General features: G+C 43.7%; 3 protein-coding genes across 3 annotated transcripts; 1 reads left to right on the plus strand and 2 right to left on the minus strand.

The window, feature by feature from the left end:
- The first annotated feature begins 5,187 nt into the window (after nt 1-5,187).
- LOC109768245 (V-type proton ATPase subunit a1) lies at nt 5,188-14,763 on the plus strand. Its single transcript, XM_020326989.4, has 18 exons — nt 5,188-5,637; nt 6,968-7,012; nt 7,660-7,782; nt 7,951-8,058; nt 8,438-8,551; nt 8,628-8,798; nt 9,033-9,170; nt 9,388-9,495; nt 9,613-9,720; nt 9,795-9,943; nt 10,496-10,649; nt 11,488-11,648; nt 12,421-12,627; nt 12,721-12,904; nt 12,988-13,071; nt 13,659-13,852; nt 13,934-13,993; nt 14,148-14,763. Exons 1-18 carry the CDS (start codon nt 5,497-5,499, stop codon nt 14,350-14,352), a joined length of 2,454 nt encoding a protein of 817 aa, XP_020182578.1. The 5' UTR covers nt 5,188-5,496; the 3' UTR covers nt 14,353-14,763.
- Nucleotides 14,764-15,487: 724 nt separating this feature from the next.
- LOC109768244 (nuclear transcription factor Y subunit B-2) lies at nt 15,488-18,453 on the minus strand. Its single transcript, XM_020326988.3, has 8 exons — nt 18,161-18,453; nt 17,870-18,073; nt 17,588-17,717; nt 17,452-17,457; nt 16,823-16,918; nt 16,702-16,752; nt 16,504-16,569; nt 15,488-15,857 (listed from the first exon to the last, which is right to left on the minus strand). The coding sequence occupies exons 1-7, from the start codon at nt 18,436-18,438 to the stop codon at nt 16,549-16,551; spliced, it is 786 nt and encodes a 261-aa protein (XP_020182577.2). The 5' UTR covers nt 18,439-18,453; the 3' UTR covers nt 15,488-15,857; nt 16,504-16,548.
- Nucleotides 18,454-19,303: 850 nt separating this feature from the next.
- LOC109768243 (small ribosomal subunit protein uS12) lies at nt 19,304-20,848 on the minus strand. The gene is made up of 4 exons (XM_020326986.4): nt 20,671-20,848; nt 19,898-20,053; nt 19,690-19,816; nt 19,304-19,612 (listed from the first exon to the last, which is right to left on the minus strand). Exons 1-4 carry the CDS (start codon nt 20,673-20,675, stop codon nt 19,472-19,474), a joined length of 429 nt encoding a protein of 142 aa, XP_020182575.1. The 5' UTR covers nt 20,676-20,848; the 3' UTR covers nt 19,304-19,471.
- Nucleotides 20,849-72,089: the final 51,241 nt, after the last annotated feature.

Raw genomic sequence — 72,089 nt, forward strand, 5'->3', positions numbered from 1 at the left:
TATTTTGAAAAAATAGTAGAAAATTTAAAATATTCACATTCTCAAAAGGAAAACGCTTGGCATCAACCGGTGGATTGCACGTGAGCATCCGCTGGCTCATTCGGACGACACGTGTCCTGTCCAAACGGTTCCTTTTTTTTCTTTCTTTCGGCAACGTGGCCCCTGCTCGTTGCTCACTATCGGCTACGATGAGTTTCTGCAGCAAGGTCTCTGTTGCAAAAAGTGCAGTAAGACCTCTATTGCAGAAAAGTTAAATTTGTAATGAGACCTCCGTTGCAAAAAAATACAACAAAACCTTTGTTGCAGAAAAGTGTAACAAGACCTCTATTACAAAAAAATGTCTTGCAAAAATTTCTGCAACATGACCCGTGTTGCAGAAATTTTCTGCAACACGACATGTGTTGCAATGATAAAAGGTAATGCTCGGTCACTCAATGCACCAGATTTTACGGCTCATGAGGCGGCAGATCTTTAAAAATATCCGCAGGCCGACGCGTTGCACCGCCCTTTTCAAAAACTGGTCACATCTTTTTTAAGATTGCTAGAGTACTGGTCAAGTCACTATAGTACACGTCCTGTCGGGTCGATACAGTCAGTCAATTGCTACGGTGTCTCGGTCGAGTTAGTAATTGGCCACCCAGTCGGGGCACGCCATGTGCAACACGTGCTCATTTGAAGGCGCCCCTATGTCACGCATTAAGCGAGACTGAGGAACGCCTCGCTGAAGGGAGCGACCAGTTGGGCCGGCCCAGGCGCGAGGGAAACAACAGCCACATTTTCTGTTCTTTTTCACGCTTTATTTTTATTCTTTCTTTCTTCTTTTACGTTTTTAATACTTCCAAATATTTAAAATAAATATATACCAAAATCACTATACATTAAAACATTTGAAACATTTTGACCAAGCATTAGAAAAATGTTAAATATATATAGACAAAATGTTTATCATGTATATGAAAAATGTACACCAAAAACAAATATGTATGAAAGAAATTAATTTTCTATTTAAAAATATTAATCAAGCATTTTAAAGACTGCTGAACAAGTTTTTGAAAAATGTTAAGCAAGCATTTGAAAAATGTTAAATCTGTATAGAAAAAATTGTTGACCATGTATTATAAAAATGATGAAACTAATCAGCTAACGTATATAAATATGTTAATGAAGCATTTGAAAAAATTGTTGAACAAGTATTTTAAAGATGCTAAATGTGTATACAAAAAATGTTGACCATGTATTATAAAAATAATGAAACTAATTTTCTCACGTATATAAAATATTAATCAAGCATTTGAAAAAATTGTTGAACAAAATTTGAATTTCTTTAATGTGTATAGAAAAAATGTTGACCATGTAATAAAAAATGATGTTTTTTCTGATATCTTATATATATAAATATTAATCAAGCATTTGGAAAATATTAAATGTGTTTAGGCAAAATGTTAATATTGCATTTAGAAAATATTAATCAAGCATATGAAAAATGTTAAAATGTGCATAGAAAAGAAATGTAGACTATGTATTAGAAAATGTTAATTAAGCATTTGGAAAAGGTTTATAAGTGTGCATAGGGAAAATGTTGACCATGTATTCCAAAAATGTTAATCTTGTATTTCAAAAATGCAATCAAGCGTTGAAAAATGTAAAACATGTGTATAGAAATAATGTCGACAATGTATTGAAAAAATGTTAAATTTGTATTGAAAAAAGGGTAAACGTATATTAGAAAATATTATTGACATATAAAAATGTAGAATGAAAAGCAAAAGAAACAAAGAAAACCAAAAAATTGAAACCGAAAAAGAAACAAAATAATCCAAAAGGACAAGGAAAATGAAAAATAAAACTGAGAAATAAAAGAAAAAAGAATGACAAAAATGGATAAGAAAAAAGAAAAGAGACCAAAAATGAAAAATACCTGAAGAAAACCGAATAAAATAGAAGAAAATGGAGAAAGAAAAGAAAAAAATAGAAAATAACTAAGAAACTCGTGTAAAACCAGCTATTTTCCTTATAGTAGGTCGCGCCCAAGTTATTTAGCGTGAATTTGATGTTGGCTCAGTGGCTATTTAAAATGGAGAAAGGAGTTCAAAAAACCAAAGGACAACATAAACAATAAAAAAAAAGAAAACTAGGGCCTTTTGCCTCAATTAGGGTGCGTTTGGATCCTAGGCAAGGCCTGTCCCTAGCCTTGCTAGGCAAGGGTAGCCATTTGGTAAGGCAAATTAAGCTAGCTTTTAAGGGCAATCTAGCCTGCAACTGCCACAAAAAACTTGCCGATGGAGGCGAGCCAATTCGGCTCTCCCGCACGGGCAAGAGAAGAGATCGTGGGCATTTTGGACAGTTAATACTTAATTTGTTTCTCTTCCAAACAGTCAGGCTTGCTTTTGACAACTCTAGCCGGAATGGCCTACATAAACCTAGCCCAGCTAAGCTAGGTGAGCTAGCAAACCAAACGTCCCCTTAGTGTTCGCCTCATGTCTATCCAAGAACACTACAGTGGTGCAGCGGCTAGCTGCACCAGGCTTGCGCCCGCTAATTCGTCCTGAAATTAGATGTGTAAAAAAATATACAATGTGTGGGAAAAAGGTAGACATCAAAACATTTATTTGAACTGAAATCATGTATTTAAAAAAGGTGAAATATGTATTAAAAAGAATGTTTATGATGTGTAGGAAAAATGTACAATGCTAATGAAAAAACTGTACATGTGTTAAAGAAAAGTAAAAAGGAAAAAAATACCAGAGAAAACTGAAGAAAGAAAGAAAAGTAAAAAAGAAAAACTTAAGAAAACCTAAGAAAACAGATGCAAAACAATTTTAAAAACAAAAAAACTTGCGCTGCAGCTACAATACTGGGCTGGCCCAGCAATGTGGCGCATGACCGAGCTCGAGCCAAACACTATTCGGCGCCTTAAGCGCCCGAATGCGCGTTCCTATATGGCGCATAGGGCGGCGCCGAGCGACCTGGCGCGCACCCCCTGGCGCTCTGGGCGTTCGTATGGGCCTGCCCATATCCTGTTTAGTTTTCTTTTTGTTTTTTCATCAGTCCTCCTTTTTCTTTTTCTTTTTCTCCTTTCTGTTTCCCTTTTTCCTTTTCTTTTTTCTTTTCTTTCCAAATTCGTGAATTTTTTTGTTGCAAAATCAAAAAATGTCTGTCAATGTGTAAAAATGCTCAATGACTCATAAAATGTACATAAAATTCCTTTTTTATTCATCAGATTGAAAAAATGTTCATCAAAATTTAAAATTTGTTCATCGAATTCAAAAAATGTTCATAAATTTCGAAATTTGTTCATCGATTTTAAAAATTGTTCAACAAATTCTAAATTTGTTCATCGAGTTTCAAAATTTGTTCATCATCGTTTTCAAAAATTGTTCACCACATTCAAAATTTGTTCTTTTTCCTGTTTTTCTTTTCTTTCAAAATTATGAAATTTTTTTGTATAAAATTCAAAAAATGTTTGTCAATGTGTAAAAATGCTCATTGATTCAAAAAAATGTTCTTAAATTTCCTTTTTTGTTCATTGGATTGAAAAAATGTCATCAAAATTCAAATTTTGTTCATCAAATTCGAATTTGTTCATCGATTTCAAAAATTGTTCACCAAATTCAAAATTTGTTCATCAATTTGAAAAAAATTCACGAAATGAAAAACTTGTTCGTCAATTTCAAAATTTGTTCATAGAATTTAAAATTTGTTCATCCATTTAAAAAAAAACTTGAATACAAATTTTGTTCATCGAGTTTAAAAAATGTTAATCATATTCAAATTTTGTTCATCAAATATTAAAAAAATGCTCATATAAATTTGTTCATCAAAATAAAGAAATTTTCATTAAAACTCAAAAAGTGTTCGTTATTTTGAAATCACAAACACTTTTTTTTATAAAATTCACTTTTGTTGAAATTTGGAACTTTTCTAAATTACGAATTAGTTTGAAGAAAAATGAAAAGCAAGAATAGTAATGAAAAACGAATTAAAAAAACTGGGGCGTTCAGCCCTGCTCATGGGCCGGCCCACTAGGGGCGCAAGGGAGCGGAGGGGTGCGCGCTGGCATGTTCGCCAGCGCGTCACGCGCAATATAGGAGCACCCCGCCCGAATTAGGTGTTTTTGCAAATAGGCGCATACCCCTCTCTGCGTGATGGGCCGTCCCATTTATCCTTATTTTTCTGTTTCAAACTGCAAAAAACTGCGGGCAGGTGACAATCGAACTCGCAACATCCTCCTTTCAGCTTAGCAGCGGTAGCCAACTACGCAACTACCTTGTCGTGATTCGTGAGATCCCTTTTATTGAGTTATTGCATCTTCTTTTGTTTTTTTTATATTCTATTTCCCCCTTTTCTTTTTCTTGTTCCTTTTTCCTTTGTTTTTCTTAAATGCATGATTTTTAAAAAAAATCTAGCGAACCTTTTCCCAATTCTTGAACTTTATATTCAAAATTGATGAAGTTTTCGAATTCCTGAACAATTTTTGAAAATCCGCGAACCTTTTTCAAATTAGTGAACTTTTTATCGAAATTTAAGAATTTTTTTCAAACCTGTGAACTTTTATTCAAAATTTGGTGAACTTTTTCAAATTTGTGAACCTTTTTATCAAAATCAGTGAACTATTTTTAAATCTGTGAACTTTTTGATCGAAATTGATGAACTCTTTTAAAAATTCGGTGAACTCTTTTCAAATTTGTGAACTTTTTTTAAATCTATGAACTTTTTCCAAATTCGTGAAAATCATTTTCATATTTTTTCAAATAAATAATACTGGGACTGAAACAGAGGTCTATGTGTTCTTTTGCATTGATAACATCAAAGCCATCGAGCTGCAGTGGTTTATTGCGGGAACTGCTCCAGCGTTTGCATTCTTGTTTGATTCCCACCACTTGCAAAATATTAGCGCTTTTTCCCCGATGTTTTTTTACCCAGCGATGCTGGGCCGGCCCATTACCGCTTGCCTTCGAGCGCCAGCTTGGCTTAAGCGGCGCCTTGGCTTAAGCGGCGCTGAAGGCGCCGAAGAGGAGCCCTCCGGGCTCGATCCCGGCGAGGAACCCGACCTAAACCAAGCCGGCCCATCCCTTCCAGGAGGCTCCCTTCGTTTTTCTCCGATTCCCGCAACGCGGAACCGACCCTGTCGGTCGCGTAAAACTCATCAAAACCCGGGGAGTCGCGCGCGACACGGACTTCGACCGGTCCGCGCCCACCCAACGCAGGCGCGCATGGCCCACGGGCCAGCCACAGCAGCCGCTTTCCAAGACGCTTCCTCGCCCACCCTCCTCCTCCGTTTCCATTGGGTCGGGACCCGGGTCATGGCAGCAGTTGCGCACCTGCGCCTCGCAAAGAATACAGTGCCGACTAGTAGAATTGGACCGAACGGAACCCCCCCTCAGATCTGAGACACCACCGGCTTCCTCCCTCCCCCTCCCTCGTCCTCGCTCCCGCCCCTCCCTCACGCTGGCGAACCTCCTCCTGGAAGCTCCGGGAGGGGGCCGCTCCGGGGCGATGGGGCTCTTCGACCGCCTGCCCCCCATGGACCACCTCCGCTCCGAGAAGATGTGCCTCGTGCAGCTCATTTTCCCCGCCGAGAGCGCGCGCCTCGCCGTCACCTACCTCGGCGAGCTCGGCCTCCTCCAGTTCAAGGACGTGAGTGCCTCTCTACCTCGTCTCCCCCCTCCCCCCCTCCCCCCTCGCGGATCTGCCTGATCCAGCCTCGTGCGTCGTGATCTCTGACCCGCTCGCTCGCGTGCGCGGCACTCTCCGCGCCCTCGGATCTAGCTTTCGCTTGTGCTTGGGTAGGACGGCTAGCGTTTGATCCCGGTGCCATTGGACCGCGAGGCTTAGCGCGCGTCTCGTTTGAGCTGCTTTGGACCAACTGCCTTCATTGTTTAGTGGGTGTAAGGTGCTGTTCTCGACCAGGGGCCGCAGCCTGCGCTGTCCCACTGTGGCACAGGCTTCACAGGGCTTAGACGTCGACGATAACCGCGGATGAATGTGGTAGAGGAAATTCGTATTGTACGAATATGTTTTTGGTGTGTTTTTAGCTTGCTTTGATCCCACTTGGCATCTATGCTGTCGTCGAGTCCAAATTACCTAAACCAATAGCCACTCTTCATCATGAGCCAATTTATACGAATAGATTGTTAAGGAGGGTGATTTGCCGTTTGTTTGTTGTACCATTCATGGATATGTGTTGCAATTTGTCAAGTTTTTATTGATTAGCTTGGCATAATGGAGCACTTTTGTAATGCTTAGTTTAGCTGCACAATGCATCCTTTCTAAGGACATGAAAATGAGTTGAAGTTTGGGCTTCGCTAATAACTTAATCATAGAGATGCTCCTAAGAACGTTAGGCAAACTGATCGCTGCTTGTTATTCAAATTCCTGATTAAGATAGTGGATTTTCCTGCTAATGTGATCATACGGTCTGATAGGTTCCTGTTTTCACCTATGAATCGCCATGCCACCATATGCACGCCATAGTCCTTAATGATGATACATATCCCCTACCGGGTGCTGCTGCATTCCATGACTGTCTGTCAGTGAGGAAATATGCACAAGAGAGGTTTGCGTGATGCATTTGGTGTCTTAGTCCCTCAGCACCTCCTTTTTGTTGTTTATTATCATGCGCAGGGTGGAAATAACCAAGTAGGTTGATTAATATCACACCAAAATATCCGTGGAATTGCGACTTTATGATTAGACGTGTGATTTTCATAGGACCAATTATCACATTGTGTATGTTAAAATGACATTTGTGGAAAAGAAATGAGAAGAAAAATAGGCTTCAGAAATAATAAAAACGCCATAAGAGTATATTCGACTACATATGACAAATTTGAGGCTATACTTTGGACTCCATAGAAAACTTTGTTAACTGTTTACTTTCAGATCTTAGTTTTTCTTTGTTCTATCTGCCAGAATCTACAATTGTTCAACTGCTGACCTTTTTATTATTCCACCCCTTCTTTTGCAGTTGAATGAGGATAAGAGTCCTTTTCAGCGTATATTCGTCAACCAGGTGATCTAATTTATATTATTCTCCATCTGATATTTATGTTGGTCACACCATATTGCACACATCTATTCTACTATGCAAATGCCAAAGCTAGTATAGAGTATGGATTGTTTCAATGTCACTCATCTACTTGTTCTTGTTCTATGTGAAAAACGAGCCTACGGAAGCAGAGCCAAGCTGAATTTAATCTGATATGTTAAATTCATAAACTATTTGTTTCTGTTTGCCTTGATTTTTCAAAAAATATTGGAAAAGAAAGAAATACCTGAACAACTAGAATGTGATAAAAGGGATACATTGGGACTCTTCTTGGTAGATGGATTCAATATATTTGTTGCATTTGGTATTTGATACCGTAAGTATGTGATTTCCAACCATTTACCTAATGAAATATGTTAAGTCGCATCATATATCATTTCAATAAATGGTAAAAACGGTAGGGAACCTCCCAAATGCTTGCTTTTATATGCTTGCAACGTATGATGCGGTGATCATGGTATGGAACTTAATCGGACTGTTGCTTCCCTTACTGTGTGGCAGTGGATGCACACCAGCCCACCCCACCCCACCCCATCTGAAGCACAGAACTTCTGTTCAACAACTTCTTTATGTAGATTCATTATGATAAGCCTGTCGCAACTCTTCTGCAGGTAAAGCGATGTGCAGAGATGAATCGTAAGCTGAAGTTTTTCAGTGATCAGATCAACAAGGCAGGTGTTAAATCTTCTGTCCGGCCTGCACTACAACCAGAAATTGATTTGGAGGAGCTAGAGGTACTTCTTTTAGTTGGAGCTAGAGCTGCATTAGCACTGTCATTTTATCATAGCTATATAATTAATCCTCTTGGATTTCTATTATTTATGCAACAAGAAGTCATTTTGAGAGGAAATGCTTAGTTTGCTCTTAGGGAGTGTCAATAATTTCTCTCGCTGTTTCTGCAGGCAAAATTGGGTGAGCATGAGCATGAGCTGCTTGAGATGAATACTAATAGTGGGACACTACGGCAGACATACAATGAACTTCTTGAATTCAAACTGGTCTTGTCAAAGGTTGTATCTTGATTCTTGTGAAACATTGAATTCACTGTTCCGTGTGTTTGAATCAACTGTTCCATGTGTTTACTCGTGACTATTAAGGTGTGAGATAAAAGATATACATTGGTCGTTAGTGTACTTGCAACACCTTCTATGGATATGCTGGTGTACTTTCTTCTTGAAAATATGGAAATTCGTGAAGAAATATGTTCTCTGTAGCTGATGACTGGGCACTTGATCCAGTTTATTAAACTATGGAGTGTAATATTGGTTGTTAATCATAAATCCCTACTGCAATTGTTATACATCTCGGTCAAATATTAACCATGCTTTAAGTAACATATCTATTCCTTTTTCTGTTGTTTTCCATGCTTTCTCAAATAACTTCTTGCAGGCAGGTAGCATCCTTGCTGCTTCTCAAAATCATGCAACTCCAGCTGACCATGAGCTAGATGAACATATATATGACAAGGAAGTGGATGACGGAAATGGCTATTTGCTTGAACAGGTGTTGTCATAGTTCTTATTCTTGAAGTTAATACTGTTCTGTTCTTCCATTAAATTGTAACACAAAATGTTCTCAGGGAATACATCAAGGGGCCTCGGAATCTGGTGTTAGGTTTGTTAGTGGGATAATATTGAAGTCCAAGGCATTGGCTTTTGAGAGGATGCTTTTCCGAACTACAAGGGGAAATATGTTTTTCAATGAGGCATCTGCAGGGGAACCTGTTATGGATCCCAGTTCTGGTGAAGAGGTCTGTCATTGTGGTTTGCTGTTCCTAATTCTTGTGTATATCGAGTAGCTGCCATAAATTATTTACTGGTTGTGATAGCTGCCATAAATTATTTACTGGTTGTGATAGCTTCTCTTTGTTTTCTATCTCCAACCAGGTTTACAGCCCTAATTTATGCAGTGTAATACTGAAATGAACCTTGAAGCCTTGAAAGTTTTTCAACACTATTTTAACACCTGAGTTGCACTCTAACAGGTAGAGAAGACTGTTTTTGTAGTTTTCTTTTCGGGGGAGCAGGCTAAAGCAAAAATATTGAGGATTTGTGCTTCATTTGGAGCAAATTGCTACCCTGTTCCTGAGGAGATTGTCAAGCAGAGACAAATTTTTCGTGAGGTATTTTAATTTCATCTATTGGAGAAGCACCTTTTTCTAGCAGCAACAATTACTCCATTCTTCTGTACATGTAGCTTTCTGTGAGTATAAGTTCAGTTTTTAGCAGCCTCCCTGTCATTTTGTTTTCTGTTGAAGTGCATGAGTGCCATCCTGATGTAACGCTGTATACTCTGTACTGAAGTACTTTAAGTTCTGACTTCTATAATATTTGTGGCAGGTATCATCACGCCTCTCCGATCTAGAAGTCACCTTGGATGCTGGAACCCAACACAGAAACAAAGCACTCGAGTCAGTAGGGTCCCAATTATGGAGGTGGATACTCATGGTAATCAAGTAATAGCAATTCTCATTTTGTCTTCAAATTGCTACCTTAAAAAAATTGTGTTCCGCATTTGTGATAGTACCAAGTAATTTTTATTTCTCACCTGTGTATTCTTTTTAGGTAAAAAAAGAGAAAGCTGTTTATGATACACTAAACATGCTGAACTTTGATGTGACAAAGAAATGCCTTGTTGGAGAAGGATGGTGTCCAATATTTGCTAAATCTCAGGTCAGAAATGCAAAGCTTATTGTGCTCATTTTTCAAATTTAGGACAGACGTCTTACTTCTAAGTTGTGTTTCAGATTGAGGATGTTTTGCAGCGTGCAACTCTTCACAGCAACTCACAAGTTGGAATAATATTTCATGAGATGGACACTATTGACTCACCACCTACATACTTCCGAACTGATAAATTTACAAATGCTTTCCAGGAGATCGTTGATGCATATGGGTATGTATCTTGGTGCAAGCATTAGCCTGAATAAATGGTTTTATTACATTTGTGCCCTTTGGGTAGTCGTGGAAAAACCAAGTAAATATGGAATATTATGTTCTAAATGAAATTTCTATCCTATGTGTAGGGGCAAAGTAGTTGGAGAGATCATGTTGTAGTTAGCTACTCGTTCCAGCAAATTTGTTCTGCTATTAATTTTCAAGGGTTTGTGTTTGGGATCAAGGGGTAGTGAGCAAGAGCATGTTACATTGTTAGGTGACAGTTGATTTAATTCCAAGACCTAAGAGGAGTTTGTTCAAGAGTTGGATTAGCTTTGCTTGTTTAACGTTCGCTGCAGCTGTTCTTTTTTGTTGTTGTTGTTGTTAATTGTGGCCATGCAAGATTGGTTGCTTCATAAGACGTTTGAGGTTATTGGCATCTAAACTCGATGTGATTGCTTTGTTTTGGAATGTTTTGTTACCAGATTATCGTTTACTATTCTCTGATCAAAGAGTAGCCCATGTTGTAATATATTTGCCATGAATTGATCACAAATATGTATTGTTGCAGTGTTGGTCGATATGAAGAAATTAATCCAGCTGTATATTCTGTTATCACGTTCCCATTTCTGTTTGCTGTTATGTTTGGAGATTGGGGTCATGGAATATGTCTGTTACTTGGAGCTTTGTTTCTTATACTTCGTGAGAAGAAACTTTCCTCTCAGGTACTCTGAGCTCAACTTGGACCTTTTATTTTCTTCCTTTTTTGATAATGGCCATTGCATGCAATCTTTAAAGTGTGATTTTACTGGAGTGCAGTTCATAGATTGCACATATGTTACTTTCTACTGCTTTAGATAGTGCAGTTATAACTTGACTATTGATATGTGCACCTAGTTCCACTCTTCTAGCATACCTCTTTTTGTTCTTTTTTTCTATTTTTGCTCCCTACCTTCAGATTTTGGTTCACTATTCTCTATGGCAATATTCGCATATGCTAAGAAAAACATGTATAGTTATTTCATGACTTAGCTGGGTATGATGCTTAACTTATATTAGTAAAATCCAAATAGGTTGTACCCCAACATCTCTAGGACAAGGTTTGATCACCTCAAAGAACATTAGAAGTTCTTTTTTTAGCATCAATATCAACCTAGATGGAGGTAGAGGCGCGTGGAACCTATGGTGTCTGTAGGAGTGCATTTGCAAAAATTGTGGAGAGCCCATTTAGTTATGGCATTTTGCATAGTTATCCATAAAATCCCTCAATCTAGATGGAATCCAATATCTCTGTATGCTAGGACCACATTGAAAAACTGTTTCTGTCCCCACTTGTGCCTACCGTCTTAAACCATTATCAAACAATGTGCTTGTGAGTATCTTCTACAGATATATTGCTGGGAAGGTATTACTCCCTCTGTAAAGAAATATGAGATCGTTTAGATCACTAATACGGAGGGAGCGGTTCTTTATAACTTTGCAGTTTATCAGTTTTTTCTTTTGCAAATTGCCTGCACTGAAATCAAGCTGTTCTCCTAAGCTGTGGTCCATTGATTATCGCAGAAGCTTGATAGCTTTACGGAGATGGCATTTGGTGGGCGTTATGTGATTCTTCTGATGGCGTTGTTCTCAATATACTGTGGGCTCATATACAACGAATTCTTTTCTGTTCCATTCCATATCTTTGGCAAATCTGCATATGCGTGTCGGGAAAATTCCTGCAGGTCTTGACTTTACCATTTTGATAGTTATCTGAATGTGCTGTTATGATGGGAATTTGAAATTATAACCCCAGTTAATTATCTAAATCGAGCTCAAGTTATTTTTGGTAGTTCATTCTGCTTTGAGCATGCTGCAAATTCTGTTTAATTTGCTACTCCCTCCGTAAACTAATATAAGAGTGTTTAGATAACTATTTTAGTGATCTAAACGCTCTTATATTAGTTTACAGAGGGAGTAGTTCGCAAATTTCTTGAGTATATTCCATGTGTCTAGGCATTTTGGGCAATGAGTAGCTCTATCTCCCCTCCACTTGCAAAATAAGGAATACATAAGCCCTGAGAGTATAGACACAGATTTATTTTTGAGACAATGGGACTATATGCAACTATAAATACACGCAGCTGTTCCGTCTTGATATAAGGATCTCTATTTCTTAAGGTAATATGCATCCATGACAAAATGATTTAGCTTCGCAAATTATCTAGACTGGTTAAAACACCTTGTGGTTCTCGGCTTGCAAGGTACTCCCTCCGTCCCAAAATAAGTGACTCAACTTTGTACTACAAACTTGAGTCACTTATTTTGGGATGGAGGGAGTAGTACTACATAATAGCTATTTTTGTTAAGGGTGCATATGAGATATGACTATCAATTTGGTTATTTCTGTTTTCTATTTGTTGTTACTTCCTTAACACTGGACCCTCTTTAGTTATAGCCTGTAACCAGATAGCAAGTTTATCTCATAAGATTTAACACCCTACCTGTGTGTTTCAGTGATGCATATACTGCTGGTCTCGTAAAAGTTCGTGATCCCTACCCTTTTGGAGTGGACCCAAGTTGGCGTGGAAGTCGATCTGAGTTACCCTTTCTAAATTCTTTAAAGATGAAGATGTCCATACTGATGGGTGTCTCCCAGATGAACTTAGGAATTTTATTGAGTTATTTTGATGCAAAGTTCCATAAAAATGCCCTAGACATCAGGTATTATATATTTTTCTCGCGTCTTTCCTTCTTTGGATGCAAGCAAATCAGAGAATGAAAAGGGCAATAGATTTAACAATGTGGGTTCCTCAGGTACCAATTCATACCGCAGCTGATTTTTCTGAATAGCCTCTTTGGTTACTTATCACTCCTGATTCTCATTAAGTGGTGCACGGGATCTAAAGCCGATCTGTATCACGTGATGATATATATGTTCCTTGACCCTGCTGGAGATCTTGGAGAGAATCAACTTTTTTGGGGACAGAAGGAACTCCAGGTACTGTAACCTTCTAATAAAACTAATGAAAGCCTTCATTGTATGTTCTTTTTCATGCCTATTTACCAGTTTCCCCCTTCCAGATACTTTTGTTGCTTCTGGCCCTAGTAGCTGTTCCATGGATGCTCTTCCCAAAGCCTTTCATTCTAAAGAAACTTCATAAGGAGGTATGTTATGAATAAACTTGACTCTTGAAGAAAAACAATTGCACTCCTTTTTGAGATAGATTTTTGGTGCTGTACCTGTGTTGGTGTGTCATAATGCTTAAATTAATAAACCACAAGCTTAGTCCATAGCCTCTACAGCCTTATGCTCTATATTGACAGAGTTGTGCTTGTATAGTTAAATCCAGTAGTGCAAGAGTTAAGAATACCATTGGTAAATTTCAGAGAGTGAAACCTAGAAGAGGTGCCTCTTAAGCTATATTGCTAACTTGGTTCTTGTTATCACTAGTTTTTATGCTGCATCCTGGAGATCTTTCTTTGTTTTCTACTCCCTTCGTTCCTAAATATAAGCCATTTTAGAGATTCCAATGCGGACTACATATGGAGCAAAATGAGTGAATCTACACTCTAAAATATGTCTATACATCCATATGTGGTCCATGTTGAAATTGCTTATATTTAGAAACGGAGGGAGTATATGCCATCAGTGTTGTTAGGTTAATGAGTTTAGGTTATGAGTGAGTAAGCAAAAATCCTAGATTATGTTTGCTATATCTAGTGGATTGCTAAATCTTCGTACCTGGATGTAGAGATTTCAAGGTCACAGCTATCGCTTCCTTGGGACATCTGAAATGGATCCAGATTCTGAACCGGACTCTGCCCGTTCACGTCATGATGATTTCAATTTTGGTGAAGTTTTTGTGCATCAAATGATACACTCCATCGAGTTTGTTCTTGGGGCTGTCTCAAATACTGCATCATACCTTCGACTTTGGGCCTTGAGGTTTGCCTCTTGTGATTTTTTGTTGCAAATTTTCATCTGTTGGTTCTTTCCATGACTTGATGTACTGTTATTTAACTTCAGCTTGGCACATTCTGAGCTATCAACAGTCTTCTACGAGAAGTTGCTGCTATTTGCATGGGGGTAAGCTTCGATCCTTTTCTCCTCTTTGGGCGTAACTTTTCTATTCTTATGGCGGTGTTTGTCTTCTCATTTGACTGCCATGAAATGCATGATCTCAGAAATGATATCATCTACTGCAGTTTCTTACTTGAACTATTTACTGTATTATTGACAGGTATGACAGCCTCATCTTTAAGTTAGTGGGGCTCATAGTTTTTGCTTTTGCTACTGCCTTCATATTGCTCGGGATGGAATCGTTAAGTGCCTTTCTTCATGCATTGCGTCTACACTGGGTCGAGTTCATGAACAAGTTCTATCACGGGGATGGCTACAAATTCAAACCATTCTCATTTGCTACGCTAGCAGACGACGAAGAATGATATGCATACAAATTTCGGCACGTTGAAGAGATTAAACTTGTCTCTTGAAATTTTTGGAGCACTGGTGTGGAATTTCATGAGACAGATGGGTTTTCCCCAATACACATCATTTTGTCAGGTCGCAGGACTTCTTCCTAACGCCGCGCAGGGGAAGGAGATTTTGTAATTTTACGGCAATATTGTAGAGGGCGGGCTTGTCGTACAGTGCCTCCTGCGGAGAGGCAGATTATAGTAGCTAACAAAGAAGATAGAAAATGTAGATTTGATCTGTCTACCTTTAGCCGTCACATTTTGTCACTTGGTAGAAATGAGAAAACCCCACCTTGTCATTACTGTGTCCAGACTGTAAGGCGTGAATTCTTTTAACTATAATATCTGTCCATTTAAATAATCATACGAGTATTTTTTTCTTGTGCCGATCGTCGTTTATCTACTTGTACTATGAAAATCGACTCGTCATGAATGTTCCTTTGATGGCTTGAATTCATGCCTTGCATATGCAATTCATATGTTGTATAAAAAAACATGCACACATTTTTTTGTGGTTCACCAACGGTCGTGCTTTGTATCATTTCTTTGGCACTTACACAGGATATGTTCTACGTGTATGGCTTTCTTGATAGGAGTATTTTAAAATGCTTTGCAAAATGAGGGGCAGATACGTGATGTCTGTGCCAACTCGTCCAGTATTTCTGTTGCACAAGCTGGCAATTCATTAGGCGCAAACAATCTCATACTCATTTTTGTTTATTATTTTAGGGAATGATCATAGATTTTTTTTTTTAGTGGACGGGAATCACCGTAGATAGTTTTTTCTGGGCCATCACTCTTATCTCCCATGGTTTTTTTTTGAGAAATTCTTATCTCCCATGTGTTGTTCCCTTGCAGTTGTAGCTGCAGAGTTAACATCCATGGCCCATGATGAACTGAGCGCTTTGGCTGCCTGATGGGAGAAATTGTTCGCCTGCAGTTTTAACCACGTGTTGTTGCATAAGATGAGTGCGACATTATTTTGCATAAAGGTAAAAAAAACTATACATATCAGCTTAGGAACGATCAGCGACACCAATCAGCCAAACAAAGTTGATTTGAGGGGGACGCGATCAGCTCCCCTTCCAGACATGGCAAAGACAGGTTTACAACTCAGTTGGCTTGCATGTTGCATCACAAGTCGATGTCTGTTTGGCGAGCCTTACACCCCGGAGCGGGCGCAAGAAACACCGCACAACTATAAGTTAATACCCAGTTGTAATATATTTATGCTTCCTAATACAAATATCTGAAACAAAAGATTGCCAAACTACCAACGGCTGAATTATTCTGAATGTACAGATAAAAACAAGCACTAAACCATAATAGGTGAATCTATTCTCTCGGAAGCAATTTACATCTTGGAGGCAGCCATCACAACCAACTGTTAAGCACCCTTCCAGGTGCTTTAGTTTCCAGCCAATGATCATCATGAACCTAATGTTGGGGCGGCTTCCTTAACAGATAGATAACCACTGCAGCAAGCAAAACAAGTGGTGTCAGATGAAAGAGAGTAGAGTTGCGTTTTGTGCAAACTATTATAGAGTATTTCAGAGTTGCAGATTTAACAAGCCCGCTATTGTAAAAACTCCAATGTAGGTTGAACAATTTCACATAACCATACTGAAACCCAGCCTTGGTGAAGTCTCAAATAGCTAGGTGCAAGACAGGCGGGCCATGTTTCTCAAGTATGGTAGCTAGGGATTCTCATACAATTCGAGCCATCAAAGAAAAACATTCTAGAGATTCTAGTGGTTGCACATACCATAAGAGTCAACCCTTAATTCAAGAGATTTGAGATACAACAGTGTATTCAACTGTTTTGATGTCAAAGAATAACTATATCTTAAGTTATGCGATGAATTTGTTCAAAATGCTGACAGTTTTGTGAAATTTACTGAAGAAAGAGGAAGCATGAAACATGCATAGCATCAAGAGAATCTGCTATGATTCAGCACAGATACGTATTTTTCATTCACTTGCTAAAAGGGCAGAAGATTCATGAAGAAGACTATACAAACCACTGAAAAGAAGAAGAGAAGGGGTACTAATTTTTAGGGCTGTCTAAGATTGTCTGAATTTGCCTCACATATAACATGCTTGTCAGTACAACAAAATTACCTCATGGAGCAATACCCATTGCCGAAAATTGCCTGATCTTCAGTTTCAGGTGTCCCCATTATGGTACTGATGATGTAAAGGGGAAGAGCGTCAGGAAAAGAATATGATGATTGAAGATTGCTATACAGAACTGTATCATGTTTAGCTTCAAAATCGAAGTATAGGGTTGTAATGGCAAGTGATGGTATGATAGGTTACCTGGGGTTGCATATAACCCATCCCTTGGGCGTAAGCTCCATGCTGAACCATCTAAAAGAATATGAGCAAGTCAGTTTCAAGCAACATTAGGAGCAAAGGAACCCAAGTTGCAAATACTAACCGCTTGGGCGTTTGAGCTAGTCGCACCACTATGAGCACCAATTATATCTTTCTTCACGGATCCTTCACCAGATTTTGAGGTCAATTTACTATCACCCTACAGGAAAGTAATAGACAAGAGAGTCGTTAATATTCAGTACATACTGTTCACATAAAGCACACAAGATAGAAACAGAAGCTTGCAAGGCCATAATGCAGTCCAACAAAATGAGTGGGAAGTATGTACCAACTTAAGTATTAGAGAGCAATCACGCAACCTTGCTTAGAAGTTAGAACTAGTTTATTGCTTGAAAGCTGGAACAGCCTTCATGAATGCAACTAAGTTTCTTTCACGGTATATGAAACTGGAAAGCATGCGGGTTTTATTCAGGTGTTCACGCGAGGAACTTGCAAGCTTCAAAGTACATAGGTCATGTGTATTTCACATCAAGTGACAACTATATACCTGATTAAAGGGACACAGCTCAAAGGATCTAACGCAGGTTATGTGGCCTAAGTAGGCAGGATCTAACCCTTTTGTGGTTATGTTTAAACTAGGACTTAGAGGAAACTGCATTTTGTTTTGCATTGGTATGAAACGTATCAGCGAATCAATATCATGTATGTCGAATTGATTACAAGATCACATACCTCCATCTGCAATCACCGCGCCCGTCCAGAAAATTGCAAGGAAGACAGAGAAGAAGCGAGGTGAGATGATGACACAAAACAAGAGAATTATTGTCATTTGCAGCAAGTACTGACAGTGAGCAAGAGCCATGATTACATCTCTGTACTTTTGCAGGTAGATCTTGAGGGGGTCTACGTACTCCTCGAATCCGAGCGTGGCCATGGCCCAGAGCAGATCGTCCCCGTTGATGGTCTTGCGCTTCTCCTTCTGGCACTTGTCGCTGGCCCTACCAAACCAAACCAAACCACAGCGAAAAGTCACAACTCCGGCCACCCAAGACAAACAAAACCAGCCCGGCCGAGTTCGTTCGAGGCCGAGGTTCGAAGGCCAGGTGGCATGACGACGGTGGCAGCGAGCAGCTAGCGGCGGGCAACTCACTCGCTGGTGACGAAGGAGATGAACTCGGAGACGCACTCCTGGAGGGTCTCCTTGGCGTCCTTGGCGATCTTGCCGTTGGCCGGCACGGCCTTCTTCATGATGCGGCTGATGTTGGCGATGGGGAGGAAGCGGTCCTGCTCCCTGACCCCGCCGCCGCCCCGGGGGCTCCCGCTGTCGTCGTCGGCCATCCCGCGCCCCGAAACCCTAGATCCATCGCGAGCAAATCAGGACACGGATCCACGGCGCGCGATCGAGAGGGGATGGGAGGGTAGGGATCGAAATCAAACGCACCTTATAAAAAACGCGCGCGCGCGGGGGGAGGAGCGGAGGGGAGAGAAGGGAGGGGGGAGGAGGAGACGGTGGTTGGCGCTGCGAGGAGGGGTGGGGAATGCGAGATCGGACGCTGGAGAAGGCGACGCGGCCCGGGCCGGTGCGATGGGGAAGACGACGGATCCGGGCCGTTCGTCGGTCGGGAAGAGAGAGAAGAGAGGAGGCTGCGGGTGGGGCCTCACCCTGCCGGTGGACCCCGTGGGGTTAAAAGTGCCGTGGTGAGCTTCTTCTAGCACCATGTTAGATGGGCTTCTTTCGTTGAGGGATGTTCGGAGGGCTTTTTGGGGGCTCTGTTCTCGAAACAAAAAGAAGCTGCTTGGGCTTCACCACGAATTTTCATCTAATCTAAAAAAAATACCCCTAAAAATCACCCATCGAAAAGCCTAATATAAAAAAATTGATTCGCAAAAAATATCTAAAAACCATAAAATTTCTAAAAAAAAATTGCAGGATCTATCTTCGTTTTTTAACACAATTTCCTATTGCAAACTATGTCAATCATCAAATAATGTATACATCATCCACAAGTTAATTTTATGAATAGCAAAACCAATTATTTCATGCACTACTTTGGCAATGCTTGAACTGGATGTTCCGAATCGATCATCAAATCTACAGTCTGCCTAAATTGCTGCTCTCAATCGCCATCACCAAATCCTGCAGCTACGCTATAGGATTCAGCGATAGCAGCTTCAGAACAAAGGAGCACGCACCTCCATTCTATCTTCTTTAGGCAGCTACGCTATAGGCTTCAGCGATAGCAGCTTCAGAACAAAGGAGCACGCACCTCCATTCTATCTTCTTTAGGCTGCTCGACACGGCGAAATACACAGACACCTTCCCACATTAGGTTGAGATTTGGTGCATGGGACCTTGTTTGTTTGGGCTCCAGCTTCTACAGAATCAGCTGCGGATTCCTGTGCTGGCAAACCCAAATCAGATTTTGGCTAACTAATTAAAAGCTGATTCAAAACAACTGTTTGTTTCAGATATAGCTTTGAATCCGGTCCCTAAAGCTGAAACAAACACGGCCAAATTCTACATACACAACCAATGCCCAGGGCAATTTCAGGACAAGGGAAATTCATCTCAAACTGGGGAACAAAACTCATAACAGTAGCACTTTCCCATAACAGGAGCAAAATGTGACAAGGCATAGTTTTCACCAACACGATCATAAGTTATCAACTTAAAAGTGCTGTAAACACAAAGGTACCATCCTCCTTCAACATCTAAAGGCCCGACATACTGTCTACTCCATGCAACGGCAATCTAAGACCTGGGCTTCTCCTTCTTCTCTTTGAAGAGGGCAAGCAGAGAAACACCTGACACCTTGACGACCTTGAACCGGACACCGGGAATATCTCCCACAGCATGTCCCTTACGACCGAATCCAGCGATCAGCACCTCGTCCTGGACAACAGGTGAAAGACAAACTTAGTACCTACAGCAGAGCAAACATTTGAAAAGTACCATGATGGAGAACATACATTCTCCTCGATGAAGTTCAGGCAACCATCATTGGGAACGAAGGCGGCAATCTTCTTTCCATTCTTCACAAGCTGCACACGAGCACACTTACGGATGGCAGAGTTAGGCTGCTTGGCCTCAATACCACTGCAATAGAGTCATCATATATTAGCTTCACCCCATAAAAACAAGGGTAAGAAGAAAAACATATTGCCCATTTTTACATACATCTTCTCCAAAACAATGCCCTTGGCGTGAGATGACCCGGCGAAGGGTTTCTTCCACTCGTTACCCAAGTGGCTCTTCTTGTATGCCTTGTCAGCCCACCTCTGGTTCCTGCGGTGGGTCTTGAGCTTGCGCCCAGCTCCCATACCACGTGTCTTACTGCAATGCAAATAACTCACGGTTACCACAGCAAAAGCAAAACAACATAACAGACTCCTGGTCTGCATCACAACAGTTTGACATTGGATTCACTTAAAATCAGAAAGCTATATCTAGAAAATAAGGGCCACACTACATCGCAAATGTATTATTGCTAACGATTCAAAGAGAAACAGCCATCTAAAATGCTTAGTTGTGCACACACTTTCATATCATCTAAAATCTCCTAGTGCATGTTGAAGTAACTACTCAAAAAACATGGTTAAAAAGAACCAGATTTACTACTAAATCGGGATGATTTCTTATCGAAGTGTATGCTACCATGCATAACCTCCCAGATCCAAGTTTTGGACCAAGAAAATATGACTACACGGCAGCAACGAATTAATATCGCTTATGAATATGTTTAGTGCTGACGTTGTATAATCTGATCAGCACTTGACCGTCCATAAGCTAGACGCGCAGTGACAATCTGCCCGGTCTAACCTAACCAAAAGCTCACGCCATGCCTCTAAATCACGCGGTACAGAAGGCAGAAGACTGGCCATTCCAGATCGCTAACCTAGCCAAGAAGCAACCATGGAAAATCAACCGGAAGTGTGTGACGGCGAGCTTACCCCATGTTGGCGAAAGGGGTGGGAAGAACTCCGACGAGGCGGCGGCGGCGGCGGCGGCTGGGCTAGGGGGCGCGAGCTCGGAGCGGCGGCGGCGGCAATAGAGGGGAGGGATGAGGGCCAGCAGGCAAAGATATTTATATGTGCCAGCTTTGGTGGCTAGGGTTTTCTTGTGGGCTCGATGCTTTGAGATTCGTGATGGTCGATGCAGCTACGGTCCTGATGCGGAAGAGGTGAGGGATGCGGACGCTGGACCTGGTCTGCCACGTGGACATGTGGAAACCCTCTTGATGCTTAGACCCGCAAACTGATCTCGAACGTTTTCCTTTTGACATGATCTCGAACTTCTTTTTGATTCCGCAATCCTAAAGATCAACCACGCCCAAACTACAAAATCAAAAAAAAAAAAAAAACACGCCCGAACTACTGTTTGATGAAGACACATATAGCTATATGACCCTTTTCTGTGAGCCGTTTAGCCTTTGCAACAAATATTGGGTTAAGCTTAGATAGTAGCCGAGGCAGGGGCACCCCAATGACCATGGTTTTCTTTGTATTATGTGTATCAATAGTAAGGTCTAGTTTGGTAACACCGTTTTTCTTTTAAATCATATTATTTCAATACATGAGCAATAAATAAATACTTCAGTTACTAAAAATCATAGTAGCCAACATTTCTCGGTTTAAAAAAAAAGAGGTATGTGCCTCTTTTTTATATACCACAAAAAGACCACGATTTTAGATATACCATGAATTGTTAAACTACAGTATTTTTCGTCCAGACAATTTAAAGTATTGAATACCAAAATATTGTCAGAAACCATGGTATTCCTAAAAAACTACAACAATACTTTGCCCTCTCGTCTTCGCGCCGATGGTTTGGACTTTGGGCGAAATCCCCGCTCGGCTGGTCGAGGATGGCAGCGACGACGCCTGCGGGTGCCGTGTCCTCCTTGGGGCGCTGTCATGGTCGTGGTTGTGTCTCTCCTTGAGCGCCGGGGAAAACCCTTGTTCCGGTTCGTCGGAACAGGCACCGGCGGCGTCACAACGTCGTGCCCTTTTTGAAGGCGCTGCCTTGGCTATTCATAGAGTCCTTGGAGTTGGAGCTTGGGGCGACTCGGTTTTGGTTGGGGTTACCGCTCAGGTCATGAGCCTCCAGGGCGCAATGTACACCATCGCCAATGCTTCCGGCGCGTCTTCTTCCTCTGGATCGGCCAAGTCCTGCCACCCACTTGCCGACTTCTCTAGGCACTATAGGTGGGGCGGTACGTTGACCCAGTATGTCCTATGCTCGTCGTCGCGTCTTGGTTGTGTAGTGCATCGGTAGTGACGCGGCTTGGTTGCTCTGTGCCCCATATCCTCGTGTTCTTCACTAGAGGTCGGACAAGGCGAGTTCCCTTGTTATTCGATTGTAGTAGGTGTGGTTCTAATCCCAGGGATTAGCGTGGTGTTGTTTGTCTTTTGGCGTTGTAACTGCCTTGTGGTGTGGTTCTGGCCGCTTGGCCCTTCTTCTATATAACGACGATACACCTTTCCATGGTGTATTCGAGAGAAAAAAAGATTTCTCCCCTTGCACCCTCCCTCCTAATATCAGTTTCTGCGCAATTTTGCCTCTACCATTGCGCTCGGCGGTTTGCAACACGAGACTTAGTGCAACCTTTGATTTTTTTTTCCTGATGAAACAGTAGTCTGATCTACTCATTGAGTCTTTCCAACAAGCCTTGTGTTGCACTCATCGCTTTGTAATATGAGTCTTGTTGCTATCCCCCGAATATTATTTTCTAGTGTCCAATCTGCTCGCTGAGCCTTCGCAACAAGTCCCATTTTGCGCTTAACGCTTCACAACAGCAGCCTTCTTGCAATCCTTGAATGTTTTTTTATAGTGTCTGATCTACTCACCGAGCCTTTGCAATAAGCCTCATGTTGTGCTCATTGCTTTGCAACACGAGCCTTATTGCAATCCCCTCAAATAGTGTTTTTGCCTTTTTCTTCCACTAGTCCGTGTTGCGCGTGCACGTCTTGCAACAAGGTCCATGTTGCATATGGCTTAGTCAGGGGCACGTGACCTGCGAACAATGCGGTGGATGGTTTATGTCCAACCGGCCGGTTAATGGAAGTGTTTTTTATATATGTTTCCCAAATTCATCAATAGAAGTAATTGTTCCATCATTTGCTTCTTACTTTCACACATTGCAAGCCCTTTGCCCTAACCTAGAGAAGTTAGGCCATGAAAGATAAGGCCGACAATGTCAACGGAGGAAGGCACGACGCCGTCGTTTGGACACGAGCGTCCAAGCGGTGCCACATCTTCCCTCACTCAATTGCATCGCGATGCTACCCCTTAGATTGTACGAAAAATGATGACTTTCATGAAGGAAATATGCCCTAGAGGCAATAATAAAATTGTTATTTATATTTCCTTATACCATGATAGATGTTTATTATTCATGCTAGAATTGTATTAACCGGAAACTTAGTACATGTGTGGATACATAGACAAATAGAGTGTCTCTAGTATGCCTCTACTTGACTAGCTCGTTAATCAAAGATGGTTAAGTTTCCTAGCCATAGACATGTATTGTCATTTGATGAACGGGATCACATCATTAGAGAATGATGTGATGGACAAGACCCATCTGTTAGCTTAGCATAATGATCGTTTAATTTTTTTGCTATTGCTTTCTTCATGACTTATACATGTTCCTCGGACTATGAGATTGTGCAACTCCCGAATACCGGAGGAACACCTTGTGTGCTATCAAACGTCACAACGTAACTGGGTGACTATAAAGATGCTCTACAGGTGTCTCCGATGGTGTTTGTTGAGTTGGCATAGATCGAGATTAGGATTTGTCACTCCGTTTATCGGAGAGGTATCTCTGGGCCCTCTCGGTAATGCACATCACTATGAGCCTTACAAGCAATGTGACTAATGAGTTAGTCACGGGACGATGCATTACGGAACGAGTAAAGAGACTTTCCGGTGACGAGATTGAACTAGGTATGATGATACCGACGATCGAATCTCGGGCAAGTAACATACCGATGACAAAGGGAACAGCGTATGTTGTTATGCGGTTTGACCGATAAAGATCTTCGTAGAATATGTAGGAACCAATATGAGCATCCAGGTTCCGCTATTGGTTATTGACCGGAGATGTGTCTCGGTCATGTCTACATAGTTCTCGAACCCGTAGGGTCCGCACGCTTAATGTTCGATGACGATTTGTATTATGAGTTATGTGATTTGATGAACCGAAGTTTGTTCGGAGTCCCGGATGAGATCACGGACATGACAAGGAGTCTCGAAATGGCAGAGACATAAAGATTGATATATTGGAAGGTTATGTTTGGACACCGGAATGGTTTCGGATAGGTTTGGACATTTTCTAGAGTACCGGGGGTTATCGGAACCCCCCCGGGAGTTAATGGGCCTTCATGGGCCCTAGTGGAGAGAGGAGGCGGCGGCCAGGTGGTGGCGCGCGCCCCCCAAGCCCAAACCGAATTGGACTAGGGTTGGGGGGCCTTTCCTTCTCTCCTCCTCCTTCCCTCCTTCTCTTAGTGGGAATAGGAAAGGGGGGGCGAATCCTACTTGGACCGGGAGTCCAAGTAGGACTCCCCCCTATGGCGCGCCCCCCTTGGGCCGGCCACCTCTCCTCCCCCCTTTATATACGTGGGTGGGGGTCACCCCAAAGGCACACCAAGTCTTCTCTTAGCCATGTGCGGTGGCCCCCTCCACAGTTACACACCTCGGTCATATCGTCCCAGTGCTTAGGCGAAGCCCTGCGCCGGTAACTTCATCATCACCGTCGCCATGCCATTGTGCTGATCGAACTCTCCCTCGGCCTCAACTGGATCAAGAGTTCGAGGGACGTCTGATACGTCTCCAACGTATCTGTAATTTTTGATTGTTCCATGCTATATTATATTCTGTTTTGGACATTAATGGGCTTTATTATACACTTTTATATTATTTTTGGGACTAACCTATTAACCGGAGGCCCAACCCAGAATTGCTGTTTTTTGCCTATTTCAGAGTTTCGCAGAAAAAGAATATCAAACGGAGTCCAAACGGAATGAAACCTTCGGGAACGTGATTTTTGGAACGAACGTGATCCAGAGGACTTCGACCCTACGTCAAGACATCAACCAGGAAGGAACGAGGTAGGGGGGCACGCCTACCCCCTGGGCGCGCCCTCCACCCTCATGAGCCCCACGTTGCTCCACCGACGTACTTCTTCCTCCTATATATACCTACGTACCCCAAACTACCAGATACGGAGCCAAAAACCTAATTCCACCGCCACAACCTTCTGTACCCATGAGATCCCATCTTGGGGCCTTTTTCGGAGCTCCGCCGGAGGGGGCATCGATCATGGAGGGCTTCTACATCAACACCATAGCCTCTCTGATGATGTGTGAGTAGTTTACCTCAGACCTTCGGGTCCATAGTTATTAGCTAGATGGCTTCTTCTCTCTTTTTGGATCTCAATACAATGTTCTCCCCCTCTCTTGTGGAGATCGATTCGATGTAATCTTATTTTGCGGTGTGTTTGTTGAGAACGATGAATTGTGGGTTTATGATCAAGTTTATCTATGAACAATATTTGAATCTTCTCTGAATTATTTTATGTATGATTGGTTATCTTTGCAAGCCTCTTCGAATTATCAGTTTGGTTTGGCCTACTGGATTGATCTTTCTTGCAATGGGAGAAGTGCTTAGCTTTGGGTTCAATCTTGCGGTGTCGTTTCCCAGTGACAGTAGGGGCAGCAAGGCACGTATTGTATTGTTGCCATCGAGGATAACAAGATGGGGTTTATATCATATTGCATGAGTTTATCCCTCTACATCATGTCATAAGCGTTACTCTGTTCTTATGAACTTAATACTCTAGATGCATGCTGGATAGCGGTCGATGTGTGGAGTAATAGTAGTAGATGCAGGCAGGAGTCGGTCTACTTGTCTCGGACGTGATGCCTATATACATGATCGTACCTAGATATTCTCATAACTATGCTCAATTCTGTCAATTGCTCAACAGTAATTTGTTCACCCACCGTAATACTTATGCTCTCGAGAGAAGCCACTAGTGAAACCTATGGCCCCCGGGTCTATTTTCCATCTTATTAATCTTCCAACACTTAGCTATTTTTATTGCCTTTTATTTTACTTTGCATCTTTATCATAAAAATACCAAAAATATTATCTTATCATATCTATCAGATCTCACTCTCGTAAGTGACCGTGAAGGGATTGGCAACCCCTTTAGTGCGTTGGTTGCGAGGATTTATTTGTTTGTGTAGGTGCGAGGGATTCGTGCATGGCCTCCTACTGGATTGATACCTTGGTTCTCAAAAACTGAGGGAAATACTTATGCTACTTTGCTGCATCACCCTTTCATCTTCAAGGGAAAACCAACGCAGTGCTCAAGAGGTAGCAAGAAGGATTTCTGGCGCCGTTGCCGGGGAGTCTACGCAAAAGTCAACATACCAAGTACCCATCACAAACCCTTATCTCCCGCATTACATTATTTGCCATTTGCCTCTCGTTTTCCTCCCCCACTTCACCCTTGCCGTTTTACTCGCCCTCTCTTTTCCGCTCGCCTTCCTTTCGCCATGTCAGAATCAAAAAGGGTTGGGGTTTCTCTACCGAGTTTTAGCACTTTAGACAATCCTGCTATTTTATCTAAACTCATAAATAGAGATACTATGGAAAAGCCTGCCGGAGTTATCAATGAGAATCTTAATAATTTTGATGAAGATGATTCTGGAATTTTTCGTTATTTACTCGATGAATCTTTTAAAGATGCTTGGGATAGGAGTTAAGGATCCGGGCTAGCTATGTACCCCAATATCAAATTGAGGTTTACTTAAAAAGCTTTTATGTTGGGTTGCCCGCTTCGTTCAAACAAGTTTTAGATTCTATTTTTGAAGAGGGTTTTCTTGAAGGGGACCCCATAGATACCTATGAAAAGATGAAAACTATATTTGGGCACCCCATGAATGAGAAAGTTGAATCCACATCTCTTTTGCTCTCTTACCAAAACGAATCTATCAAAGAAATAAAAGCTAGCCTAGATGCCAATTTCCGCAACGTGCTTAATCTTTCTTCTACCATTAATAGCCACGTGCTTTATCAAAATAGAAAGATTAATTCCATAGATAACAAGTTTGCTCTTTTCTTCCCTAAAACCAAAGATGGCAATACCTAGATCTATCATTGCTATTATGCCTAGCTAGGGGCGTTAAACGATAGCGCTTGTTGGGAGGCAACCCAATTTTATTTTTAGTTTTTTGCTTTTTGCTTCTGTTTAGGAAAAAATATTTGATCTAGCCTCTGGTTAGATTTGTTTTTATGTTTTAATTAGTGTTTGTGCCAAGTTAAACCTATAGGATCTTCTTGGATGATAGTTATTTGATCTTGCTGAAAATTGCAGAAACTTTCTATTCATGAAAATAATTGTTAAAAATCACCAGAACGTGATAAAATATTGATTCCAATTGCTTCTGATCAATAAACGAATTTTCTAGGTCGTCCTATTTTGGCTGAATTTTTGGAGTTCCAGAAGTTTGCGTTAGCTACAGATTACTACAGACTGTTCTGTTTTTGACAGATTCTGTTTTTCGTGTGTTGTTTGCTTATTTTGATGAATCTATGGCTAGTAAAATAGTTTATAAACCATAGAGAAGTTGGAATACAGTAGTTTTAACACCAATATAAATAAATAATTAGTTCATTACAGTACCTTGAAGTGGTGTTTTGTTTTCTTTCGCTAACGGAGCTCACGAGATTTTCTGTTAAGTTTTGTGTTGTGAAGTTTTCAAGTTTTGGGTAAAAGATTTGATGGATTATGGCACAAGGAGTGGCAAGACCCTAAGCTTGTGGATGCCCATGGCACCCCAAGATAATCTAAGGACACCAAAAAGCCAAAGCTTGGGGATGCGCCGGAAGGCATCCCCTCTTTCGTCTACTTCCATCGGTAACTTTACTTGGAGCTATATTTTTATTCACCACATGATATGTGTTTTGCTTGGAGCGTCTTGTATTATTTGAGTCTTTGTTTGTTAGTTTGCCACAATCATCCTTGCTGTACACACCTTTTGAGAGAGACACACATGATTCGGAAATTGTTAGAATACTCTATGTGCTTCACTTATATCTTTTGAGTTATATAGTTTTTGCTCTAGTGCTTCACTTATATCTTTTAGAGCACGGTGGTGGTTTTGTTTTATAGAAACTATTGTTCTCTCATGCTTCACTTAGATTATTTTGAGAGTCCTACAAAACAGCATGGTAATTTGCTTTAATTATGATGGGCATTCAAGATTAGTAAAAAAAATCTTATGAGTGTGTTGAATACTATGAGAAGTTAGATGCTTGATAATTGTTTTGAGATATGGAGATGGCGATATTAGAGTCATGCTAGTTGAGTAGTTGTGAATTTGAGAAATACTTGTGTTAAAGTTTGTGATTCCAGTAGCATGCACGTATGGTGAACCGTTATGTGATGAAGTCGGAGCATGATTTATTTATTTATTTGTTGTCTTCCTTATGAGTGGCGGTCGGGGACGAGCGATGGTCTTTTCCTACCAATCTATCCCCCTAGGAGCATGCGCGTAATACTTTTCTTTGATAACTTGTAGATTTTTGCAATAAGTATATGAGGCTTTATGACTAATGTTGAGTCCATGGATTATACACACTTTTCTTTCTTCCACCATTGCTAGCCTCTCTAATACCGCGCACTTTTCGCCGGTATCATACACCCACCATATACCTTCCTCAAAACAGCCACCATACCTACCTATCATGGCATTTCCATAGCCATTCCGAGATATATTGCCATGCAACTTTCCACAGTTTCGTTTACTATGACACGCTCCATCATTGTCATATTGCTTCGCATGATCATGTAGTTGACACCGTATTTGTGGCAAAGCCACCGTTCATAATTCTTTCATACATGTCACTCTTGATTCATTGCATATCCCGGTACACCGCCGGAGACATTCACATAGAGTCATATTTTGTTCTAAGTATTGAGTTGTAAGTAAATAAAAGTGTGATGATCATCATTTTCTAGAGCATTGTCCCAAGTGAGGAAAGGATGATGGAGACTATGATTCCCCCACAAGTCGGGATGAGACTCCGGACTAAAAAAAAGGCCATAAAAAAAAGAGAAAAGGCCAAAAAAAATGATGAGAGAAAAAGAGAGAAGGGACAATGTTACTATCCTTTTACCACACTTGTGCTTCAAAGTAGCACCATGATCTTCATGATAGAGAGTCTCCTATGATATCATTTTCATATACTAGTGGGAAATTTTCATTATAGAACTTGGCTTGTACTCCCTCCGTTCCTAAATATAAGTCTTTGGGAAGATTCCACTATGGACTACATACGGAGCAAAATGAGTGAATCTCCAATCTAAAATGCATCTATGCACATCCGTATGTGGTCCATAGTGGAATCTCCACAAAGACTTATATTTAGGAACGGAGGGAGTATATTCCAATGATGGGCTTCCTCAAAATGCCCTAGTTCTTCGTGAGCAAGCGAGTTGGATGCACACCCACTTAGTTTCTTTTGTTGAGCTTTCATATACTTATAGCTCTAGTGCATCCGTTGCATGGCAATCCCTACTCACTCACATTGATATCTATTAAAGGGCATCTCCATAGCCCGTTGATACGCCTAGTTGATGTGAGACTATCTTCTCCCTTTTTGTCTTCTCCACAACCACCATTCTATTCCACATATAGTGCTATGTCCATGGCTCACGCTCATGTATTGCGTGAAGATTGAAAAAGTTTGAGAACATCAAAAGTATGAAACAATTTCTTGGCTTGTCATCGGGGTTGTGCATGATTTAAATACTTTGTGTGGTGAAGATAGAGCATAGCCAGACTATATGATTTTGTAGGGATAACTTTCTTTGGCCATGTTATTTTGAGAAGACATAATTGCTTAGTTAGTATGCTTGAAGTATTATTATTTTTATGTCAATATTAAACTTTTGTCTTGAATCTTTCGGATCTGAATATTCATACCACAATTAAGAGCATTACATTGAAATTATGCCAAGTAGCATTCCACATCAAAACTTCTATTTTTATCATTTACCTACTCGAGGACGAGCAGGAATTAAGCTTGGGGATGCTTGATACGTCTCCAGCGTATCTATAATTTTTTATTGTTCCATGCTATATTATATTCTGTTTTGGACATTAATGGGCTTTATTATACACTTTTATATTATTTTTGGGACTAACCTATTAACCGGAGGCCCAGCCCAGAATTGTTTTTTTGCCTATTTCAGAGTTTCGCAGAAAAAGAATATCAAACGGAGTCCAAACGGAATGAAACCTTCGGGAACGTGATTTTTGGAATGAACGTGATCCAGAGGACTTGGACCCTACGTCAAGACATCAACCAGGAAGGCACGAGGTAGGGGCGTGCCCTCCACCCTCGTGGGCCCCACGTTGCTCCACTGACGTACTTCTTCCTCCTATATATACCTACGTACCCCCAAACTACCAGATACGGAGCCAAAAACCTAATTCCACCACCGCAACCTTCTGTACCCGTGAGATCCCATCTTGGGGCCTTTTCCGGAGCTCCGCCGGAGGGGGCATCGATCACGGAGGGCTTCTACATCAACACCATAGCCTCTCCGATGATGTGTGAGTAGTTTACCTCAGACCTTCGGGTCCATAGTTATTAGCTAGATGGCTTCTTCTCTCTTTTTGGATCTCAATACAATGTTCTCCCCTCTCTTGTGGAGATCTATTCGATGTAATCTTCTTTTGCGGTGTGTTTGTTGAGACCGATGAATTGTGGGTTTATGATCAAGTTTATCTATGAACAATATTTGAATCTTCTCTGAATTCTTTTATGTATGATTGGTTATCTTTGCAAGTCTCTTCGAATTATCAGTTTGGTTTGGCCTACTAGATTGATCTTTCTTGCAATGGGAGAAGTGCTTAGCTTTGGGTTCAATCTTACGGTGTCCTTTCCAAGTGACAGTAGGGGCAGCAAGGCACGTATTGTATTGTTGCCATCGAGGATAACAAGATGGGGTTTATATCATATTGCATGAGTTTATCCCTCTACATCATGTCATCTTACCTAAAGCGTTAATCTGTTCTTATGAACTTAATACTCTAGATGCATGCTGGATAGCGGTCGATGTGTGGAGTAATAGTAGTAGATGCAGGCAGGAGTCGGTCTACTTGTCTTGGACGTGATGCCTATATACATGATCATACCTAGATATTCTCATAACTATGCTCAATTCTGTCAATTGCTCAACAGTAATTTGTTCACCCACCGTAATACTTATGCTCTCGAGAGAAGCCACTAGTGAAACCTATGGCCCTTGGGTCTATTTTCCATCTTATTAATCTTCCAACACTTAGCTATTTTTACTGCATTTTATTTTACTTTGCATCTTTATCATAAAAATACCAAAAATATTATCTTATCATATCTATCAGATCTCACTCTCGTAAGTGACCGTGAAGGGATTGACAACCCCTTTATTGCGTTGGTTGCGAGGATTTATTTGTTTGTGTAGGTGCGAGGGACTCGTGCATGGCCTCCTACTGGATTGATACCTTGGTTCTCAAAAACTGAGGGAAATACTTACGCTACTTTGCTGCATCACCCTTTCCTCTTCAAGGGAAAACCAACGCAGTGCTCAAGAGGTAGCAATGTCATCGAGCTGAACGTGTGCTGAACTCGGAGGTGCCGTACGTTCGGTGCTTGGATCGCGAAGACGTTTGACTACATCAACCGTGTTACTGAACGCTTCCGCTTTCGTTCTATGAGGGTACGTGGACACACTCTCCCCGCTCGTTGCTATGCATCTCTTAGATAGATCTTGCGTGATCGTAGGTAAAAATTTTGAAATACTGCGTTCCCCAACAGTGGCATCCGAGCCAGGTCTATGCGTAGATGTTATATGCACGAGTAGAACACAATGAGTTGTGGGTGATAATAGTCATAATGCTACGTCTTACTTTGATTCAGCGGTATTGTTGGATGAAGCGGCCCGGACCGACATTACATGAACGCGTTCATGAGACTGTTTCTACCGACGTGCTTCGCATAGAGGTGGCTAGCGGGTGTCTGTTTCTCCAACTTTAGTTGAATCGAGTTTGACCACGCCCGGTCCTTGTTGAAGGTTAAAACAACACACTTGACGAAAAATTGTTGTGGTTTTGAAGCGTAGGTAAGAACGGTTCTTGCTAGAAGCCCGTAGCAGCCACGTAAAACTTGCAACAACAAAGTAGAGGACATCTAACTTGTTTTTGCAGGGCATGTTGTGATGTGATATGGTCAAGATGTGATGATATATAAATTGTTGTATGAGATGATCATGTTTTGTAACAGTTATCGACAACTGACAGGAGCCATATGGTTGTCGCTTTATTGTATGAAATGCAATCGCCATGTAATTGCTTTACTTTATCTCTAAGCGATAGTGATAGTCGTAGAAGCAATAGTTGGCGAGACGACAACGATGCTACGATGGAGATCAAGGTGTCAAGCCGGTGACGATGGTGATCATGACGGTGCTTTGGAGATGGAGATCAAAGGCACAAGATGATGATGGCCATATCATATCACTTATTTTGAATGCATGTGATGTTTATCCTTTATGCATCTTATTTTGCTTAGTATGGCGGTAGCATTATAAGATGATCTCTCACTAAATTTCAAGGTACAAGTGTTCTCCCTGAGTATGCACCGTTGCTACAGTTCGTCGTGCCGAGACACCACTTGATGATCGGGTGTGATAAGCTCTACGTTCACATACAACGGGTGCAAGCCAGTTTTGCACACGCAGAATACTCGGGTTAAACTTGACGAGCCTAGCATATGCAGATATGGCCTCGGAACACTGAGACCGAAAGGTCGAATGTGAATCATATAGTAGATTTGATCAACATAGTGATGTTCACCATTGAAAGCTATTCCATCTCACGTGATCAAACATGGTTTAGTTGATATGGATCACGTGATCATTTAGATGACTAGAGGGATGTCTATCTAAGTGGGAGTTCTTAAGTAATATGATTAATTGAACTTTAATTTATCATGAACTTAGTACCTGATAGTATTTTGCATGTCTATGTTGTTGTAGATCAATGGCCCGTGCTACAGTTCCTTTGAATTTTAATGCGTTCCTAGAGAAAGCTAAGTTGAAAGATGATGGTAGCAACTACACGGACTGGGTCTGTTGTCGGTGTCAAAACCGTGCGATCTCGGGTAGGGGGTCCCGAACTGTGTGTCTGAGGATCAAAGGTAACAGGAGACAGGGGACACGATGTTTACCCAGGTTCGGGCCCTCTTAATGGAGGTAATACCCTACTTCCTTCTTGATTGACTTTGATGAGTATAGGGGTTACAAGAGTTGATCTACCTCGAGATCGTAATGGCTAAACCCTAGATGTCTAGCTTGTATGATTATGATCGCCTCTACGGACTAAACCCTCCGGTTTATATAGACACGGGAGGAGCCTAGGGTTGTAGAGAGTCGGTTTACAGAGAAAGGAATCTTCATCCGAACGCCAAGCTTGCCATCCACGCAAAGGAGAGTCCCATCCGGACACGGGGGAAGGCCTTCTATCTTGTATCTTCTTGGCCCATTAGTCCGGCCCATATCACATAGCTCGGACGCCCGGGGACCCCCTAATGCAGGACTCCCTCAGTAGCCCCTGAACCAGGCTTCAATGATGATGTGTCTGCTAGGGAACGTAGTATTTCAAAAAAATCCTACGCACACGCAAGATCCATCTAGGTGATGCATAGCAGTGAGTGGGGAGAGTGTGTCCAGGTACCCTCGTAGACCGAAAGCGGAAGCGTTAAGTAACGCGGTTGATGTAGTCGAACGTCTTCGCGATCCAACCGATCAAGTACCGAACGCACGACACCTCCACGATCTGCACACGTTCAGCTCGGTGACATCCCTTGTACTCTTGATCCAGCTGAGTCCAAGGAAGAGTTACGTCGGCACAACGGCGTGATGACGGTGATGATGAAGTTACCGACGCAGGGCTTCACCTAAGCACTACAACGATATGACCGAGGTGGAAATATATGGAGGGGGCACCGCACACGGCTAAGATCAACTTTGATGTGTTCTAGGGTGTCCCCCTCCCCATGTATATAAAGGAGGGAGGGTGAAAGTGCATTATATCGACTAGAGGGGGGTGAATAGGCGATTTTTATGAATTCTTCACTGAGGAATTTGCGGGTGAGGAAATTCCTTAGCGAAGAACTACTTGCAGCGGAATAAGTACTCAGAAGTAAACATAACAGAACACAAGCATGGTCATCATGATGAAATGAAGACAGGCACAGAGTATGGAAAGCGTAAACACAGGATAACACAGGATGAAGACAAACAGACTGAAGAAATTGAACTGAGGAAATTGAGAAAGTCTTCAGTCAAAATCTTCAAACAAATATGAACAAGCACACAACAACTGTAATGAGGAAATGAAAGAGTTGAGGAAATAGAACCAGTAAGCTTGGTGAAGATAATGATTTGGTAGACCAGTTCCAACTGCTGTCTCAATTGTACATCTGGTTGGAGCGGCTAGGTATTTAAACCTGAGGACACACAGTCCTCACCGTATTCTCCTTGAGCTAAGGTCACACAGACCTTGCCCAATCACTCGTGGTAAGTCTTCAGGTGACTTCCGAACCTTCACAAACTCGGTCACTCTGCGATCCACAATTCCTCTTGGATGCTCTAGACCATGACGCCTAACCGTCTGGAAGAAGCACAGTCTTCAAAGGTAACAAGCGTCGGATCCATGCAGGATCAATCTCTTCAGTGATGCTCAATCACTTTGGGTTTGTAGGTGTTTGGGTTTGGGTTTTTCCTCACTCGATGATTTTCGCTCAAAGTCCTCGGAGGATGGGATGCTCTCAAATGACAAGTGTCAGTTTCTCTCGGAGCAGCCAACCAGCTAGTGGTTGTAGGGGGCGGCTATTTATAGCCTAGGGAGCAGCCCGACATGATAAGACATAAATGCCCTTCAATGATATGACCGTTAGGTGGGTAGATATTTTGGGACAGCTGGCGCGTAGCACAACAACTGTCGGAAATTTGAGGCTCAAATTCCTCAGGGCTATCATGTTCCTCACTGTGTAGGCAATCCGCACTGGCGAATTCCTAACTCCTCAGTCAGAACAAATTCCTCAGAGACCAGAAGAACTTCGTCTCTGTCACTGAAGAATATGACTGAACTGTATGAGATTTCCAATGGCTTCACTCGAAGGGATTGGTAGGTGTAGGATTTTGAGTTGAGCATCACATGGAAATTTTTCCTTAGTATTTCCTCGACCCCCTTTAACAGTACGGTGTTTCCTATGACTCAAGAAAGAGAAAATGAAACTACGAAAACAAAAGTCTTCACGCTTCATGTTCCTCAAATGAATACCAAGTCTTCAAGGTCACACCAATTTCTTCACTTTCAAAGTCTTCAAAAATCCAAAGTCTTCAGTCGAAGAACTTCATTTTTAGGGGTCGACTTTCTCTGTAAATATCAAACTCCTCATAGACTTATAGACCTGTGTACACTCATAAACACATTAGTCCCTTAACCTATAAGTCTTCAATACACCAAAATCACTAAGGGGCACTAGATGCACTTACAGAGGGGGAGGTCGACCGACCCTCATAGGCGCGCCAAGGGGGCAGGAATCCTCCTCTTAGTAGGAGTAGGACTCCCCCCTTTCCTAGTCCTACTAGGAGAAGAAGGAAGGAGGGGGAAAGAGAAGGAAGGAGGGGGCACCGCCCCTCCCCCTAGTCCAATTCAGACTAGGCCCATGGGGGAGGCGCGGCCAGCCCATGGAAGCCCCTCTCTCTCTCCCCTAGGCCCAATAAGGCCCATTACTTCTCCGGTGGTTCCGATAACCCTTCCGGCACTCCGATATTTATCCGGTGACCCCCGGAACTCATCCAGTGTCCGAATAACATCGTCCAATATATCATTCTCTATGTCTCGACCATTTCGAGACTCCTCATCATGTCCGTGATCACATCCGGGACTCCGAACTACCTTCGGTACATCAAAACACATAAACTCATAATACCGATCGTCATCGAACGTTAAGCGTGCGGACCCTACGGGTTCGAGAACTATGTAGACATGACCGAGACTCATCTCCGGTCAATAACCAATAGCGGAACCTGGATGCTCATATTGGCTCCTACATATTCTACGAAGATCTTTATCGGTCAAATCGCATAACAACATACGTTGTTCCCTTTGTCATCGGTATGTTACTTGCCCGAGATTTGATCGTTGGTATCTCAATACCTAGTTCAATCTCGTTACCGACAAGTCTCTTTACTCGTTCTGTAATGCATCATCCCACAACTAACTCATTAGTCACATTGCTTGCAAGGCTTATAGTGATGTGCTTTACCGAGAGGGCCCAGAGATACCTCTCCGACAACCTGAGTGACAAATCCTAATCTCGATCTATGCCAACTCAACAAACACCATCGGAGACACCTGTAGAGCATCTTTATAATCACCCAGTTACGTTGTGACGTTTGATAGCACACTAAGTGTTCCTCCGGTATTCGGTAGTTGCATAATCTCATAGTCATAGGAACATATATAAGTTATGAAGAAAGCAATAGCAATAAACTAAACGATCATAGTGCTAAGCTAACGGATGGGTCAAGTCAATCACATCATTCTCTAATGATGTGATCCCGTTCATCAAATGACAACTCTTGTCCATGGCTAGGAAACTTAACCATCTTTGATTAATGAGCTAGTCAAGTAGAGGCATACTAGTGACACTCTGTTTGTCTATGTATTCACACATGTACTGAGTTTCCGGTTAATACAATTCTAGCATGAATAATAAACATTTATCATGATATAAGGAAATATAAATAACAACTTTATTATTGCCTATAGGGCATATTTCCTTGAGTCTCCCACCTGCACTAGAGTCAATAATCTAGATTACATTGTAATGATTCTAACACCCATGGAGTCTTGGTGCTGATCATGTTTTGCTCATGAGAGAGGCTTAGTCAACGGGTCTGCAACATTTAGATCCGTATGTATCTTGCAAATCTCCGTGTATCCCTCCTTGACTTGGTCGCGGATGGAATTGAAGCGTCTCTTGATGTGCTTGGTTCTCTTGTGAAATCTGGATTCCTTTGCCAAGGCAATTACACCAGTATTGTCACAAAAGATTTTCATTGGACCCGATGCACTAGGTATGACACCTAGATTGGATATGAACTCCTTCATCCAGACTCCTTCATTTGCTGCTTCCGAAGCAGCTATGTACTCCGCTTCACACGCAGATCCCGCCACGACGCTCTGCTTGGAACTGCACCAATTGACAGCTCCACCATTCAATAAAAATATGTATCCGGTTTGTGACCTAGAGTCATCCGGATCAGTGTCAAAGCTTGCATCGATGTAACCGTTTACGGCGAGCTCTTTGTCACCTCCATAAACGAGAAACATATCCTTAGTCCTTTTCAGGTATTTCAGGATGTTCTTGACCGCTGTCCAGTGATCCACTCCTGGATTACTTTGGTACCTCCCTAAAAAACTAATAGCAAGGCACACATCAGGTTTGGTACACAACATTGCATACATGATAGAACCTATGGGTGAAGCATAGGGAAGGACTTTCATTTACTCTCTATCTTCTGAAGTGGTCGGGCATTGAGTCTGACTCAACTTCACACCTTGTAATACAGGCAATAACCCTTTCTTTGCTTGATCCATTTTGAACTTCTTCAAAACTTTATCAAGGTATGTGCTTTGTGAAATTCCAATTAAGCGTCTTGATCTATCTCTATAGATCTTGATGCCCAATATATAAGCAGCTTCACCGAGGTCTTTCATTGAAAAATTCTTATTCAAGTATCCTTTTATGCTATTCAGAAATTCAATATCATTTCCGATCAACAATATGTCATCCACATATAATATAAAAAATGCTACAGAGCTCCCACTCATTTTCTTGTAAATACAGGCTTCTCCAAAAGTCTGTATAAAACCATATGCTTTGATCACACTATCAAAGCGTATATTCCAACTCCGAGATGCTTGCACCAGTCCATAAATGGATCGCTGGAGCTTACACACTTTGTTAGCACCTTTTGGATCGACAAAACCTTCTGGTTGCATCATATACAACTCTTCTTTAAGATATCCATTAAGGAATGCAGTTTTGACATCCATTTGCCAAATTTCATAATCATAAAATGCGGCAATTGCTAACATGATTCGGACGGACTTAAGCATCGCTACGGGTGAGAAGGTCTCATCGTAGTCAACTCCTTGAACTTGTCAAAAACCTTTCGCAATAAGTCGATCTCTGTAGACAGTAATATTACCGTCAACGTCAGTCTTCTTCTTGAAGATCCATTTATTCTCTATGGCTTGCCGATCATCGGGCAAGTCAACCAAAGTCCATACTTTGTTCTCATACATGGATCCCATCTCAGATTTCATGGCCTCAAGCCATTTTGCGGATTCTGGGCTCATCAGCGCTTCCTCATAGTTCGTAGTTTCGTCATGGTCAAGTAACATGACCTCCAGAATAGGATTACCGTACCACTCTGGTGCGGATCTTACTCTGGTTGACCTACGAGGTTCAGTAGTAACTTGATCAGAAGTTTCATGATCATCATCATTAGCTTCCTCACTTACTGGTCTAGGAATCACTGGAACTGATTTTTGTGATGAACTACTTTCCAATAAGGGAGTAGGTACAATTACCTCGTCAAGTTCTACTTTACTCCCACTCACTTCTTTCGAGAGAAACTCCTTCTCTAGAAAGGATCCATTCTTAGCAACGAATGTCTTGCCTTCGGATCTGTGATAGAAGGTGTACCCAACAGTCTCCATTGGGTATCCTATGAAGACACATTTCTCCGATTTGGGTTCGAGCTTATCATGTTGAAGCTTTTTCACATAAGCATCGCAGCCCCAAACTTTAAGAAACGACAACTTGGGTTTCTTGCCAAACCACAGTTCATATGGTGTCGTCTCAATGGATTTAAATGGTGCCCTATTTAACGTGAATGCAGCCGTCTCTAAAGCATAACCCCAAAATGATAGTGGTAAATCAGTAAGAGACATCATAGATCGCACCATATCTAATAAAGTACGATTACGACGTTCGGACACACCATTACGTTGTGGTGTTCCGAGTGGCGTGAGTTGCGAAACTATTCCGCATTGTTTCAAATGAAGACCAAACTTGTAACTCAAATATTCTCCTCCATGATCAGATCGTAGAAACTTTATTTTCTTGTTACGATGATTTTCCACTTCACTCTGAAATTCTTTGAACTTTTCAAATGTTTCACACTTATGTTTCATCAAGTAGATATACCCATATCTGCTCAAATCATCTGTGAAGGTCAGAAAATAACGATACCCGCCGCGAGCATCAACACTCATCGGACCGCATACATCAGTATGTATTATTTCCAACAAGTCTATTGCTCGCTCCATTGTTCCGGAGAACGGAGTCTTAGTCATCTTGCCCATGAGGCATGGTTCGCAAGCATCAAGTGATTCCAAAAGCCCATCAGCATGGAGTTTCTTCATGCGCTTTACACCAATATGACCTAAACGGCAGTGCCACAAATAAGTTGCACTATCATTATTAAACTTATATCTTTTGGCTTCAATACTATGAACATGTGTATCACTAGTATCGAGATTTAGTAAAAATAGACCACTCATCAAGGGTGCATGACCATAAAAGATATTATTCATATAAATAGAACAACCATTATTCTCTGATTTAAATGAATAACCATCTTGCATGAAACAAGATCCATATATAATGTTCATGCTTAACGCTGGCACCAAATAACAATTATTCAGGTCTAAAACTAATCTTGAAGGTAGATGTAGAGGTAGTGTGCCGACGGTGATCACATCAACTTTGGAACAATTTCCCACGCACATCGTCACCTCGTCCTTAGCCACTCTTCGCTTAATCCGTAGCCCCTGTTTCGAGTTGCAAATATTAGCAACAGAATCAGTATCAAATACCCAGGTGCTACTGCGAGCATTAGTAAGGTACACATCAGTAACATGTATATCAAATATACCTTTCACTTTGCCATCCTTCTTCTCCGCCAAATACTTGGGGCAGTTCTGCTTCCAGTGACCAGTCCCTTTGCAGTAGAAGCACTTAGTCTCAGGCTTAGATCCAGACTTGGGCTTCTTCACTTGAGCAGCAACTTGCTTGCCGTTCTTTTTGAAGTTCCCCTTCTTCCCTTTACCCTTTTTCTTGAAACTGGTGGTCTTGTTGACCATCAACACTTGATGCTCCTTCTTGATTTCTACCACCGCAGGCTTTAGCATTGCGAAGAGCTTGGGAATTGTCTTATCCATCCCTTGCATATTATAGTTCATCACAAAGCTCTTGTAGCTTGGTGGCAGTGATTGAAGAACTCTGTCAATGACACTATCAACTGGAAGATTAACTCCCAGCTGAGTCAAGTGATTGTGGTACCCAGACATTCTGAGTATATGCTCACTGACAGAACTATTCTCCTCCATTTTGCAGCTATATAACTTATTGGAGACTTCATATCTCTCAATCCGGGCATTTGCTTGAAATATTAACTTCAACTCCTGGAACATATCATATGCTCCATGACGTTCAAAACATCGTTGAAGTCCCGGTTCTAAGCCGTAAAGCATGGCACACTGAACTATCGAGTAGTCATCAGCTTTGCTCTGCCAGGTGTTCATAACATCTGGCGTTGCTCCTGCAGCAGGTTTGGCACCTAGCGGTGCTTCCAGGACGTAATTCTTCTATGCAACAATGAGGATAACCCTCAAGTTACGGACCCAGTCCGTGTAATTGCTACCATCATCTTTCAACTTAGCTTTCTCTAGGAACGCATTAAAATTCAACAGAACAACAACACAGGCCATTAATCTACAACAACATAGACATGCAAAATACTATCAGGTACTAAGTTCATGATAAATTAAAGTTCAATTAATCATATTACTTAAGAACTCCCACTTAGATAGACATCCCTCTAATCATCTAAGTGATCGCGTGATCCATATCAACTAAACAATGTCCGATCATCACGTGAGATGGAGTAGTTTTCAATGGTGAACATCACTATGTTGATCATATCTACTATATGATTCATGCTCGACCTTTCGGTCTCAGTGTTCCGAGGCCATATCTGCATATGCTAAGCTCGTCAAGTTTAACCCGAGTATTCTGTGTGTGCAAAACTGGCTTGCACCCGTTGTATGTGAACGTAGAGCTTATCACACCCGATCATCACGTGGTGTCTCGGCACGACGAACTATAGCAACGGTGCATACTCAGGGAGAACACTTGTACATTGAAATTTAGTGAGAGATCATCTTATCATGCTACCGCCGTACTAAGAAAAATAAGATGCATAAAGGATAAACATCACATGCAATCAATATAAGTGATATGATATGGCCATCATCATCTTGTGCCTTTGATCTACATCTCCAAAGCACCATCATGATCACCATCGTCACCGGCTTGACACCTTGATCTCAATCGAAGCATCGTTGTCATCTCGCCTACTATTGCTTCTACGACTATCGCTACCGCTTAGCGATAAAGTAAAGCAATTACATGGCGATTGCATTTCATACAATAAAGCGACAACATATGGCTCCTGCCAGTTGCCGATAACTGTGTTACAAAACATGATCATCTCATACAACAATTTATATAATCATGTCTTGACCATATCACATCACAACATGCCCTGCAAAAACAAGTTAGACGTCCTCTACTTTGTTGTTGCAAGTTTTGCGTGGCTGCTACGGGCTTAGCAAGAACCGTTCTTACCTACGCATAAAAACCACAATGATTTTTTGTCAAGTTTGTTGTTTTAACCTTCAACAAGGACCGGGTGTAGTCACACTTGATTCAACTAAAGCTGGAGAAATAGACACCCACTAGCCACCTGTGTGCGAAGCACGTCGGTAGAACCAGTCTCGCGTAAGCGTACGCGTAATGTCGGGCTGAGCTGCTTCATCCAATAATACCGCCAAATCAAAGTATGACATGCTGGTAAGTGATAACCCACAAGTACAGGGGATCAATTGTAGCCTCTTTCGATAAGTAAGAGTGTCGAACCCAACGAGGAGCTAAAGGTAGAACAAATATTCCCTCAAGTTCTATCGACCACCGATACAACTCTACGCACACTTGACGTTCGCTTTACCTAGAACAAGTATGAAACTAGAAGTACTTTGTAGGTGTTGTTGGATAAGTTTGCAAGAATATAAAGAGCGCGTAAATAAAAAGTAGGGGCTGTTTAGATAAAGACACAACTAAGTTAGTTTTAGTAGAGAGCTTTTGTCAACAAGAAAGTTATTTGTCCCTAGGTAATCGATAACTAGACCGGTAATCACTATTGCAATTTTATATGAGGGAGAGGCATAAGCTAACATACTTTCTCTTCTTGGATCATATGCACTTATGATTGGAACTCTAGCAAGCATCCGCAACTACTAAAGATCATTAAGGTAAAACCCAACCATAGCATTAAAGCATCAAGTCCCCTTTATCCCATACGCAACAACCCCCTTACTCGGGTTTATGCTTCTGTCACTCAAGCAACCCACCATAAGCGAATCATGAACGTATTGCAACACCCTACAGCGGGAATCCCTCACTCTTGCATGACACGGAGAGCACCATAGGACAACACCAATAATAAAACATGCAACTCAAACCAATCACGATCATCAATTAACCCATAGGACAAAACGGATCTACTCAAACATCATAGGATAGCCATACATCATTGGGAAATAATATATAGCATTGAGCACCATGTTTAAGTAGAGATTACAGCGGGTAAAAGAGGGGTTACACCGCTGCATAGAGGGGGGAAGAGTTGGTGATGACGGCGGTGAAGTTGTTGGTGTAGATTGCGGTGATGATGATGGCCCCGGCGGCACTCCGGTGCCACCGGAAGCGAGGGGGAGAGAGCCCCCCTCCTTCTTCTTCTTCCTTGACCTTCTCCCTAGATGGGAGAAGGGTTTCCCCTCTGGTCCATGGTCTCCATGGCGTGGGAGGGGCGAGAGCCCCTCCGAGATTGGATCTGTCTCTCTGTCTCTCTCTGTTTCTGCGCTGGCTGATTCTGCCCTTTCACCGTTTCTTAAATTCCCGGAGATCCGTAACTCCGATTGGGCTGAATTTTGGACACGATCTCTATCCGGATATTAAATTTCTTGCGGCAAAGGAAGGGCACCAACCGCCTTACGGGGTGCCCACGAGGGCCCAGGGCACGCCCCCTGCCTCGTGGCCCCCTCAGGCATCGTATCGCATTGATTCTTCTTCCCAAAAATCACATATATTCCAAAAAAAATCCGCGTCAGTTTTTAACCCGTTTGGACTCCGTTTGATATGGATTTTCTGCGAAACAAAAAACATGCAACAAACAGGAACTGGCACTGGGCACTGGATCAATATGTTAGTCCCAAAAATAGTATAAAAAGTTGCCAAAAGTATATGAAAGTTGTATAATATTGGCATGGAACAATAAAAAATTATAGATACGACGGAGACGTATCAGCATCCCCAAGCTTAATTCCCACTCGCCCTCGAGTAGGTAAATGATAAAAAGATAATTTTTGATGTGGAATGCTACCTAACATAATCTTGATCATGTATCTAGTCATGGCATGAATATTAAGACACGAGTGATTCAAAGCAATAGTCTATCTTTTGACATTAAGACAACAATACTTCAAGCATACTAATAAAGCAATCATGTATTTTCAAAACAACATGGCCAAAGAAAGTTATCCCTACAAAATCATATAGTCTGGCTATGCTCCATCTTCATCACATAAAATATTCAAATCATGCACAACCCTGATGACAAGCCAAGCAATTGTTTCATACTTTTGACATTCTCAAACCTTTTCAACTTTCACGCAATACATGAGCGTGAGCCATGGACATAGCACTATAGGTGGAATAGAATATGATGGTGGAGGTTGTATGGAGAAGAGAAAAAAGGGAGAAAGTCTCACATCGACGCGGCTAATCAACGGGCTATAGAGATGCCCATCAATTGATGCCAATGCGAGGAGTAGGGATTGCCATGCAACGGATGCACTAGAGCTATAAGTGTATGAAAGCTCAAAATGGAAACTAAGTGGGTATGCATCCAACTTGCTTGCTCATGAAGACCTCGGGCATTTGAGGAAGCCCATCATCGGAATATACAAGCCAAGTTCTATAATGAAAATTCCCACTAGTATATAAGAGTGATAACTCAAGAGACTCTCTATATGAAGAACATGGTGCTACTTTGAAGCACAAGTGTGGTAAAAGGATAGTAACATTGACCCTTTTTTCTTTTCTTTTTTCTCTTTTTTTGGCAGGCTTCTTTGGCCCCCTTTTTTATTTAGGCTTCTTTGGCCTCTTTTTTTGGGGCAATGCTCTAATAATGATGATCATCACACTTTTATTTACTTACAACTCAATATTACAACGATACTAGAACAAAGATATGACTCTATATGAATGCCTCCGGCAGTGTACCGGGATGTGCAATCATCTAGCGTAGCAATGACATAAAAAAACGGACAAGCCATGAAAACATCATGCTAGCTATCTTACGATCATGCAAAGCAGTATGACAATGAATGCTCAAGTCATGTATATGATGATGATGGAAGTTGCATGGCAATATATCTCGGAATGGCTATGGAAATGGCATGATAGGTAGGTATGGTGGCTGTTTTGAGGAAGATATAATGAGGCTTATGTGTGATAGAGCGTATCGTATCACGGGGTTTGGATGCACCGGCGAAGTTTGCGCCAACTCTCAAGGTGAGAAAGGGCAATGCACGGTACCGAAGAGGCTAGCAATGATGGAAGGGTGAGAGTGCGTATAATCCATGGACTCAACATTAGTCATATAGAACTCACATACTTATTGCAAAAATCTATTAGTCATTGAAACAAAGTACTACGCGCATGCTCCTAGGGGGATAGATTGGTAGGAAAAGACCATCGCTCGTCCCCGACTGCCACTCATAAGACAATCAATAAATACCTCATGCTCCAACTTCGTTACATAACGGTTCACCATACGTGCATGCTACGGGAATCACAAACTTCAACAAAAGTATTTCTACAATCCACAACTACCCACTAGCATGACTCTAATATCACCATCTTTATATTTCAAAACTATTGCAAGGAATCAAACATATCATATTCAGTGATCTACAAGTTTTATGTAGGATTTTATGACTAACCATGTGAATGACCAATTCCCGTCAACTCTCTAAATAGATATAAGTGAAGCAAGAGAGTTTAATTCTTTCTACAAAAGATATGCCCACGCTCTAACAAATATAAGTGAAGGAAAAGAGCATTCTACAAATGGCAGTTTTCTATGTGAAGAGAAACAGGCAATCCAAACTTCAAATGATATAAGTGAAGCACATGAAGCATTCTATAAAGCCATACTCAAAAGATATAAGTGAAGTGCAATGAGCATTCTATAAATAAACCAAGGACTATCTCATACCAGCATGGTGCATAAAAGAAAAGTGAAAACTAAATGCAAAAGACGCTCCAAGATTTGCACATATCGCATGAACGAAATGAATCCGAAAACATACCGATATTTTTTGAAGAAAGATGGGATGCCTTCCGGGGCATCCCCAAGCTTAGACGCTTGAGTCTCCTTGAATATCTACTTGGGGTGCCTTGGGCATCCCCAAGATTGAGCTCTTGCCTCTCCTCCTTCTCCTCACATCGAGACCTCCTCGATCTTCGAACACTTCATCCACACAAAACTCAACAGAAAACTCAGTAAGATCCATTAGTATAATAAAGCAAATCACTACTCTAAGTACTGTTGCAAACCAATTCATATTTTTTTGCATTGTAGCTACTGTAATATAACTTTTCCATGGCTTAATCCACTGATAGCAATCGATAGTTTCATCAAAACAAGCAAACTATGCATCAAAAACAGAATCTGTCTTAAAGAGGACAGTCTGTAGTAATCTGAACATTCACCATACTTCTGGTGCTCCAAAAATTCTGCAAAAAATAGGAAAAATAAACAAATTGTATAGAAAGACAGTGCAAAAAGTTTCAGAACCGTTCGACGTTCTAGTAAAAAAATGTAAAATCGCGAACTACAACCAAAGTTTCTGTCCTGCACCGCACAAACCAACAAGTAATCTAAAACATCCTAAAGGCAAACCTTGGCACCTTATTTTTATAATACAATGGAATTGTACAAGGGGATAATTATTTTTGTTGAAAAGTTGCTGCAATCAAGATTCACAAAGTTTCCATGAGCATGAACAAAGTTCAAGGCTAGCTCCCACTTTAACAATGCTCGTCTTTCTCACTTTCATTTTCCTTTTTTTTGAAAAAGTTTTAGGTTCCCCTCTTTATTTTTTTGTTTTTAAACTTTATAGAAGCACACAACAGAAATAAATGACTCCCTAAAACTTCCGGGTTGTCTCCCTGGCAGCGCTTTCTTTAAAGCCATTATGCTAGGCATATAGTGCTCAAGTAATGGATCCACCTGGATCCCAAGGTATATCAAAGCCAATTTTAATTAACAATGATTTGTGATTTAGTAGTGAGCACAAAGTAACATATATCATGCAACAACGAAGTCTAACTCTCTTCCTATGCATCGGCATGTCATAAAAGAACAATTCATGCACACATAGTAAAGGCCAATGCATAGTATAAACAGTTTCTTGCAATTTTATCGTGTTGGAAACATGGAGAGGCGGAGATGTAGTTCCTCTCTCATAATAATTGCAAGTAGGAGCAGCAAGCTCATGCATATTATATTTATCAAAATCATCATGTGTAGTAGTAAAACGCAACCCATCAATATAATCTTTAATAAGGGCAAACTTCTCCGATATAGTGTAGTCGGGAGAATTCAAAACGATAATAGGACTATCATGCGTGGGTGCAATAGCAACAATTTCATGTTTAACATAAGGAACTATAGCAAGTTCATCTCCATAAGCATAATTCATATTGGCATCTTGTCCACAAGCATAGCAAGCATCATCAAAAAGGGATATTTCCAAAGAATCAACGAGATCATAATAGTTATCATAGCAATCATCCTTCGGTAAGCATGAAGGGAAATTAAACAATGTATGAGTTGGAGGGTTACTCTCATTAGAAGGTGGGCACGGGTAGCTAATACGTTCTTCCTCCTTTTGTTCTTCGCTCTCCTCCTCATCTTTTTCATCCAATGAGCTCACAGTTTCATCAATTTCTTCTTCCATAGACTCCTGCAAAATATTAGTCTCTTCTTGGACAGCGGAGACTCTCTCAATAAAATCATCAATATCGGAATTGAATTCATAATTCTCATAGCAATATTTAAGGATAGCTAAATTTTCAGGTCTATAAACTGAATCATCAAAATTTTCACACTCTTTAAACAAAGATTCAATTTCATAAGCACCCACAAAAGCAACGAATTCTTCTATTTGTTCGACACCATAGTAATCATATATACCATTAGCATAAGAAGCCAAGGTTTTATCATCATTAAATTTGCATGAAAAAGGAAGGTGTGGCCTTCATCCTAGAGCAACAAGTATAATCATATCTCAAGCATAGTTCCCGAGCATACCAATGCAACATATGAATTTGATCCCATTCCCTTTTTGAGTCAAGCGATAATCCCTAAAGTATTCACGTTGATCCAACGTGTCTCCCATTACATAATTGAAAGGAGTTTTCTCATGATTATCAAAGTAGTACATAATATTTTTCACATAACCAGCATCGAGGATTTTAGGAGGTTCCCCATCTCCATGAGTAGCAAGTACACCTAATTTTTCTGGTATTTCGTGTTCCATATCCATAACTAAAGATAGAGAACAACTTAGAACAGCAAATAAAAATTACTTAGTGATAAAGTAAAGCACCGTCATCATCATGTGCCTTTGATCTACATCTCCAAAGCACCGTCATGATCACCATCGTCACCGGCTTGACACCTTGATCTCCGTCGAAGCATCATTGTCATCTTGCCAACTATTGCTTCTACGACTATCGCTACCGCTTAGTGATAAAGTAAAGCAATTACATGGCGATTGCATTTCATACAATAAAGCGACAACCATATGGCTCCTGCCAGTTGCCGATAACTGTATTACAAAACATGATCATCTCATACAACAATTTATATAATCACGTCTTGACCATATCACATCACAACATGCCCTGCAAAAACAAGTTAGACGTCCTCTACTTTGTTGTTGCAAGTTTTACGTGGCTGCTACGGGCTTAGCAAGAACCGTTCGTACCTATGCATAAAAACCACAACGATTTTTCGTCAAGTTTGTTGTTTTAACCTTCAACAAGGACCGGGTGTAGTCACACTCGATTAAACTAAAGCTGGGGAAACAGACACCCACTAGCCACCTGTGTGCGAAGCACGTCGGTAGAACCAGTCTCGCGTAAGCGTACGCGTAATGTTGGTCTGAGCCGCTTCATCCAACAATACCGCCAAATCAAAGTATGACATGCTGGTAAGTGATAACCCACAAGTATAGGGGATCAATTGTAGCCTCTTTCGATAAGTAAGAGTGTCGAACCCAACGAGGAGCTAAAGGTAGAACAAATATTCCCTCAAGTTCTATTGACCACCGATACAACTCTACGCACGCTTAACGTCCGCTTTACCTAGAACAAGTATGAAACTAGAAGTACTTTGTAGGTGTTGTTGGATAAGTTTGTAAGAATATAAAGAGCGTGTAAATAAAAAGTAGGGGCTGTTTAGATAAAGACACAACTAAGTTAGTTTTAGTAGAGAGCTTTTGTCAACAAGAAAGTTATTTGTCCCTAGGCAATCGATAACTAGACCGGTAATCACTATTGCAATTTTATATGAGGGAGAGGCATAAGCTAACATACTTTCTCTTCTTGGATCATATGCACTTATGATTGGAACTCTAGCAAGCATCCGCAACTACTAAAGATCATTAAGGTAAAACCCAACCATAGCATTAAAGCATCAAGTCCCCTTTATCCCATACGCAACAACCCCCTTACTCGGGTTTATGCTTCTGTCACTCAAGCAACCCACTATAAGCGAATCATGAACGTATTGCAACACCCTACAGCGGGAATCCCTCACGCTTGCGCGACACGGAGAGCACCATAGGACAACACCAATAATAAAACATGCAACTCAAACCAATCACGATCATCAATTAACCCATAGGACAAAACAGATCTACTCAAACATCATAGGATAGCCATACATCATTGGGAAACAATATATAGCGTTGAGCACCATGTTTAAGTAGAGATTACAGCAGGTAAAAGAGGGGTTACACCGCTGCATAGAGGGGGGAAGAGTTGGTGATGACGGCAGTGAAGTTATTGGTGTAGATTGCGGTGATGATGATGGCCCCGGCGGCACTCCGGTGCCACCGGAAGCGAGGGGGAGAGAGCCCCCTCCTTCTTCTTCTTCCTTGACCTTCTCCCTAGATGGGAGAAGGGTTTCCCCTCTGGTCGATGGTCTCCATGGTATGGGAGGGGCGAGAGCCCCTCCGAGATTGGATCTGTCTCTCTGTCTCTCTCTGTTTCTGCGCTGGCTGATTCTGCCCTTTCACCGTTTCTTAAATTCCCGGAGATCCGTAACTCCGATTGGGCTGAATTTTGGACATGATCTCTATCTGGATATTAGCTTTCTTGCGGCGAAAGAAGGGCACCAACCGCCTTACGGGGTGGCCACGAGGGCCCAGGGCGCGCCTGACCCCCTGGGGCGCCCCCCTGCCTCGTGGCCCCCTCGGGCACCGTATCACGTTGATTCTTCTTCCCAAAAATCACATATATTCCAAAAAAATGTCCGTCAGTTTTTATCCCGTTTGGACTCCATTTGATATGGATTTTCCGCGAAACAAAAAACATGCAACAAACAGGAACTGGCACTGGGCACTGGATCAATATGTTAGTCCCAAAAATAGTATAAAAAGTTGCCAAAAGTATATGAAAGTTGTATAATATTGGCATAAAACAATAAAAGATTATAGATACGACGGAGACGTATCAGTAAGCAGTATGACTATTATCGCCCACAACTCTTTGTGTTCTACTCGTGCATATAACATCTACGCATAGACCTGGCTCGGATGCCACTGTTGGGGAACGTACTATTTCAAAAAAATTCCTACGCACACGCAAGATCCATCTAGGTGATGCATAACAACGAGCGGGGAGAGCGTGTCCACGTACCCTCGTAGACCGAAAGCGGAAGCGTTAAGTAACGCGGTTGATGTAGTCGAACGTCTTCGCGGTCCAACCGATCAAGTACCGAACGCACGGCACCTCCGCGATCTGCACACGTTCAGCTCGGTGACGTCCCTCGTACTCTTGATCTAGCTGAGGCCGAGGGAGAGTTACGTCAGCACGACGGCGTGATGACGGTGATGATGAAGTTACTGACGCAGGGCTTCGCCTAAGCACTACAACGATATGACCGAGGTGGAAATATGTGGAGGGGGGCACTGCACACGGCTAAGATCAACTTTGATGTGTTCTAGGGTGCCCCCTCCCCACGTATATAAAGGAGGGAGGGGGAGGCCGGCCGGCCCTCATAGGCGCGCCAAGGGGGGAGCAGTCCTCCTCCTAGTAGGAGTAGGACTCCCCCTTTCCTAGTCCTACTTGGAGAAGAAGGAAGGAGGGGGCGCCGCCCCTCCCCCTAGTCCAATTTGGACTAGGCCCATGGGGGGGGCAGCCCATGGCAGCCCCTCTCTCTCCCCCTAGGCCCAATAAGGCCCATTACTTCTCCGGTGGTTCCGATAACCCTTCCGGCACTCCGATTTTTATCCGGTGACCCCCGGAACTCATCCGGTGTCCGAATAACATCGTCCAATATATCATTCTTTATGTCTCGACCATTTAGAGACTCCTCGTCATGTCCGTGATCACATCCGGGTCTCCGAACTACCTTCTGTACATGAAAACACATAAACTCATAATACCGATCGTCATCGAACGTTAAGCGTGCGGACCCTACGGGTTCAAGAACTATGTAGACATGACCGAGACTCATCTCCGGTTAATAACCAATAGCGGAACCTGGATGCTCATATTGGCTCCTACATATTCTACGAAGATCTTTATCGGTCAAACCGCATAACAACATACGTTGTTCCCTTCATCATCGGTATGTTACTTGCCCGAGATTCGATCGTCAGCATCTCAATACCTAGTTCAATCTCGTTACCTGCAAGTCTCTTTACTCGTTCCGTAATGCATCATCCCGCAACTAACTCATTAGTCACATTGCTTGCAAGGCTTATAGTGATGTGCTTTACCGAGAGGGCCCAGAGATACCTCTCCGACAATCGGAGTGACAAATCCTAATCTCGATCTATGCCAACTCAACAAACACCATCAGAGACACCTGTAGAGCATCTTTATAATCACCCAGTTATGTTGTGACGTTTGATAGCACACTAAGTGTTCCTCCGGTATATGGAAGTTGCATAATCTCATAGTCATAGGAACATGTATAAGTTATGAAGAAAGCAATAGCAATAAACTACACGATCATAGTGTTAAGCTAATAGATGGGTCAAGTCAATCACATCATTCTCTAATGATGTGATCCTGTTCATCAAATGACAACTCTTGTCCATGGCTAGGAAACTTAACCATCTTTGATTAAGGAGCTAGTCAAGTAGAGGCATACTAGTGACACTCTGTTTGTCTATGTATTCACACATGTACTAAGTTTTCGGTTAATACAATTCTAGCATGAGTAATAAACATTTATCATGATATAAGGAAATATAAATAACAACTTATTATTGCCTCTAGGGCATATTTCCTTCAGTGTGCAGCGCGCAAATTGTCTTCGGCATTGCAAGGCGGGTTCCTCCTCCGAATACTCCAAAGCAGTTGGTCAAAAGAACTATGTTCGGTTCTGTATAATAGCCACCACCCCGAACCACATGGGAAAATACTTAAATGAAATAAGCCGTGTCTACTGACATCTTTTTTGGCGAGACGTTATGTTCTGGCCTTATTATCATTTCGAAGCGTTTTTTAGCCTCCTGCTCGTATTTCGAGGCGCAGTCCTCATTGACACGTTTTGTCAAAGCAGAGATCGTGTCCCCTTATTGCGGGATTCTCATCAATACGGGTTTGGGTAATCCAACCATGCCGTTTGCACGACCCCTTGGGAATAGGCGAGTTTTAAGGCTCGTGAGGAGGGACGCTTGATATTCACTGCCTTTATAAGAAGATAAGGATGGGCAGGTGGATGGCCTCCTCCGTCATGAAGGAGAACATCAAGAACTCTGGGAAGCGGGGTACTTGGCCACGAAAATCGCCCACCGGCTTGCTGCCAAAAAGGAGATTATCCCCACTCCGGAGCCGAATAAGAGGGTAGTATTTATCCCCCACTTTCTCCGCGGACTAGGGTTTCCTCTCTAAGGGAGTCCTAGATTAAGGGGTCCTCGGGCGTCCGGGCTATGTGATGTGGGCCGGACTAATGGGCCGTGAAGATACGAGACAAAAGACTTCCTCCCGTGTCCGGATGGGACTCTCCTTTGCATGGAAGGCAAGCTTGGCGTTCGGATATGAAGATTCCTTTCTCTGTAAACCGACTTTGCACAACCCTAGGTCCCTCCGGTGTCTATATAAACTGGAGGGTTTAGTCCGTAGAGGCAATCATAATCATACAAGCTACACTGCAAAAAAAGACACATCCGTGACATTTTGGGCCGAACGAATTTTTTTCCTGTCATACTTATGACACTTCTATGACAATAATTGTGACAAAACACGGTATCATCATAGATGTGGTGGGGTCCTACTTCTATGACAAAAAATCATGACAGAAAATGGGCTTTTCGTCCTGGGCGGGCCGGAGACGCAGCTGCATGACATTCTTTGGGCCGTCCATGACGGAAAAAACCGTGGTAGAAGCGAGGGCGAGGAAAATATCGGGGTGTTCCCGGTTACGGTGGGTGGTCGGGGCCGAGCGATGCGCGTTTCTCTCGTACACGCACGCGCGTGGGTGCGAGGCGTTGGGATCTAACTGAACCCGAGCGAGGCATTGGGCTCTAACTGAACCCGAGCGATTGCACTGCAGGCTACGCGTTACTGAACCCGAGCGATCGATCGATGGCTGTTAACTGAACCCGATTGAGCGATTCCTTCGCTACTGCTGCTAACTGAAGACGATCGATGCTGCCTCTGGATGAACAGTGAGCGTTGCTGGGGGGGTTTGGATGAACAATTCCCGGTGGGGGTGGATGAACAGGACCCCGTGGTGTTGCCTTTGGATGAACAGGACCCCGATCGATCGAGCCGGTTGGGGCTGGATGATAGGACCACCCCGTGGAGGACTGGATGAACAGTAGACGGTGGAGGGCTGTATGAACAGTAGCCCGTGGAGGGGTGGTTGAACAGGAGCCCGTGGAGAGGGCTGGTTGAACAGTAGCTGGTGGAGTAGCGCGCAGTGGAGGCTGGATGAACAGGAGTCCGTGGATGAACAGTCGCAGGTGGAGGCTGGAGGAGGTCGACGGTGGATGAACAGTTGCCCGTGGAGGCTGGAGGGGGTCGACGGTGGAGATGAACAATATCCCGTGGAGTCTCGTTTTGCGGTACGCCACACCCCTCCCGATGAACAGGACCCCCGTTTCGACCGTAGCGCTCCAACACAAGTCCATTTCCTCCGTTTTGCGGTACGCCACACCCCTCCCGATCAATAGGACCCCCATTTCAACCGTAGGAGGTCCGTTTCCTTCGTTTTGCGGTACGCCAGACCCCTCCCGATGAACAGGATCCCGTTTCCAACGTGGCCGGTCGAACACAAGGTCGTTTCCTCCGTTCTGCGGTACGCCAAGCCTCGTTTCCATCGGCTGTTCTGTCCAAGCCCTCCCGATGAACACGACGACGCATTCCGTTCTGACCCAGCCGGTTGGCTCCCCATGAACACGACGATGACGCAGTTTCTCCGTTCCGACTCAGCCATGTACACGAGCCCTGGCCGTACGTATGCGCGAGTAGGCGTTCGAGACCCTGCCCGTATGTACGTACGTGGCCGTATTTTATTTCTTCCACACTGGCCGCTGTACGTACGTGTACATGCTACGTGCGCGCCTCTACTATGACACATGCGCGCCTCTACATCGACCAGTATGTACGTACACGTTCACGACCAGAATGACAACGCTACGTACGCTTCGACCAGGTGGGTCCCGACTGTCAGGCACTTCCGTGCGTGTGAAGATGTAGCTAGTGGGTCCCAGCAGTCAGGGAGGCGAATCGTTTTTTTGCCCGGACGCACTTCCTTGCGTGCGAAGATGTAGCTGGTGGGTCCCAGCAGTTAGGGGGAAACTTTTTTTCATGAAATAGTGTGGCCCGTCCGGTGGGTCCCCGCTACCAGGTGGAGGAATAATAATTTTGCGCGTAATAAGGAGGCACTTCCTTGCTGCGGGCGTGGACCCAGCTGTCAGCCTCTCCACGTACAGTCCACGTCCGATGGAAGCCGTTCCTTGACCACGTTGACCACGCCGCGCCGAGAGCATCAGGGCGGTGGACGACGGCGAGGCCTAGGAAGGGGACGACACAGAGCCGGGGAAGACGCGGCAGTGGAAACCCACGCGGAGAGGAGTACGAGGGTTCACTGGTTCGGCTGCCGTCGCCGCAGAATAACAGGTGGTGTGGGTGAGTAGAGGGATGGCCTGGCCAGCGGTGGGAGTAGTAGGGGCGGTGAGGCCTCCGCGGCATCACAGCCGGCCACGGGAGGCAGGAGAACGCGGCACGACCGGCGCTGCTTTGGGCGGCTGGAGCAAGAAGACCAGAGGTTGAAGAAGCACTACGGCCGTTGGATGGACATCGTACGGTCACTGCATCTAGAATGTTTATATTGACTAAGTTGACAAAGCCCTTGGTACTCGTCAACTTAGTAGGCCCACAGGTCAGCCTCCGAAACGGTGCGCCCCAAATGTCAGGGGGAGGAATCATTTTTTGGGCAGCTGAAGCAAGAATATCCGAGATTGAAGAAGAAGCACGACATCCGTTGGATGGACATCCAACGGCCACAGCTGCCAGAACCATGTGTTGTTGACAAAGCCTTGCATACGCGTCAACTTAGTTTTTTTAGGGGACGCGTCAACTTAGAAGGCCCACAAGTGTGTGGCAGAGAACATATAGCCCATTTGCGATTTGTAAGAATGTACAACCCATTTTTTAATTCTAATGGAATTTACTACAGCCCATTTACAGTTTGTTAAAAGTACAGCCCATTTTCTAGCTAGGACAACGATTAATAATTTCAACCAACCGCTCAAAACAGAATTCAAAAAAAATTCCCACATTTTTATGGGATCCAAAATATTTTTATCCCAAATTTCTAGTCAGATTAAATATAATTTCAAAATAAAGTTGTATTACGTTAAAATCCAACGAAATATTGCGCGCGCAACAAGTAATGAAATAAAAAATTTCAAATTCCAAAAATAATATATTTTTAAACTAATTAAGCGTTTGGTGCATTTTTTATAGTTACTGCCCAGTTATTATAATTACATCCCATTTATTATTTCTTAAAGTCCATTTTCTTGTTAAGCCTAATGCATACCTCATAGGAAAGTTTGCAGCCCAGCGGGGCGGAGAATAACAAGTTGACCCGGATATTGTGTACAACTGTCGGCCCAGTTGCATTGCTGATGTTGAAAAAAGGCCTGTGTAGTACAGTACAACCTAACATGGCTACTCAGCCCACATTCAGCGACGCTGGAAAGGCCCAAACAAGGCTTCTGTACAACTTTTTGAAGTCACTGAGCTCAATTAATAACTTAAGAAAAAAAGTTGGATTACAGTAGAACCTAATTAAAAGATGTCACCAGCAAAGAAATAATTCAACGGGTCCCACTTGTGCATGTGTGCGTGTGTGTGTGAGAGAGAGAGAGAGACCCATCGGTCAATGCTCGTAAATACATCTTTCAGCCATATGCATTGCTGATGCTCAGTAAAAACTTTGACACAATCATATAGAACATCATAGCACACTGAACTTGCATAAGAAAGTTTCACGCAGGCGGCACAATCAGGATGGAAGCAATGGATCGCTACGGGTAGGGCTATATTGAAACCAACAAACTTCTACATAACGGTTCATCGTCTTTATCAATGACAGGGAAATATCTTGAATGCTGTGAAAAGAAAACAGACAGACAACACAATAAGTTCTGCTAGCACATTAAGTTCAGGTACAAAATTAGAACAGGTCACAATCAAATGTACTAGCACATCAGTGCTTCACACCCATAGCTCGGATTTAACTAGTATCTGACAAGATTTAGTTGTTGTGACACCCAAGTTTTTATTTGGATTTTTTTTCAAAAAAAAGATTTTTATTTGACTTGAGGGAGGTGATTTAAAATTTTCCTTCAAAAGAACTCTCCCTTTCAAAATATTTTTTTTATGGCAAGAATTTTATTTGGATTCACCCAAGACTTGCTTTTGGTCTTGGAGGTCCTTGCCTTTTTATTTAAACTCAAGACAAAATGCTTTTCATTTGGGGAGAATGACTTTTGAAAATCTCTTTGAAAAATGCACTATGGCTTTTGGAATAATCCTTTGCCACTTTCTACAATTCCCTCTTGCCATGGCCTTAGTGCAATTACTCTCTCCTAACCCTTCCCTCACATTTGGATCATGATATGCATCTAATCCAGCAAGTTGAATCTCCCCTATGAATCATTTTCCATTTAAATCTTATTCAAACAAATTTCTGTCTTCTATTCTAGCCATTGGTGATTTACAAAGGAGCTACACTTTCTGTTTTGATTTTTGCCCCCAAACCAACTCCCCTTCCTAGTCCTTTGAACCCTCAACCAAGATCCATGAAGACCCACTAGTCTTCAGTTCAAATTTTTCAAACTACACTTGCTGCAAGTTTGGACCAGATTTGTCAAATTTGGTGAAATTCATTCAAATCCTTTTCCAAAAATTCCAAGAAAAATCAGGCAGCCTCTGGGTGCATTGAGTGGTCACCTCACCAAGTTACAGCCCCAGAATTTTTTTTCTCATTGCCCAATCATTCTGTCGAACACCTGCAGAGCATTGTCAATGTCAGGTTCAGTCAAAATTCAGTTACAGTGGCTGAACCACTGTCGTTTTCTTCAGTGTTTGATCTCCATCTCGCCAGTGCCCCTGTGTCGCCGTGTTCCCTGTCCTCTCCCCCCTGTTCCTGCGCCGCACGATCCCCTGGAGCTTTGCGGACGTCGGCGACGAGCAGCAGTAGGTGCGCCGCCCCGTGACGGCCGCCAGCGAGAGGCACAGCGTAGACAGCGCCACCCAGCGCCGCCCAAGCCACCGGAGATCGCCGCGTGGCCTTCCACTCCCCCGAACACGCTGCCACTCTCGTCGTGAACCGCAGGGCGCGGAGCGCGCTCTCTGCCGCCGACGTGCCCGTACGGCCACCCCACCGTGGACCGGCGCCGTTACGCCAAGACCAGCCGAGATTAGCGGGGGAACGACACCAGTAACCTCCACTGATGCTGCCTGGCCACGTAAACCTCCTGCCAATCCACTGCATCGCTGTAATCGCTCGCCGGAGATTCTCCGTTCACGGCCACCCCGTCGATCCGCCTATAAATAGAGGCCCCGAGCTTCAACTCGCACCCACACCATCCCTGCACTCCACCTAGAGCACGCCTAGCCACTGGAAGAGCCTCGAGGAGGTCTCCTTCCTCGACTCCGGCCGCCGCGACCCGCCACGGGATCCAGCTCGATTCGCTCCCGTGCGTGCGCCTCTGCCTCCCATCTCTTGCCAGTAGCTTCACTATGCATCCCTCCTTCTGACCCGCGCTTCAATTCGAAGTTTGCAGCCCTCCACCGGAGTTCTCCACCCTCACCCGAGCCGCCGTCCGCCGGAGATAGTGTCGCCGTCGACGTGGTGCTCTCCGACGGTCGAGTCCACCACCCACCGACGCGGAAGAACACGCTGAAGCTCTTGGTACCCTCCGATCCTCCTAACTCGCCGTGGTTCGACGCCGGCGTCCACCGCAGTCGTCGGGCGCCGGCGAGCTTTTTGAACCTGACATGTGGACCCCCATGTCAGCCTCTGTTCTATTCTCCCTCGAACCGTTTTCTGTTGGCGCCTTCGGGCAAAGTACGCTTTCCCTTTGAGCTGGCGCATTTCTTTCCGAAGCGTTTTTCTGTTTTCTCAGTTTAAACCCTGGAACTTTTCTGTTTCATTACAGATAAGTCCCTGGACAGAAACCTTTATAACTTTTTAATAAAAAGGTATTTTTGAGTGATTCTTTTTATGATAGTCTTGAAATTTTGTCTAGTTTTTTATGGGATTTATTTGGAAAATTGTTGGAGAAGTTTCTGTGCACGCGTTGGTTTTCACGTTAGTGCCCGTTTTCGTTATTGCCGTAGGTTCCGGAAGTGGTGACGGAGCCGCGAACTTCGCCGAGCTAGACTCTGACTTCTCCGAACCAGGCAAGCATGTTTGAACCTTTGATATGATAGGTGTTTTGAATGTGTGCATGACAGTTGGTGCGTGGCATATGAGTGTCAGTGAGTATCTCGTTGCTTGCGAGGCAACTACCCGCATGTTCCAAAGTTGCGATGATCTCTGATGAGAGATGGCCTAATCATGTGGTGACATGAAGGGCAGCAAGGTGGTACTGTTGTAGCATACCAGCCTTGCGTCATCCGACTTTTTCCGACATTAACGTGGACGGAGTCACGTTATCGTCCTTTTCCCCTCCGTGCTACCACATGTTTTCATTTGCCAGGATGCGGTTTAGTAAGTTGGTAACCTCTTTCCGTGTACACACCAAACAGAGGGGCCGGGATGATGGTACCTTGGCCCAGGATTAAAGCCAGTCATCCGGTCAGGGGGCATGGGTGTTTCCGGTTGGGACCGAGAGGGGGGGGCACCCCCTTAGAGCGCGCGTATAGAAATTTGATCCCATGCTACGCGAGGTTGTAGCCTCCCCGTCTCAAGGTTTTTCTTGAACGTTGCCGAGGGTGATCCCTGGCTTCGGAATTTTGAAATGGGTGTGTACTGGTTAGAAGTGTTCCTTCCAAAACACCGTAAACGGAACTAGTCCCCGTGACTACTGAAATCCGTTGGTTGTGGTTAAGTACAAACTCTGCAGAGTCAAATCCTTCCAAGTCATCGTATCCATGATCAAGTAGTGAAATCAGTATATCCATATCTATCCGCGTGGAAAGAAATTTTGTCCCCGGTGAACAAGCTCAAGTGGTAAACCCAGTTTAATTATTGTTACTGTGGATGGACTAACCTTATATTTGTCTCGTACTTGTAATAATTTATGTTCCCGAGCTATTGCATTTTTGAGCTACAATATAAACCCTTTATGTGACGTCGCTCAAACGTCCGACTGTGGCATGTGTTTGTTCTTACTTTAAATATAAGCCCTTTATGTGATGTCGCTCAGACGTCCGACTGTGGCACGCACTGCCTTCATTTTTCTGTTATAAGCCCTTTATGTGGTGTCGCCCCGACGCCCGACTGTGGCATTACTATTCTGCAGTTTCCGCTCGAGGAGTCATTCAGACACTCGTTTGGCACCAGTACTACTATTCTTGCAGTTTCCGCTCGAGGAGTCATTCAGACACTCGTTTGGCACCAGTATTATTATTTCTGCAGTTTCCGCTCGAGGAGTCATTCAGACCCTCGCTTGGCACCCCAGTATTTATTATCTCTATGTCTGAACGCGCTGGTTAACTTGTTCATCTGCTTCATGTTTACATTTGTTATATCTTATGTCCGAACTGTCTTGCGAGTACTTTCATAGTACTCACCTGGCTTGTTGTTTTGGCCAGATGTTGACGAAGGCGATCTCTTGGATGAAGAGTTTGATAGTGCGTCCGACGCCTAGAGGAGTCCCAGTCAGTCCTGTGCGATCCCGGATATTGGTCACTTGTATTATATACGCTTCCGCCACCCGCAATAAGTCTCCTCGAGCCTCACTTCGACGCTCGAAGAGCTGTAGTCTTCAGGAGTCATATCACTCACTTCGCAGTGATATTCCCACCACCGTTTTTATCGTGAGTTAGTAGTTATGCCACCCTATCCGCCGTCTTGTTTTATCGGCGTGCATGTAATAAACTGTTGGGCAGTCTCCGCTCAACCTTGTATTATATTCAGTACTCCTGGTATTTTTCTTCTGTGACCATGATATTGTCTACCAGTGAGAAGGAATTCTTCCTTACTGGTCCGTAAAAGGGATTGGTCTCTCAATAATTTATATTATTGAAAAACCGGTCGTGACAAGCTTGGTACGAGAGCCAGGCTGACTGTAGGAAGCCACTAGGTGCGATCGCTAATCGGTTATTAGCGTCTTTTGTGCTTTTTCAGCATTTTGCAATTGTAGCTATTTTCTGTTGGTCATCATAAATTTATGACATGACTACTCAGAATTTTTGCCTACTTTTGTAGATGGCTGGCAGCAGCTGTGAGAATCGAGTGTTCACGAACGTGCCCGAGGGGTTTGTCAAGCTCCTCGTCTCCATCACCAAGCTCGCGATCGGGCCAGCAGCTCGCCCGGAGTTCACGCTCTACCAGCACAAGCTCAGCGACGACGTGTCTATGCACCAAGCTGTGGTGCAATTCAAGGGAGGACGATCTGCAGCTCGCCACTTCCGTTTTGTGGGAAGGGCCATGCCTACGGAGAGGCATGCCATGCAGATGGCTGCCCGTGAGGCGATAGCTCGTCTTCGGGACATCCTTCCTACGATGAAGACTCGTCGCTACCGCTACCTCCCATGCCATGTGCCGTACACCAGTCACTATGCATTCGCCTGCCATCGGGGAGAACGAGATGAAGCCATCGAGATGGTTGTGGAGTATCTCAAGGCTCTGGAGGAGTCTTTCGACAGCCTCGTAGACGATCTTGTGGCTGCCCGCATGGACTTAGTCCGGGGCGGTCCTGCCAGCAGGAAGGAGCTTCTCCACACGGCGCCGCCTCTGACATTCGTCTCGTCTTCAGCCTCGTATGCACCGGCCATTTTGGCCACTGCTCGCCGTCTGCCTACCACTGAGGAGTTCGACCGAGTCATCGCTCCTACTCCAGTCAGAGCTGCTCTGCCTGCCGCACCCGCTCTACCACCCGTCGCTCCCGCACCATCACCACAGCGCAGCGTTACGCGCCAGGAGCCAGCTAGAGAGGAGGTGGAGGTTGATTCTCCTGGACCGCTGAGTCTTGCCATCGGCAAGGAAAAGGAAATCCTCACCATCTCCGACTGAGAGCGCCGAGTAGCCGCGCGTTATGTCTGCTTGTATGATGTGTTGTTTTATCTGTACGGTAGTTTGTATTGGTGTGTTTGCTGCTTTCCGGAGGAGTACGCTAGCCTAAATAACATGTCAGGAATGTGTACGCGCATCCTGAGTGCTGTATCGTGTGTTTGCTTTTCGCGTGTAAGATATTTGCTAGCAGTTCTTCTCCGTGCAAAATTGTTTATGTTTTCTTGAGAAAAACCTTGATGTCTTTTAAATTGTTGCCTTTTGCAAGATTTTCCTTGTGCTACACAGTTTTTCTCATGGGTTTTGCAAAATGATAACCCCAGACTGGAAAAATGTCTCGCCCGTGGACTCGCTCCATGCCCAATCAGCCAGAAGCGGTTTATGGGACACAGACTAGCAACAATTTCACTCAGGGTCAGTCCAGTCAACAAGACAGCGAAGCAGCCCTGTCTCAAGTCTGCCGTCTCTTCGAGCAAAGCCAACAACAGCACCAAGAGATGATGAATCATGTCATCAATATGGGAAATCACCGTGAGCCCTATCAACCACATTCCAAGTTATCTGAGTTACAGAAGACTCGCCCCTCAACTTTTGCTCACACCGATAGGCCGCTGGAAGCCGATGATTGGCTTCGCGATATTGAAAGGAAGCTGATTATTGCTCAGTGTTCAGATCATGAGAAGGTGCTTTATGCACCACACTACCTTACTGGAGCAGCTGCAGCATGGTGGGAAAACTTCCTACACATGCATCCCAATGAACACAACATCACCTGGGAAGAGTTCAAGGAAGGCTTCCGTGGGGCACACATCCCCAGGAGCATCATAAAGATCAAGAAGAGAGAGTTTGATGACCTGAAGCAGAGAGGCATGTCAGTGACAGAATACAATGGTCAGTTTACCCAGCTGTCTCGTTATGCCTACGACGAGCACATGACAGAAAATAAGAAGATGGAAAAATTCCTGGACGGCCTGGCACCAGCACTAAGATGCCAACTGATTGTACACACCTTTCCGGATTTTAAAACTCTGGTTGACAAGGCCATTACCTTGGAGAATGAGCGCCGTAGTCTGGAAGATATCCGTAAGCGAAAGAGGGACAAGACGACTCTTGCTCGCAACAACCGAAGCAAGACTGAGGTTCCAAGGATAGAAGCAAGGAGATCCACGACTACCGATCAAAGGCCCGTCGGACAGTTTCATGCCAGGGACAAGGAGTACACATACCGTCCAGGGGTCACCTGCTATGCTTGTGGTCAAGAAGGGCACTATGCTAAACAGTGCCCAAAGCCAAGGAACCCGGCACCCAAGCCAAACAATGGTGGAAACAATCCAGCCCCCAAGCGCAACAATTTCAACCCCAACAACAACCACAGGAAGGGTCACCTGAACCATGTGACCAGGGAAGAAGCGCAGAATGCCCCGGACATCGTGCTCGGTACGTTCCCTGTCAACACAGTACCTGCCACGGTTTTGTTTGATCCTGGAGCTTCCCATTCGTTCGTTTCGAAGAGTTTTGTTTTACAACATGGTTTTCCGATACTTCCCTTGGAAAAATCTATGATCATCAAGTCCCCCGGAAATAAGCAAATCGCTCAGGGTTACTGCCAAGGAGTGGTCATTGAGTTCGAAGGACTACAATTCCAAGCAAATCTCATCGTGTTGGAGAGTGAAGGACTGGATGTCATTTTAGGGATGGACTGGTTGACCACCAACAAAGGATTCATTGACTGTTTCAATCGGACCGTGATTCTCACTCACCATCACGGCAAGACTATAAGGGTTTCCACTCAAGAAAGGCCACGATCACAGCAACCAAAACTGAACAAAATGGACATTGCAGAACTGAGAAAAGTTCCAGTGGTATGCGAGTTTCCTGATGTGTTCCCTGAAGAACTACCAGGCATGCCACCAGACCGAGAGATAGAATTCAGCATTGAACTAGCACCTGGCACCACTCCCATCTATAAGAAACCTTATAGAATGGCACCCTCAGAATTGGTGGAGTTGAAGAAGCAGATAAAGGAATTGTTGGACAAAGGATTTATTCGGGCCAGCTCCTCACCTTGGGGTTCGCCAGTGTTGTTCGCCAAGAAAAAGGATGGGACACTGAGACTGTGTATAGACTATCGAGCCCTCAATATGGTCACCATCAAAAACAAATATCCGATGCCACGGATAAATGATTTGTTTGACCAGCTCGCACAAGCCAAGGTGTTCTCAAAAATTGATTTGAGGTCGGGATATCATCAACTGAAAGTTCGGACAGAAGATATCCCCAAGACAGCATTCACTTCCAGATATGGGTTATACGAGTTTACAGTGATGCCATTTGGACTAACAAACGCCCCCGCATATTTCGTCCACCTCATGAACAAAGTGTTTATGAAATTCATGGACAAATTTGTTGTGGTATTTATTGACGATATCCTGGTTTACTCAAGGACACCAGAAGAGCATGCTGAGCACCTCAGAATTGTTTTGGGAGAATTGAGGAAACATCAGTTGTACGCCAAATTTAGCAAGTGCGAATTTTGGCTAAGACAAGTTGGTTTCTTAGGCCATATATTGAACCAAGAAGGCGTGGCCGTAGACCCAGAAAAGGTCAAAGCCATACTTGACTGGAAGCCGCCCGCCAACGTTACAGATGTGCGGAGTTTCCTAGGAATGGCCGGATATTACAGAAGATTTATTGAAGGATTCTCCACTGTGGCAAAACCTATGACACAGTTGCTCAAGAAGGACAAGAAATTTGTATGGTCGGAAGCATGCGAGAAAAGCTTCCAAGAACTTAAGAAGAAGCTGACAACCGCACCGGTCTTAACTGTACCAGACATACACAAGAGTTTTGAAGTATATTGTGACGCGTCCCGAAAAGGTCTCGGATGTGTACTAATGCAGGATGGCAAAGTTGTCGCATATGCCTCCAGGCAGCTGCGAAAACATGAGGAAAATTACCCAACACATGACTTGGAGCTAGCAGCAGTTATACATGCACTCAAGGAGTGGAGGCACTTTCTGTTGGGAAATCGCTGTGAAATATATACAGACCATAAGAGCCTCAAATATATTTTCACACAGCCGGAGCTAAATTTACGCCAACGACGCTGGTTGGAACTGGTCAAGGACTATGATGTCGGTATTCACTACCATCCAGGGAAAGCAAATGTAGTGGCCGATGCCCTTAGTCGAAACCCCAGCCCAGACAATGACGGTCCGCAAAACTTGAGGCCTGAGTTTCAGCAAGAGTTCGCTAGACTCAACATGATGTTAGTCGCTGAGGGCACCATATCAAATCTGGAGATACAACCCACCCTGGTGGAACAAATTAAAAAGGCTCAACAGGGACATCCCAGCATCGAAGGTATAAAGAAGAAAATGAACCTTGGTAAGACTTCAGAGTTCATCACAGACGGTGAAGGAACATTATGGTACGGAGACAGACTTTGCGTACCTAACGTTGAGGAACTCAAGCAACAAATCTTAACCGAAAGCCACACCGCTCCATACTCGATCCATCCCAGAGGGACCAAAATGTACAAGGACATTCAGGAAAGATTTTGGTGGCATGGTATGAAAAGAGATATAGCCACATTTATTGCTTGTTGCGATTCATGTCAGCGCATCAAGGCCGAGCATCAAAAGCCAGCAGGGCTACTCCAGCCAAACAAGATACCGGAGTGGAAATGGGATGAAATAGGAATGGACTTCATTGTCGGATTACCCCGATCACAACGCGGAAATGACGCCATATGGGTCATCACAGACCGACTAACCAAGGTTGCTCATTTCATTCCCGTGAAGACTACCTACTCCACACAAAGACTGGCCAAACTTTATCTCTCCCGTATAGTTTGTTTGCATGGAGTCCCAAAGACTATAATATCAGACCGAGGCACACAATTCGTCTCCAAATTTTGGGATCACCTACAACAAGCTCTGGGCACGCAACTAGCTTTCAGTACAGCATACCACCCTCAGACTGATGGACAAACGGAACGTGTAAACCAAATCCTAGAGGATATGCTAAGAGCCTGTGTGCTCACCTATGGATCCAGTTGGGAAGAGAGTTTGCCGTATGCCGAATTTGCTTACAACAACAGTTACCAAGCCAACTTGCAAATGGCACCCTTTGAAGCATTATACGGACGGAGGTGTCGTACCCCACTAAATTGGTCAGAAACAGGTGACAGCCGTATCTTCGGCCCAGACATGCTTAAAGAGGCCGGGGAGAAAGTTAAACAGATCAGGGACAGACTGAAGACAGCGCAGAGCCGACAAAAGAGCTACTATGATCAGAAGCATCGTGAGGTCAGCTTTGAACCCGGTGATTCCGTATACCTCCGAGTATCTCATATGAGGGGTCTACAACGGTTCAAAATTAAGGGGAAGCTAGCCCCAGATTTATTGGACCATTTTGTGTAAAGGCACGAAGAGGCACGGTAGCCTACCAACTAGACCTACCCAAGGAGCTATCAGACGTCCATGACGTATTTCACGTCTCTCAACTGAGAAAATGTGTGAGTAACCCGGAGAAGCATGTACCCCATGAAAGCATTGATGTGCAACCAGACCTCACCTACAGAGAGAGGCCAGTAAAGATTTTAGAAGAGTCTGAACGGAGGACCCGTCAGTAGACGACAAAATTTTTCAGGGTTCAGTGGAGCAACCACACTGAGGATGAAGCTACGTGGGAAAGGGAAGATTTCCTCCGGGCAGAATATCCATATCTATTTGAGGATCAGCAGAAATCTCGAGGATGAGATTTTTCCTAAGGGGGTAGGTGTTGTGACACCCAAGTTTTTATTTGGATTTTTTTTCAAAAAAACCATTTTTATTTGACTTGAGGGAGCTGATTTAAAATTTTCCTTCAAAAGAACTCTCCCTTTCAAAATATTTTTTTTATGGCAAGAATTTTATTTGGATTCACCCAAGACTTGCTTTTGGTCTTGGTGGTCCTTGCCTTTTTATTTAAACTCAAGACAAAATGCTTTTCATTTGGGGAGAATGACTTTTGAAAATCTCTTTGAAAAATGCACTATGGCTTTTGGAATAATCCTTTGCCACTTTCTACAATTCCCTCTTGCCATGGCCTTAGTGCAATTACTCTCTCCTAACCCTTCCCTCACATTTGGATCATGATATGCATCTAATCCAGCAAGTTGAACCTCCCCTATGAATCATTTTCCATTTAAATCTTATTCAAACAAATTTCTGTCTTCTATTCTAGCCATTGGTGATTTACAAAGGAGCTACACTTTCTGTTTTGATTTTTGCCCCCAAACCAACTCCCCTTCCTAGTCCTTTGAACCCTCAACCAAGATCCATGAAGACCCACTAGTCTTCAGTTCAAATTTTTCAAACTACACTTGCTGCAAGTTTGGACCAGATTTGTCAAATTTGGTGAAATTCATTCAAATCCTTTTCCAAAAATTCCAAGAAAAATCAGGCAGCCTCTGGGTGCATTGAGTGGTCACCTCACCAAGTTACAGCCCCAGAATTTTTTTTCTCATTGCCCAATCATTCTGTCGAACACCTGCAGAGCATTGTCAATGTCAGGTTCAGTCAAAATTCAGTTACAGTGGCTGAACCACTGTCGTTTTCTTCAGTGTTTGATCTCCATCTCGCCAGTGCCCCTGTGTCGCCGTGTTCCCTGTCCTCTCCCCCCTGTTCCTGCGCCGCACGATCCCCTGGAGCTTTGCGGACGTCGGCGACGAGCAGCAGTAGGTGCGCCGCCCCGTGACGGCCGCCAGCGAGAGGCACGGCGTAGACAGCGCCACCCAGCGCCGCCCAAGCCACCGGAGATCGCCGCGTGGCCTTCCACTCCCCCGAACACGCTGCCACTCTCGTCGTGAACCGCAGGGCGCGGAGCGCGCTCTCTGCCGCCGACGTGCCCGTACGGCCACCCCACCGTGGACCGGCGCCGTTACGCCAAGACCAGCCGAGATTAGCGGGGGAACGACACCAGTAACCTCCACTGATGCTGCCTGGCCACGTAAACCTCCTGCCAATCCACTGCATCGCCGTAATCGCTCGCCGGAGATTCTCCGTTCACGGCCACCCCGTCGATCCGCCTATAAATAGAGGCCCCGAGCTTCAACTCGCACCCACACCATCCCTGCACTCCACCTAGAGCACGCCTAGCCACTGGAAGAGCCTCGAGGAGGTCTCCTTCCTCGACTCCGGCCGCCGCGACCCGCCACGGGATCCAGCTCGATTCGCTCCTGTGCGTGCGCCTCTGCCTCCCATCTCTTGCCAGTAGCTTCACTATGCATCCCTCCTTCTGACCCGCACTTCAATTCGAAGTTTGCAGCCCTCCACCGGAGTTCTCCACCCTCACCCGAGCCGCCGTCCGCCGGAGATAGTGTCGCCGTCGACGTGGTGCTCTCCGACGGTCGAGTCCACCACCCACCGACGCGGAAGAACACGCTGAAGCTCTTGGTACCCTCCGATCCTCCTAACTCGCCGTGGTTCGACGCCGGCGTCCACCGCAGTCGTCGGGCGCCGGCGAGCTTTTTGAACCTGACATGTGGACCCCCATGTCAGCCTCTGTTCTATTCTCCCTCGAACCGTTTTCTGTTGGCGCCTTCGGGCAAAGTACGCTTTCCCTTTGAGCTGGCGCGTTTCTTTCCGAAGCGTTTTCTGTTTTCTCAGTTTAAACCCTGGAACTTTTATGTTTCATTACAGATAAGTCCTTGGACAGAAACCTTTATAACTTTTTAATAAAAAGGTATTTTTGAGTGATTCTTTTTCTGACAGTCTTGAAATTTTGTCTAGTTTTTTATGGGATTTATTTGGAAAATTGTTGGAGAAGTTTCTGTGCACGCGTTGGTTTTCACGTTAGTGCCCGTTTTCGTTATTGCCGTAGGTTCCGGAAGTGGTGACGGAGCCGCGAACTTCGCCGAGCTAGACTCCGACTTCTCCAAACCAGGCAAGCATGTTTGAACCTTTGATATGATAGGTGTTTTGCATGTGTGCATGACAGTTGGTGCGTGGCATATGAGTGTCAGTGAGTATCTCGTTGCTTGCGAGGCAACTACCCGCATGTTCCAAAGTTGCGATGATCTCTGATGAGAGATGGCCTAATCATGTGGTGACATGAAGGGCAGCAAGGTGGTACTGTTGTAGCATACCAGCCTTGCGTCATCTGACTTTTTCCGACGTTAACGTGGACGGAGTCACGTTATCGTCCTTTTCCCCTCCGTGCTACCACATGTTTTCATTTGCCAGGATGCGGTTTAGTAAGTTGGTAACCTCTTTCCGTGTACACACCAAACAGAGGGGCCGGGATGATGGTACCTTGGCCCAGGATTAAAGCCAGTCATCCGGTCAGGGGGCATGGGTGTTTCCGGTTGGGACCGAGAGGGGGGGGCACCCCCTTAGAGCGCGCGTATAGAAATTTGATCCCATGCTACGCGAGGTTGTAGCCTCCCCGTCTCAAGGTTTTTCTTGAACGTTGCCGAGGGTGATCCCTGGCTTCGGAATTTTGAAATGGGTGTGTACTGGTTAGACGTGTTCCTTCCAAAACACCGTAAACGGAACTAGTCCCCGTGACTACTGAAATCCGTTGGCTGTGGTTAAGTACAAACTCTGCAGAGTCAAATCCTTCCAAGTCGCGTATCCATGATCAAGTAGTGAAATCGGCATATCCATATCTATCCGCGTGGAAAGAAATTTTGTCCCCGGTGAACAAGCTCAAGTGGTAAACCCAGTTTAATTATTGTTACTGTGGATGGACTAACCTTATATTTGTCTCGTACTTGTAATAATTTATGTTCCCGAGCTATTGAATTTTTGAGCTACAATATAAGCCCTTTATGTGACGTCGCTCAGACGTCCGACTGTGGCATGTGTTTGTTCTTACTTTAAATATAAGCCCTTTATGTGATGTCGCTCAAACGTCCGACTGTGGCACGCACTGCCTTCATTTTTCTGTTATAAGCCCTTTATGTGGTGTCGCCGCGACGCCCGACTGTGGCATTACTATTCTGCAGTTTCCGCTCGAGGAGTCATTCAAACACTCGTTTGGCACCAGTACTACTATTCTTGCAGTTTCCGCTCGAGGAGTCATTCAGACACTCGTTTGGCACCAGTATTATTATTTCTGCAGTTTCTGCTCGAGGAGTCATTCAGACCCTCGCTTGGCACCCCAGTACTTATTATCTCTATGTCTGAACGCGCTGGTTAACTTGTTCATCTGCTTCATGTTTACATTTGTTATATCTTATGTCCGAACTGTCTTGCGAGTACTTTCATAGTACTCACCTGGCTTGTTGTTTTGGCCAGATGTTGACGAAGGCGATCTCTTGGATGAAGAGTTTGATAGTGCGTCCGACGCCTAGAGGAGTCCCAGTCAGTCCTATGCGATCCCGGATATTGGTCACTTGTATTATATATGCTTCTGCCACCCGCAATAAGTCTCCTCGAGCCTCACTTCGACGCTCGAAGAGCTGTAGTCATCAGGAGTCATATCACTCACTTCGCAGTGATATTCCCACCACCGTTTTTATCGTGAGTTAGTAGTTATGCCACCCTATCCGCCGTCTTGTTTTATCGGCGTGCATGTAATAAACTGTTGGGCAGTCTCCGCTCAACCTTGTATTATATTCAGTACTCCTGGTATTTTTCTTCTGTGACCATGATATTGTCTACCAGTGAGAAGGAATTCTTCCTTACTGGTCCGTAAAAGGGATTGGTCTCTCAATAATTTATATTATTGAAAAACCAGTCGTGACAGTTGTTACCTCAAATTAGAGCACATCCAGGCAGCCAGCCCTGCCTCTTCTCCCAAAGAAGCAGTGGCCTCCGCCGCGCGATGGAGTAGGCCCTGTGCCATCCATCGTTCCGAGCAACACGGGGAAAGTCTGACGTTGACTCCTATAATGGACGTCGTCGACGGACCCTGGCACCAGTGGTGGCGGCAGTACTTCGATTGATGGATTGACCACTTCTTCGACATGCACGAACACTCGATATAGGTACATCCCTAACATGGTCTGCGACAGCCTTGGTGGCGACGAATAGTACAACCCCGGTTCCTGCACCGGTATCTCAACACCAATCACCTTCGGTATGGTGGACGGCTTCTTCATCCATGCCATAACCGTCAGAGCCCAACTGTCTGGAGGAACAAACATACTTACGAGCTCACCTCCAAGGTCGTTGATAAGCTCATTCATGGACTCGCTGTTCCAAGCACGTCGAGGCATGCCGTGGAAGGTAAGCTTTGTTAAAAACTCAAGCTCAGAGGGCACCGAGCCCCATCCTGGGTGCCACCGATCAAAGCTCACCAGCGCGCCATCGCAGAACAAACACCGAGAAGATTCGAACACATGACTGCAGTCGAAAGTTGTCCGGAACCTGACGAAGAAATCAGCCGGTGGCGGACAGACTTCGACGAGCAAGTCACTTATTTGGATGCCGTGCGCAATGCCAAGAGCTTTGACAAGGCCGTCCGGCGAGACGGGAGGCTGGTCGCCGTTGATGGTTACCATCAGCACTTTGCCGCAAACTGGTCGTCAAGCGCCGCCATGCCACTATTGAGCGACAGCACGCAGTGACCGAAGGCAGGATAGACCTTAGGATCTCTGGCTTGGAGATCCGCGTTGACCGGCGACATGATAGTGAGCTTGAGTACAGGGAGTACAGGAGGGGGATTTGGGGGAACTGGAGTAGGAATCGAGATTCCAGAGGTGGGGGAGGGGCGGGAGATTGGGGATGAAAAGGTAGCTTGAATTTCGAACACGCGCCAATATGCTCTCGGCGCGCAAGCGCACGAAAACACCGGTGGCGCCCACATGTCGGCCTAAGAGTCCTTATTCTTTCTTTTTTGGAGAGCCCGGCCTTTTTTTGAGGATCTTTTGAGAGCCCGTCCTGAGAGTCATAATTGACCTGTTTGGCATTGCGTTACTACTCGGCCATATTCAACGACACCTCACTGGCCCAAACGAGTGTACATCATCGAAAAGACACTGAGCTCAAATTATATAACTTGAAAAAAGGAGATACACTATGAACACTGGAGAATGGCGATGCCCTCATTTAGCCCACCAGTAGTTCGAGACAATAAACAGTTCGAAACAACGATATATACAACATTCTAACACTGAATAGTGACTACTACTGACATAAACAACAAGACATGATAGTTCATAAGAAGTCTTGCTACACCACCAAAATGCACCCATCTGCAGCGCTCAGACTCTCGTGATCCAGACGAGAATGACATTCTAAACAGAGGCAACTATTACATAATAAGAGTGACATAGACGAGGATGACCAAATGACAAGGAATATGCATAACAAAAGAAAGAACTACCCATCCAGAATAAGCAGCAAAGACAACAAAGTCATTCGAAGAGATGATCCAACACCATCATAATTTGCAGCCCCGCTTCAGCGACCAATGATCCGGAGACACCAGTACTCCACCCTTTCGACGCAACAACCCAATTACCTATCAACCAGAAGGTTTGAACCACATCACTGCCTGTCGTAATTGAGACATCCAAGTATCAAAGTTAATCCGGATGCCTTTGTCATTCTCACCTTCTTTTGGCTGCAGGCTGTATCGTTGACAATCAGGGGAGTTTGCTCCCGAACTCCTAGGGCTCGCCGTGTAGACACAATTTTCCATAGCAAACAGAGCCTCTCTGCCATTAAGGTCCTTGCCAACGGTGATCTCCTGGTTAATCGGATAATTGAGTCCGAGAAACAGAGAGTGTGAACCAAGGCTGTTTACCCGCCTCCAACTAAAAAATCTGAAGGCCCCAACAAGCTGGTATCCTGCTCATAGACGTAACAACCACTGTCCGGATACTCACGTATTTCACGGTGCTTGTATACAATGGGGTTTTTGCAATATAACTTTTCCGGCTCACGTGTCCGAATGATCATCAGTCTTTTGCCGTCGTCCGATCAAGCGAGGAACCAGTTGTGCTTCCCTGTTTTTGGCAAAGGTGGTGTGATTACAAAGGGAAGTAACTGTAGGGACACTGCATCATATCAAAAAGGACATGCATTGTTAATGTAAGATCAACATTGTTCAGAGTATGAGTAGGATAATGCAAGAAACAACATTGATATGTCCCTGTTG

This window comes from Aegilops tauschii, chromosome 3 (genome assembly GCF_002575655.3).
Source record: "Aegilops tauschii subsp. strangulata cultivar AL8/78 chromosome 3, Aet v6.0, whole genome shotgun sequence".
Taxonomy (NCBI): Eukaryota; Viridiplantae; Streptophyta; class Magnoliopsida; order Poales; family Poaceae; genus Aegilops; species Aegilops tauschii.

Excerpts from the sequence above, each read along its gene's own strand:
- LOC109768244 (XM_020326988.3), bottom strand. The coding sequence starts at position 18,438 with ATGGTGCTAGAAGAAGCTCACCACGGCACTTTTAACCCCACGGGGTCC. Across the intron at positions 16,753-16,822 it reads CTAGCTCAAACGCCCAAGCG|ATGGTTCAGCATGGAGCTTA; the intron begins GTTAGTATTTGC and ends ATATTCTTTTAG. Across the intron at positions 16,570-16,701 it reads TGGGTTATATGCAACCCCAG|TACCATAATGGGGACACCTG; the intron begins GTAACCTATCAT and ends TTACATCATCAG.
- LOC109768245 (XM_020326989.4), top strand. The coding sequence starts at position 5,497 with ATGGGGCTCTTCGACCGCCTGCCCCCCATGGACCACCTCCGCTCCGAG. Across the intron at positions 9,171-9,387 it reads AGAGACAAATTTTTCGTGAG|GTATCATCACGCCTCTCCGA; the intron begins GTATTTTAATTT and ends TATTTGTGGCAG. Across the intron at positions 9,496-9,612 it reads TATGGAGGTGGATACTCATG|GTAAAAAAAGAGAAAGCTGT; the intron begins GTAATCAAGTAA and ends TATTCTTTTTAG.
- LOC109768243 (XM_020326986.4), bottom strand. Across the intron at positions 19,817-19,897 it reads GGCATTGTTTTGGAGAAGAT|TGGTATTGAGGCCAAGCAGC; the intron begins GTATGTAAAAAT and ends ACTCTATTGCAG. Across the intron at positions 19,613-19,689 it reads TGAACTTCATCGAGGAGAAT|GACGAGGTGCTGATCGCTGG; the intron begins GTATGTTCTCCA and ends CCTGTTGTCCAG.